At 32.0% G+C, this 72,089-nt stretch overlaps 3 protein-coding genes and 1 long non-coding RNA gene across 7 annotated transcripts; 3 read left to right on the top strand and 1 right to left on the bottom strand.

Annotated features, from left to right (window-relative positions):
• Positions 1-5,028: 5,028 nt before the first annotated feature.
• LOC121230624 (uncharacterized) lies at positions 5,029-6,611 on the bottom strand. Of its 3 annotated transcripts, none has more exons than XR_005928619.1 (3): positions 6,204-6,611; positions 5,756-5,964; positions 5,029-5,646 (listed from the first exon to the last, which is right to left on the bottom strand). It is a non-coding gene; the product is annotated as an uncharacterized lncRNA (long non-coding RNA). The 3 variants fall into 3 exon arrangements; XR_005928620.1 differs by having other exon boundaries at positions 5,756-5,953; positions 6,204-6,609; XR_005928618.1 differs by having other exon boundaries at positions 5,756-5,950; positions 6,204-6,598.
• A 9,299-nt stretch (positions 6,612-15,910) lies between these two features.
• LOC121230623 (BTB/POZ domain-containing protein At2g24240) lies at positions 15,911-18,211 on the top strand. Its single transcript, XM_041115640.1, has one exon. It carries the CDS (start codon positions 16,429-16,431, stop codon positions 17,755-17,757), a length of 1,329 nt encoding a protein of 442 aa, XP_040971574.1. The 5' UTR covers positions 15,911-16,428; the 3' UTR covers positions 17,758-18,211.
• Positions 18,212-32,690: 14,479 nt separating this feature from the next.
• Positions 32,691-41,528, top strand: LOC107901587 (formin-like protein 18). Of its 2 annotated transcripts, XM_016827645.2 has the most exons (19): positions 32,691-32,823; positions 32,911-33,000; positions 33,368-34,068; positions 34,482-34,703; positions 34,780-36,473; positions 36,610-36,733; positions 37,150-37,221; positions 38,216-38,314; positions 38,492-38,533; positions 38,766-38,846; positions 38,933-38,983; positions 39,079-39,160; positions 39,540-39,634; positions 39,788-39,859; positions 39,945-40,061; positions 40,154-40,222; positions 40,311-40,377; positions 40,767-41,138; positions 41,238-41,528. In XM_016827645.2, the coding sequence occupies exons 2-18, from the start codon at positions 32,928-32,930 to the stop codon at positions 40,943-40,945; spliced, it is 3,840 nt and encodes a 1,279-aa protein (XP_016683134.2). In that variant the 5' UTR covers positions 32,691-32,823; positions 32,911-32,927; the 3' UTR covers positions 40,946-41,138; positions 41,238-41,528. The 2 variants fall into 2 exon arrangements, with proteins under 2 accessions (XP_016683134.2, XP_016683136.2); XM_016827647.2 differs by lacking the exons at positions 32,691-32,823; positions 32,911-33,000 and having other exon boundaries at positions 33,921-34,055.
• A 7,802-nt stretch (positions 41,529-49,330) lies between these two features.
• On the top strand, positions 49,331-63,146 carry LOC107901585 (reticulon-like protein B21). The gene is made up of 9 exons (XM_016827641.2): positions 49,331-50,455; positions 50,558-50,614; positions 50,700-50,802; positions 50,882-50,956; positions 51,038-51,182; positions 51,260-51,329; positions 52,110-52,175; positions 61,967-62,089; positions 62,856-63,146. Exons 1-9 carry the CDS (start codon positions 49,486-49,488, stop codon positions 63,047-63,049), a joined length of 1,803 nt encoding a protein of 600 aa, XP_016683130.2. The 5' UTR covers positions 49,331-49,485; the 3' UTR covers positions 63,050-63,146.
• The last annotated feature ends 8,943 nt before the right edge of the window (positions 63,147-72,089 follow it).

Below are 72,089 nucleotides of genomic sequence, written 5' to 3'. Positions count from 1 at the left end.
GACTACTGTATAGTTTACCTCATTTGAAATTAAGTTGAATTAATTAATTATTTTCTAAACTACTTTTCATATTAAAATATACATATTTATCAAAAATAATATCTAAACAATTTTTTCACATTAGTAGCTTCATCAATCAATCTCACAAAGTGCCACGTGGCTTAAAACCACAAAAGCATTATCACATCATTATTTATATTAAATAATTTAAAAAAATACATAAAATAACAAATTTAAAATATAAAATAAAACTTAGATGTTATTTGGTAAACTAAAAATTAAGTGCTAAACGATAGGCGTTGGAAATTTAAGTACTGAATTTAAGTTATAGAATTTGTTTGATACATTATTTAAAATTTATTATAAAATATAACTATATTGTTTGATAAGTATATATTTTAAATTATAAAAAGTATTCTATATTTTATCTTAATTTTTAAAAATTTCATCTTGTTATAAACGAAAGTCAAATTTTAAACATAAAATTTTTAATAGGATAATAAAATATTAAAATAAATAAAAAATATAATTAAAAATATTCTCTATTAGGTGATAAGTAGATCATTTTCCATATTTTTTATAGAAAAAATTCTATATTTTTATTTTGGATTATCAAACATGGGAAAAAATTAAATCCATCGAAAATTAATATTTTCGATGGATTTAATTTTTTCAATAATTTATCAAACAAGGCCTTAGAAAATATATATGAATTCAAAAAATTATGAAACTTTTTATAATATATTAATTATATAAAAATATAAAAATTAAAAATTCAATTTTTAATAAAAATATAAAATTCAAAATAAAATTACAAAATATATATTTTATTTTTATATTATATATAATCATATAAAATTTAAATAATTCTAAATATATAGAGAGATTTTTAAAATTTTAAGAAATGACTTAATATTCAAAATAAAAGTTTAAATTGTTATGAATATCTTATTAAGTGGATGTCTATCATGATTAAGATAAAGTTTTAATGTACTTTAAATTCTAATTTAGATATCTACTTCTTTTATACTTCTTATGCCTATAAATAGAGATTCTAATAAAGTATTGTAATCACCCATTTTGATCAATAAAATACATTTTCTATTGCTTTCATATTTTCTTTATTCTTTATTCTCTCCATCTCTCTTTATTTTATAACATAAATATATATATGTAAGTTTTTATTTTTTTCAACATTTTATAAATAATTAAAAAATTATATAAATATAAAAAATTCAAAAATATAAGTGTATAAATAGTTCAAATACTATTAAAATATAAAAAAGCAAAAAAAAATTATAATAACTTTTATCATGCTTATATAGCTTTTTGTGCTGCTTTGCAATGCTTATGTGACTTTTTGTGCCAAGTGGTAATATTTAATTGGTTAAATTCTTCTTTTAATAATGGTAACAATTGAGACAATTTGGGTGATAGAAATATAATTAAGGTATCACTTTTGAATAAAAAAAGTTTAGATATTAAAATATAAAAAGTATATAAAATTTAGGCAACAATTTATTAATTAAGCTTTAAAATTACATATTTTCGTGCTCATTTGTTTAAATTAAATGAAAACTTATTTGTAAATATTAAATAAATATATTTATGTATATTAAATACATATTTTTATAAACATGTTCATGATCATATAATAAAATATGTCCGCAAGCAGTTAAAAAATTGTTCATAAATAGTAAATAAAAAACCAAAAATAAATATATTTCTAATTTTTTAAATATAAAATAATCAAACATAGATATCAATAAATATATTATAAAGAAATACATACATACTGTAACCTCCTCAGTCAGGCCTAGATGTTAGACCCAAATTCAGGAAATTACATTAGCCACTGAGATAGCCCAGTAAACTATCAGAGTTTTTAAAACGGTCATTTTAAAACATTTATTTATTTTTAGAAGAAAACTTAGTCTATTTTTTTTATAAAAGCTCACGAGTTATCAAGAAACGATGTCTACTTTTCTTTTAAAAACTTAGTTAATTTTCTATTTACCTGTTACTCAAAATCTTCAATTAAAATTTAGCAGCTCAAAAACGGATAAGAGTTTACATTTTTAATAAAAACAAAAGTTCATGCATAATTAATTAATATTCATGCTTCGACATCCTAAAATCAGATTAAATGTTATGCATGCTAAAAGAAAACAAATCCTAAATCTCATGCCACAGTTCAAAATATTTTAATACAGTCTCTAACTAAATCTCATGCCATGGGCAGTGCGTCGCCTTCTACATGTGCTGAGGCAATTCAATCCCCAAATTGTCTTCTTCATGGAGACAAAACTTGATGAGAAAAAAAGATGAAAAATGTGAGAAGACGGTGTAGTTTCGTTAATAGGATTGACATATGGGCTAAAGGTACTAAAAAAGGCATTTGTTTAACATGGAAGGAAGAGATGTCTATTGATTTGAGATGTTCTGCATAGAATTTTATTGATGTGATGGTTAGGAGTTGTAAGAAGGATTGACTCTTAATGAGTTTCTATGGCTCCCCATTTGCAAGTTAGAGGAGTAGTTCATTGAATGATCTTAAAAGGCTAGGGTTGAATAATGATCTCCCGTGGCTTGTTTGTGGAGACTTTAATGAAATTATGTACGCTTTTGAGAAGAATGGGGGTTTGCCGAGGGAAGAAAGAAGAACGGAGCTATTTAGATAAACACTAGAGGATTGTTGACTTATTGATATAGGGTACTCAGGACTATGGTTTACTTGGGAGCAAGGCAACATGCCTGAAACAAATATCAAGGAAAGGTTGGACAGGGGGTGGCAAACGAAGATTAGTTAGAAAGTTTCCAAATGCATTGATTCGCTATTTACCACATTATTCCTCGGATCATTACCCTCTATTAGTACACTTGGATCACGAGGGAGAAGGGAAGGTAGCTAGGGACTTTAAATTTGAGGCTTGGTGGACTATAAAAGACTTGTTCGAAGGGGAAGTTAAAAAAATCTGGAAAATGACTAAGGGAGATAACTTTTCAAAATTAAAGAGGCTTCGATTCAGTTTGAGAGGATGGGCTAAACGTGTTAAGGGGAAAAAGAATAAGTTGAAAGAGCAATTGATTAGGAAACTGAAAAGTTTAATGGCAACCAATCTCGACGATGATAATTTGGTAGACCTTATTGATACAAAAATTCATTCAAATATGGAAATTGAGAAGGATGAGGTGTTTTGAGAGAAAAGGGTAAGAGTAAATTGGCTTAAAGCTAGGGATAAGAATATATCTTCCTTTCATAAATATGCCTCTCAACAAAGGAGAATGAATACTATTAAGTGTCTAGATTATGGTGATGGTAGAATGATTAGGGATCACAATGAAATGGAGAACATAGCGAGGAGTTTCTTTGGGAATCTTTTCACATCAAAATGAGGGGCAATAGAGATGGACCATATTTTAATGGGAGTTGAAAAATGTATCTCTGATCAAGCTAATATGACTTTAACTGTGGCATATAAGGAAGAGGAAGTTTTTTGAGCTTTGAGAGATATGGGTCCCATCAAGGCATGGGGAGTTGACTGTTTTTCGGCTATCTTTTTCCAAAGATGTTGGCATATTGTGGGTAAAGAGGTAAGCCAATATTGTTTAGGAGTTCTTAATAATAATATGGATTTTTAGAACCTATAAATGTAACAAACATAGTTCTTATTCCTAAAATTCCAAATCCTACTAGAATGGCAAATTTTATACCGATTAGCCCTTGTAATGTTATATACAAAGTGATTTCTAAAATGGTTGCAAATCACTTTCAAAATGTCTTAGAAGATTGCATCGATAGTTCATAAAGTGCCTCTATGCCGTGGAGATTGATTTCGGATAATGTATTACTTGCATATGAAATTCTATATACATTCGGCCAGAAGAGGAGTGGTAGGAAGGGTCTAATGGCACTAAAGTTAGATATGAGTAAATTATAGATATAGTGGAATGGGGTTTTATGTGTGCTATGATGGAGAAAATAGGTTTTCATAGGGCTTGGGTGGATATAGTGTTGAAGTGTTTATCGTCAATATCGTACTCGATTAGTATTAATAGAAGGATGGGATGATCTTTTCAACCAACTAAAGGACTTTGACAAGGGGACTCTTTGAGTCCTTTTCTTTTTCTTATATGTAGTGAAAGACTTTCATCCCTTATGCAACATGCTGGGAAGGAGGGGTTAATAAAGGGAGTTAAGGCGAGTAAGACCGAGCCACGGGTTTCCCATATTCTTTTTGCAGATGACTGTATAATTTTTTGAAGGGCGACAATAAAAGGAGTTGCTGTCTTAAAAAATATTTTGAGGGAGTATGAAGTTAGTTCGGGACAATGTGTGAACTTTGATAAGTCCACGATCTTCTTCAATACAAATACTTGTGAATTGATGCAAGTACAAATTTCAAGTGCTTTGAGGATGAGGTATTCGAATAACCCAAAGAAATATTTGGGTCTCCCTAATATGGTGCGCCGAAAGAAAAAAAAGCCTCTCTTCTAATTTTGAAAGCTCGTATAAAGTAGAAGATTGATAGTTGGAGTACTATGTTTTTATTCTAAGGGGCAAAGAGGTGTTTATTAAGTCTGTTTTATAGGCCATTCCAACCTATTCAATGTATTGTTTCCTTCTTCTAAAATCTTTGTGTGAGGAAATGGAGAGTATTGTAGTACGATTTTGGTGGCAAAAAAGTCATGGCAAAAGAGGAATGCATTGGTGTGAATGGGGTAAACCGTGCAAGTTAAAGGAGGATGGAGGTTTGGGTTTTAGAAGCTTAGCTAAATTTAATGTGGCCATCCTCGCCAAACAAGGGTGGAGACTTATTTCAAATCCTGATTCATTAATGGGTAGGGTGTTGAAAGCAAAATATTACCCAAATTCGGATTTTCTTAACTCAAGTTTGAAGGCAGGAGCGTCCTATACATGGAGAAGTATCCGGGCAGCGAAGAAAATATTACAAGATGGTCTATGCTGGAGGGTAGGTACGAGCAACAATATCTATATCTTATATAATGCATGGATCCCGAGTTCCGTTAATTATAAAATTTCTTATCCAGTTCTTAATTGTAATATGGAATTAGTTGCTGAGCTCATCAATAGTGCTAATAGAGAATGGAGAAGTGAGATTATTATTGATGTTTTTGATGCTGTTGATGACGCCAGGATTCTCTGAATTCCGCTCGCAAAAATCCTGCATGATGATGAGCTGGTGTAGAGAAGTGAACCTTCTGGAGAGTTCGCTATTAGAAGTGTCTATAAACTATTACAAGCTGAAACCTATGATCCTAATTTAGAGGAATTACAGACCACGATTAGAATGTTCTGTCGAAGACTATGGAGCCTTAATCTACCTTCTAAAATTAGAATTACAGTTTGGCGTATTTCAAACAATTTTATCCCATCTATGTCAAACTTGTATTTTAAAAGACTATCAAGGGCTGTAATATGCCCTAGATGCAGGGATGGAGTTGAAACCTTAGCGCATGTCTTTCGTGGTTGCCCTGTTGCCAGTTAAGTCTGGGGATTACTGGGGTTATTAGTTGTTCTCTCTAATGTAAATCAAGGGTGGTTTGAGTAGCTTACCCGGGTTCTTAACATTTGTTCAACATGGCAGTGCCGAATTTCTTGTCTTACCCTTTGGGATCTGTGGACTGCAAGAAATAAAAGAGTTCATGAGCATATGATTCAGTCAGGCAGAGAGAGCTCTAACTTTATTCATAGATTTATTTGTTTAGATGGCATCGAGGAAATGATGCATACAAGGGTGGTCGGCATTGCAAGATGGGAGGCCCCTTCTGGGGAGTAGGTCAAGATCAACTTTGACGTGGCATTTAACAGGGCTCTTTTTCGGTCAGGGTTGGGGTTTATTGCCAGAAACGCAAGGGAGAGAGTGGTTGCCTCCGGTTCAACTATACACGAGAATGTTGGCTTGGCTTTTGCAGCGGAGGCCCTCGCCTGCTTTGGGGCAGCTCAAATGGGGATCGATTTGAGCATAACAGAAATAATTTTAGATGGAGATTCACTTTCGACTATTAAAAAATGTAAATCAGTCTCCATAGATAAGTCAGAAATTTCTCTCAATATTCGAAACATTAAGAGCATTTTAGGGAATTTTCGGAAGATTTGTTTCATGCATGTTAGAAGATCAGCGAACAAGCTTGCTGACACTATAGCTTCTGTAAGTTTGAGAAAAGGTGAGGAGTTTTACCTGAGGAGTTCTGTCCCGAGATACGCTGTGAAGATTCTAGTAGACAATTGGATTCGCGAACCTGATTGAGGCTTGTGGAAGAGATCAAATTTTGAGTCCTTGTGTGAAACAAAGGCTTTGCAGATCTGGTCTTGAGGAAATAAAGCTTCTGGATGCAGGGATGGGAATTTGGAAATTTTTTGGGAAATGGAAACCGTCGGTCATTGGTGCCGACTTAAAGGATGGGACGGGTAAGGGTTTTCCCTAGGCAACGAGCTATTTCTTTTTCTGTTTCTTTTTCGCATTAGGTTTAGGTTGTCTAGTCTTTTGTTTTTCCAATGGGCTTATTTGGTTTCAAGCCCCTTTTTTAGGACTGATTGTTTTAAGTGGCTTATGCATATTAGTAATAGCTCAGGCTTTTCTTTAAAAAAAAAATTATCAAACCAAATTAATTCATTTGGCAAAAAATGGAAAATAAAATTTGTTTTCGTGTTGTTTCTTAAATATACTTTTAAAACATATTCCTCCAACCCAATTTTTCAGATTTCAAATAAATATATTAGATGCCGAACTAAAATCTCAAAACTAAAATATAATATGGTTAATTAAATTTTGGTGAATGAGCTTAGTAATTTGACAACTCTTCTTAAATCATTCATTTAACTTGGATTCTATTAAGGTGTGATTATAATCTAAGATTGTGCTACATCAACTTCTTCTTCTTCTTTTTTTCAATTTTATACAATATTTTTTAATTGTTATGTGATGAAGTTTCATATCAAATCTAAGTTTAAGAAACTAATTTTTTTAAAAATTGTCAGTTTAACATATTAACCTAACTCAAATATATTAACATTTAACAAAGATAACAAAATCTATTGATTTTTTCTCCATCAAGTGGGTTAACTTACGAAATACCAAATGGGTTTATTTTAGTATTTTAATTTTCTTAATTCAAAAACTTTTGATTAATGAAGAAAGTAATGATATTACAATTTACAAAGAAAGGGCAAGAAAGCTAAGAATGCTTAATATGAACTACATTTCCATCTCCATACAAATGATTGAATAATTCAAACAATTAAACTCAATCTAATTCTATTTATCTTTTTCACATTTGCATCAACAAAAGAATACTTTAATTCAAGGGTTATAACTTAACTTCAAAATTTGAGAGGATTTTGACAAATATTAAGCTTAAAATGTAAGTTTGGATAAAAATATTTAGGCTCATTTAAAATATGAGTAGAATTCGACACCAACTTTCAAGGCTTGAGCTTGACTTGGACCGACCCATTTATTAATTTTGTAATATATTATTTTAGATATTATGTAATTTATGTAACATAAAAATTAAATTTATTATACTATAATGTATACATTAAAAAAATATGTTAAGTTTGTGTTTAAAATTTTAGTAAAATAAAATTATTACATAATTAAATATTAACAATATTAAATTATTAAATACTAAACTAAAAATATTTTTTCTTTAAAAGCATTAAAAACAATATAAGAAACATAAAAATAATTTTGAACAACGTTGGAAGTGTGATAATACCATATGTAAATTAGATCCAAGCTCAATTAGGGGTGTAGCTAGGGGGCTGATAAGGGCCCCGACACCCCTTAAAATGATTTTTTTTTCATTTAAGCCCTTTAAAACTTTTAAAATTTTAAATTAGTAAAGGTAAAATTGCATTTTGATCCCCTAAAAAAGATAAAAATTTAATTTAATTCTTTAAAAATTATAAATATATAGGCAATTAAAATGATGAAATTTCATTTTTACTATTGTAAAAGTTACAATTTAATTTCTCCCTCCTTAAAAATTTTTTTTGACTTCGCCCTTGAGCTCAACCCGACCCATAAGCACAAGTTACATGACTAAATAGATAATTTGACTGGGGAAGCCTTGAAGAATAAGGACTTAACTATAAATAATCATTAAAAAGATACTGGCTCACATTGTTTCTTTTATGCAATGCCTCTTTTACCCAAAAATCCTTTAAGTTTTTAAATCAGAAGTAAAACATGCTTAAATCCACATATCCTTAATTATTAAAATAACAACGATACCAATTAAATTAAGACTAAATTCGCATTTATCAAACAAAAATTTACAAAATTTGGGGCTTTACACAATGCTTTCAAGTTTCAAAGAGAGTGTAACACCCCTTACCCATGTCCGACGTCGGAACAGGGTACGAGGCATTACCTGACTTAAACATACACACTCATGCAAAAATCGGGCCATAAAAACTCTTTTAATTCAAAACCTTTCAAACACATGCATGACATTTCTTATTTGGGTCTATGAAGCCCAAAACATTCATCAGAATCGATTCGAGACTAAACCGAGAACTTTGAGAAGTTTCAGGAAAACTTAGATAGTTTTCTCATGAAATAGGGTCACACGCCTGTGTGGACATAGGGACAAGCCCGTGTGCCTCAGGCTGTGTAACTCTCTGTTTATGATGTCAGCGTGCACATCGAACCACACGGCCGGGCCACACGTTCGTGTCTCTAGGCCGTGTCTCTCACACGGTTGAGACACATGGCCGTGTCTCAGCCTGTGTGGCCAACACTTAGGCTATTTTCCAAGCCTTCATGTTACCCATAATATCTTACAATCTTATGCACATCAAAATTGTAAATCATGGCATCATTTTAGTGATTAAACACTTTTTAATAAGACATATCCTTAACATTAACAGGTCCACTTACAAGTAATGCATCTACTTATGCAATACCAAGTCTAGATTCCTTATTTCACATTCATAAGACTTGTCATTTTGATGACCACTTTTACCATTATACTATGGTTACCAACTTATCCATCAAGCACTCAAGTTCAATCATTATCACATTGTGTTTATAGCGTGCGATTACTACATGGCTATGACCACGTCAACTGGTCATAGAGCATACATCTAACACACATGTCATATTACTAACCATGCATGGCAAACAAACATAATCACCTTATAAACATTAGACATCACATGAATAGCTAGGCTTACAAGCCATAATCAATATGAGCCACATCTCACGGCCATATACATATAACTCAATATAAGCTGACACATTTGGCTAAAGCAAAATAATACATGTCAATCAACTAGATCCATATAGATACCATTCACTTGAAATTTCTAATATATGCTTCATTATTCCGAAGGTAGCGACTTGTTAGTGTGATACTGCCTCCGACAATCTCCAACCCCGAGCTAACTTGAAAACACTGTGCTACTCAACATGCTCACATCCATTCCTTACTAATCATATAACATGAATTGAATTCACATCTCATCAATTTCATGTAAGTACCTGTACCACTCACAATATGGTCATAACATTTCCCATTTAGCTTAAATCGTAAATCTCACCGTTGAACCATTCAGAAAGCTCTCGGATATTCACTAAGCCTCAAACATAGGGTATAATGCTGATGCCATGTCCCAGACATGGTCTTACACTAGCTCTCACATATCCGTGCCGATTTCATGTCCTAGACATGGTCTTACACTGACACATCTCGTAGCCGATGCATGTCCCAAACATGTCTTACACTGGCTTACATCTCGAGGCCGATGGATGTCCTAGACATGTCTTACACTAGCTCTCATCTCAATGCCAATGCCATGTCCCAGACATGGTCTTACATTGGCTCTCATAATGTAGTTGATGCATGTCCCAGACATGTCTTACACTGGTACACAAATAATTCGAATGTCATGGCATGAATATCCGAATTGTTTTTTAAGGTTCAAACAGGAATTCTACTATCTCAATATTCATCATACATAATCATTTCCACAACCAAGAAATTCATGCTATATCAATTTAAACACATATGATAACAATGTAGTTGTATTATTTACATACAACTTACTCGTTTCAATTGAATATCATATTCCATCAAATCTCCAAGCATTCAATCAACACATAAATGTTATTTACATTGACATCACTTTCTCTTATACAATATCATCAACATAAACTTTAACACAATCATGGAAAGATAGATTTTAAAGTATAATAACAATGGCATAAATATCATGCTCATTTAATCACACGAACTTACCTCAAATGCAATTTCGGCTAATTATTCTCTTTTTGTCCTTAACCACGCACTTTCTCGATTTAAGCCTAAATCTCGATTTTCTTAATCTAACATGATGAAATTCACTCATTTAATCACTAAATAAATTTGGACAATCAAAATTCACATTTTTGGAAAAATGACCATTTTGCCCCTAGACTTTCACAAAATGACCATTTTACCCTTAAGCCCGAAAATTTATTTTTATCGAATTTCCTTATTGTCCAAGCTTAACCGACCAATTATTACTCTTACGATAACCCCAAATTTCCACTATTTCACCCAATTACAACCTATTTTTATAATTTTTACAAAATGGCCTATTTAGGTGTTTTCCATGAAAATCCTTTCACAGAAGTTGTTTATTACATAACCAAGACTCATTTTCTTCCATTAAACATCAAAGAACATGCATGGCACACATGATTGAATTTTTGAACATAAACCCTAGTTCAAATAATGATAGAAATAGCTATATCATGCTTCAAGGATCTCAAAAACATCAAAAACATCAAAACCAACACCAAAATGACTTACATAAGAGAGGTTTATGTTGCTGAAATTTTCAAGCTCCCATGGCTGTTTTTCTTCCCTAATTTTCGGTGGAGAAAGATGGAGAAGAAGGGTGGCTATTTTTTTTTATTAGTCTTTGTATATGTCATCAAATACCAACCATACCAAATTTTTGACTTTTCAACTCTTTTGTCCCCCCTATGACCGGCCATCAACATTTTAAGGGTCTAATTTCTCTTTAAACACCCTAAATTTTGGTTCTCTATCTATTTAACATATTTAGCTAGCAAAACAAAACTTTTTTCCTTTATGCGATTTAGTCATTTTTCGCAATTAAGCATGAAATCGCTAAAATTATTTCATCAAAATTTTCATGCACTAATATAATCATGCTATAACACATAAAATATCATTAAAAATCATTTCTCCAGCCCCAGAATAGTGGTTTCGAAACCACTGTTCCTACTAGGCCTAAAATCGGGCTGTTAGAGAGTGTAACAGCCTAAAATTTCAGTGGTGTCGGAACAATGATTCGAGATCACCAAATCCAATGATTGGGATTAGGAAATTAAAATAAAATTATATTTAGAAGTGAGAGATATGTTATAGGTGAAATTAAAATTTAAAGAGAAATTATTAAATAAATTAAGTTGAAAACGAGGTATCGAGACTTAGATCTTGTAAAACCGAGCCAAAAATATTTTTATAAATATTTATGGAGTTTTAGAAATATGATTTTAAAATTTTGTTAGAAAATTTTATCGTTTGGGTGGTTAATTAAATAAAAAGGACTAAATTGTAAAGGTGTAAAACTTGTGAAAGTGATTAAATAGCTTAAGTGTCTAATGAGGAAGGACCTAAAGAGAAAATTTTCCCAAGGGAGATATTTTGGACGGAAATAACTGAGAAAAAGTCAAGAAATTAGAGAAATAAGGTCAAAATTGGAATATTGCCAAGATTAACTAAATAAAGTTAGGACTAAATTGGAATTATCTAGGTTTTTCTTCATTTTTCTTCTTTCTCATCAGCTAAAAACGCCATAGGAGGCCTGGAACAAGCTGTTTTTTCATATTTTTGCATCGTGTGAGTTTAATTCTTGCTTTTTCTTTGTAATTTTTGTGTTTTTAAGACTTTTACAACTAGGTCCTACTGTTAAATTCATTTGTTTTTTATTATATGAGTGAAATTGAAAGTTTAAATGAATAATTTCTGTAATTTTATGATGATTTAGCATGGATTTGAAGTTTTAATCTTATTATATGATTATTTTAATAAGCAATTTTAGCGGAAATTGAATTTTAAGACCTAATTGTGAAAAAGTTTGGAATTAAGGTATAATGCTGAAATTATGATTTAAAAAGGTTATGAAGTATTTTAAAGTAATATAATCAAATGTTAATTGAGAAAAATCAGTTCAATTGGAGGGTTAATTGAGCAAGGACTAAATTGTAAAAATTGTAAAATTTGGGGTAAAAGTGAAATTTCAAAAATTAAAATGCATAAGCTGTAAATTAGAGTATAATTTGAATAAATACTAATGAATAAATGGAAAAATTTTATATTATAGATCAAGAAATCGAGGATAAACGAGGAAAAGAGAAAATTTCAAAATAGTTCCAGAAATCTCTACAACTACTGCAAATTGTTCCAGGTAAGTTCGTACGGTTAAATTATTAAATTTCAATATTATTTTATGAATGATGATTAATATTTATGTAAGTTAATTGTTGAAAATAAGTAAATTATGTACAAAAGTTACTAAATTGAACTGAATATTTCGGAGGAACGGAAGACAGGAAATGAGTACGATCGTTCAGTGAAAAAGATGAATTGACGGTAAATTACCCAAGTAAACCAAGATTCAGTATTTGTTGCGAATTCTCGTGTTTGCTTTTCGTTTAACTATTACGAGCTTCTGTTAACTCATATGAGTTTCAGTTAATACTTTTGGGGTTTCAGTTCAGCTCTAATGAGCTTCAGTTAGCCTTCGGGCTTCCGTTTAGCACTTATGTGCTTCATCTAGACTTCGGGCTTCAGATCACGATGTACTCAAATCCATAAGTCGTTCCTTAAATGGACAAGTTGTAAATGTAACGTGTGGAAAAAGAAATGTAAGTAATGTTATCATTATTATTATTGAGCTCAATTAAGTAAAGTTTTTTTAAATGAGATTATGACTTACAGGATGAAAGTAACTTACTTGAAATGTCCATGTGATTTGAATTTTGGAAAACTAATATTTGGTAAGATTTATAGTTAAAGCCGACGAACGTACTAAGCTATAGTCAGCTTACTTGTAATGTTTATTGCTCTTTGTAGATTAACGGGAGGGTCAGAGGATCAGATCATCACGCTCAAGTCACACTATCTCGATTTTCCAGTAGATTTTGTTATAAATACTTTAAATGGTTTATATGGCATGTATAGGAGCTTATACGACTATGTTTTGTATTAACTCATGAATATATTAGTTAAGTTAATATAAGTTGATATATGATATGAATGGAAATTAACTAAGATGTTTAAATACTACTTGAAAGTATGAATGGATATAATGTTAGATAAAATAAGAACTAGTGATATTGTTATGAACGAATGTGATTTGGATGAAGATTGTATTTATTGAGTTGTTGTTTGTGTTGAATTGGTTGCAAATTTGAAATTGCAGGGAAGGTTAGATGTTTCTAAAGGGGTTATATTGAGTTTTTTTAATAATATAATAATAAAAAAATAAATAAACAAAAAAATAAAAAAAAATAATTATATTACGAAAAAAAATTTCGGAGTACTTGAATAAGTCCGTATTCATTTATAATACGTGAATTAGGCCTCGAGGGTTCATAATAGAGATTTAATGATTTAATTTTAGTACGTTTGTTGTTTATTCATGAATTGTTTGTAAATTAACCAATATGTTCGGTAATGCCTTGTAACCCTATTCCGATAACGGTTTGGGGTTAGGGGGTGTTACAAAGAGAGTGCCCTAAAGCATGAATATGAACATAGAATAAGCAGTGAATTTTATATGCCACCTAGTTGAATTTTTGTAGTTGTAGCAAAGCCTATCAGGCATAATGTGCCCTCCATGACCTGTCATTTATTTACCATTTTAAAACTTTTATTATGTTAAAATTAAAAATTTAATGTCTCCATTTTAATTTTACATAGTTTGGTCTGACTACTTTTATAGTGTTATTAGCGTATCTAAATTGATAATATTACTAATTGTTGCACTGCATGTGAAGAGGCGATTTTCTTTTACTATCATTTGATCGCATAATCACATAGAGAGCCACTAGGCTATGTTCGACTAATACTAAACAGTTGCTTCTTTAAAGCCATTTTTAGAAAAGAATTTTGCATTATATTTTAACAACAACTAACAACAACTGAGACTTACAAAAAGAATTATACTAGTAGAAGAAAAAAAAGTCAAATTGTAAAAAAGATAAAATTTTAAAATTTCAACATAGTATAAGGACTAAACCATAATTAGATTAAAATTTTAAAATTTCAACATAGTATAAGGACTAAACCATAATTAGACCCCTCCTTACCAGAGTGAACATGTACTCTAAATTGAGTTCTATCAACTTTAGTCATTGTATTTTTGTAAGTTCAGAAATTTCTATCATTTCTTAAAAAGTAGCAGTAATTAAATCAATTAGGTTAAATTCTACTATTAGTCTCATGTCGTGTATATATTATGGATTTTAAATTTTACTATTAGTCTCATGTCGTGTATAAATTATGGATTTAGTCATCATTCTCTGATTCAATCATATTTAATCTTTGTACTTTTCAACTTTTAAAATTTTGATCTTAACTCAAATAGTAACCATTAGATTAACCATTAGATCCATTAATTAAAATAATATAATATTTTTTGTGAATGATATTTATAAAGTAAATTCACATGACATTGTAGGTACGAGAATATGTTGGACTAAATAACAAATTTTAAATTACAAATTTAATTGCTGACGACTTAACAATTTATTATTTATTGCAAAGTTACTAAACCCATAAGTAAAATTTTCCTTAAAAAGACTTTAAGAGAGAATTGAACACTTGACAATAGGTTTCTATTTGATTGTTCTTCAGTAAGGCTCAAGAAATTAAAATCAAACTGAAACCAAATTATAGAAACAAAAATGAGGAGTATTTGCTTTTGCAAAGTAGAAACTACTATTGGAATTGTGATCCCTATTTTGATATTAAAAGTGTGAAAATAATAAAGAAGAATACGGAAATTGTTTATGCAAATCGATTTTAATCTACGTTTATGGGGCTTTGTCCAAAACAATGATACACTATATTTCTTACAGTACAACCAATAATTTAAGTTCTAACACTAGTCTAACACTAACTAATTTAGCAACCTCACCATTGTATAAAAACTAAATCACTCTCCTACTAAACTTCCCTTTCAGAATGCATCTCAAAAGACTCTCTTGATTGCTTACAAAAATAATGCACACATACATATTCCTCACTTGAACAAATGTGTACTCTATCAAGCTCTTAATTTTTTGGTTACTCTCCATGAATTAATTTAACCTAATTAAAACTTAAACTTATATACTACTTAAGTTTTATTTAGATAAGAGTTATAATCTAATTACTTTTTTATAAAGTAAAGCTCAAAATCAACATAAAATAATACTTTTATAAGAGTTTTGGTGCAGTCCAAAGTCTTTAACTATAATAAGTGGTTTTACTTGTTCTGCAAGTAATCAATCTTAATTTGTAAGAAATTAATCTTCAATTCCTCAATTTCAACTTAATCGGTCTTTATATTTTTCGATTTAACTCGTTTTATATCTCCAACAATAGATAACCCAATACTTTTGTTTAAAATTTGAAAATAAACAATTTTAACAATGGATCAATGCCTAAAGCTGCGATCCCATTTCAATCACAAAAACACTAACAAAATTAACCTTCTCTTCAAACGTTTCAACACAAATTAAGTTAAAACAAAAATACAACACCCAAATTTAAATCAATTTTCGGTTTTTTTTTTGTGTTATTGATATATTCCTCCAAACTGATTTAACTGTTGAGAGCTCTTTCATAATGAAGTCAAGGTTATAGCCACCGTTAGACTGATGGAAATTCCATGTGATTTTTGATATTTGAACGATCAATGGTGTGGAAACATGAAAGAGGATAAGGAAGCATAAAAAAAAAAAATGAACCCACTAGAAATTTTAATTAGTTGGTCTACATTAACTACAAACCCATTGTCCGAATTTCGGACCAAACGTGGAAGAAGACCGAAAAACATGGAGCAATCAATGTAAGAATGAGAGACAACTCAAAGAAAAAAAAAGTCAATACATTTTGAAATCCAGAATCTCCGATTTTTTCGTTCTACTTCACCCAATCCCACGAAATTCAAAACCCAGTTTTGTAAACCTTGTTTTTCCAATACCCAGATCTCAAATTTGATTACCTTTCCCTCTCTCGATTCATTTTCGCCATTAAAGTTAAGTTCTTTTTTTGCTTCATTGTTAGGCTTCCTGTCTTTAGTTCATCTTAAATTTACCTACAGATTCCCCAAATTTTGAGGGAATTTATCTCATTTTCCCTTCCATTGATTCTCTGTCTTGGATTCTTCAAATCATGGGAATCCAAAACGACATAGTAAAGTTCAACGTAGGTGGCAGAATCTTTCAAACGACGGCTACTACACTTGCAAACGCCGGCCGGGATTCGTTTTTCGGTGCATTGTTCGACGACAATTGGGACTTACAACAACCGATCAACGGCCGGGAGTTCTTTATCGATCGAAACCCAGACTGTTTCGCCGTCCTCCTCGATCTCCTCCGCACCGGCGATCTCTACATCCCTTCCAATGTCCCCGAACGGCTTCTTTACAAAGAAGCCATGTTTTACGGTTTAATAGGCCATGTTCGTTCGGCTAAGCGTGGACCCTTTGATGGTAATAGGTTAAAGCTATCAAAATCAGTGACAGGTCGAGCCCCAGGGGATGGAACCGCCATCAGAGCCGGTCCAGATGGTGGCTGCTGTGTGGCTCACGGTAGCATGGTCCATGTTTTTGATTGGATGTTGGAAGAACACCCCCCATTGAATCTGGATTACCAGAGAGTCAACGACATAGGTTGGGTCAACGCTGAGAGTGTCTTGATCAGTGCTTGTGAAAGGCTAGGGAGAGGAGATGGTGGTGTGGGGTTGTTCAGTTCATATACTGGTGACTTGAGGTACAAGTTTAATGTTGTTCATGATAATCAAATCAAGAGCTACACAGCTGGGGCATTGTGTTTCAGCCCGGATTATAAGATTTTTGCAAGCTGTAAAGGGAGAAGCAATGAGTATGGGATTGGGGTTTGGGACCAATTCACTGGCAAACAGATTGATTTCTTCTATGAAACACCTGGTTGGTCTCTTGGTGAAGCTGATAAACTACAATGGCTAAATGGAACCACCTGTCTGTTAGTTGCCACTTTGTTTCCCAGGAAAGACAACTGTTACATCAGTTTGCTAGATTTCAGACAGAAATCAACGGTCTGGTCTTGGTCCGACATTGGTGCTCCCTTAACTGTTGACGAGAAAAGGGTGAGGGATGCCATTGCAATGGAGGACTGTAATTCTGTATGTGTTGTGAATGAGTATGAGGATTTGGGGTTCATTGATTTGAGGATCAGTGGGGGAAGTGTGAGGTGGAGCTCAAGGAGTAGGTTGATGAAAGGGAAAATGCCAGATGAGCCTTGCTACCCCAAACTGGCATTGCATAATGGCCAGTTGTTTTCATCCATGAATGATTCCATCTCGGTGTTTTGCGGTCCAGATTGGGTTCTAACATCTAGGCTTCGAAGGAGCTATGGTGGTTCGATATGTGATTTTTCGATAGGGGGTGATCGGCTTTTTGCACTTCACAGTGAGGATAATGTGTTTGATATTTGGGAAACTCCACCAACGCCGGTTATATGATTGAGGTCATGGTTTCATTACAGTAGCACTGTTTTTTTCTCTTATTTTTTGGATATACAGTAATCTCATATGGAGGATCAACTTATAGTTAAAACAAATATCATAGGTTAGACAAAAAGTTTTGAAGGGTGATATTATATATATATATATGAAGTTTGTGTCTGTATATAGCTTGCTTGCTATTTCAAAGAAATGAAACTGATTGCTAAACCACCAGTAGCAGATAATATAGTTCTGATATATTACAAAAGAAATGGCACTGATTGCTAAAAAAAATTAGCTCGCCTCGAATTGAGATCGAAATTTAATTTCGTTGGTTCATATAATTATCTTATATTGAGCAGAAAGGTCTAGCTGGTGTCAATGGCACTTGGACACCAAGGCCAGCTGGTGCAGGTGGTGCTTGAACACCGAGGGACACCATCGCACTGGCTAGACTAGGCCATGATCAACATATGCAACCCCTCTTATTTCGAGAACCCTAAAAGAATTAGCTCCCTTCTAAAGATTCATACACATTCAAAGTTCCCCGTCATTTTTTATAAAGAATCTCACTGATCCAATGTCTGTGTCCGTTTGTTCCAAAAGAACAAAAGATGCTCATTACATATGAGCAGTTGCAACTGCTTGATTATCTTGCAGTTATGAAACTATGAACTCATGCTTTGCCTAAAGTTAAAGTTTGTAGCAAACTACTTTAGTTCCAGATGAGTTCAGATCCGATACAATCCTAAACCTACTTCGAATCCGATAGGACTCTTTCTGGTACACCTAATCTACTAATGATAATGGTGTTTGGTCATTCATGAACCAGCAGGTCCATCAAATTGTAAACCCTGCAATATTGTTGCTCAATATGTTAATCTCCTAAACCAGGAAAAAATCCCAATTCATCTAACCCGACATAAGTGAAAATAATATAAGTTCTCTCTTACATAAATGAATAAAAAAATGGTAACCAAGATTAGGTTTACAATCAAGACTTAATAGCTACTTAATAGCTCAAATGTCAGGATTTAGGAACATATATATAGATATAAGAAGATACCCTGAATATTTTTTCTTTAATATTTTTTTAAGCAAAGTACTGGCAGATTAGGTCAATCTAAAATGGCGGCCAAAAATCAACAGCAATTGTGCAGGAAATTTCCTCTATATTATTTCTTCTTCTGTTAAATAGGGAACCTGTTGAAAAATAATGATTCACCGTAGGAATGAGCACTTGTGAAACTGAAAGCGATGGCTAACAGATACGGAAGAACACAAAAAAAGCAATGGACCCCAAGGTCTCAAAAATATCAAAGCATAGTTGGAGAAGATTCTTCAGAGGCAACTTCATCAAAAGCAATGTAATATAGCTCTTTATTGTGAACATGGTGGCATGTTGTCATTATTGTCTTCATCAAACGCCAAATCCATGAAAACCTCTTTTAGTTATTGTCATCAACATCAACAGCAAAAGAGATGTTCATTAGCATCTTCCCAGAGAGTTTCTAAATGACCAAAAAGTTGTTCTATCAACGATTTTAAAAAGAGTCACTTGGCTTTTGCATGATTTTTCTTTTTGGTAATAATATATCAAAGTTCTAATCTAACATCAACAAAAGAAGAGCAGCTTGATGAACTAAAGTTGAACTGCTGCCAATCATACCGGTCCTTGATTCTCTTGACTAGACATATAGGCGGCTTGAAGATTGGCATCCTTGGAGAGTATGATGGGATGAGGACACTGATATCATGGCAGAGTATCTCAACCATGTCAAAGATATAAAATCCAGCATTCTCCCTGTCTCTTAAAGGACATCGAACCAAAGAAAATAAACAAGATGTTCTGTGAGAGAATGGGCAAAAGGTGATTCATCTATATATGTTAACTGTAACAGTTATTAGTGATCCACATATATACATATGTAGCAACTGATATCTGGTTATCAGCAACTATCTCCAACCATGAAAGGAGGAGCAAAGGCGCCCTTCTTTAATGAAATTCTCATCAACACAATCTGGCTCTGGCCCAGAAATTCATTCAGCAGGTCCACTATGGCAAAGCATTATTTTTTAGACCATATTCAGGGCAAATTATGCGTGCAGCTTGGAAGCATGACGTATGGAAGGGAGTCTATAACATCCTTAAGGTGCAATTGGTTCATATTACCTTACTTTAAATCTCGTAATATTTAAATTAAAAGTTTCTCCTTTTCTTTACTGTGAAAAAGTAGATGTCCTAACTTAAAACTATATTATTTATAATTATTTATTTATTAGTATATCAATTATGATTGTAATTACCATTTATAAATTTATTTTGACATCATATAGTTACTTATTCATATATAAATTGTATAAAAACAATAATTATCACAATTTATCATAATTGTATGAAAAGTAAGACCAAAATTTTTAAAAGAAATAAATTTATTTAAAAAAACACATTATTATCAAGAACAATTTAGTAAAATTTGTATTTTTGCTAATTTTACATTCTGTCAACCAAACACCACAATCTTACATTCTAGTCAAATGAAGCAAATAGAAAGATACCCGACATTTGACCTAGTAATTTTGTTACCAAAAATAATACCAAAAATAATATTACATTCTTTGAACCAAATGTCCCTTTAATGTAACATAACATATAGGGTTCATACTACACTAAATGCTAACCATGCAAGCACAAAGGCCAACAACTCTGAGCTATATAAGAGAGCCATGCATACAAACTGATAGGACTCAATCTACTATGAAACCATTCAGCTCAACATCATATAGCTCAAGAAGCTTAGTTCATGTCTGAGATAAATTTGTTCTCATAAATCCATGTAGTTTGTTTTTTGGCAAAACGGTTCACATGTGATATGATGAACTAAAATAAAAAAAGACTAGCCACTTGTCCTCTTGAAGTTCTTTCAGTCGATCATATTGCCGAGCGTCGTTCCAAGTATAAGGTAAGAAGTTAAGGGAAAGACTTCCATTTAGAGCAACATGGTGGCTTAATTGTTCCTAGCTTTAAAAGTTACCTCATGTCATATTTTGCAAGCAAAATGATGTCATACCAACTGTATGTTCCTTGATTACACTATAACTTCGTACTCTCGGGGTGAACGATTCATTTTTCCAAATTTCCTAGTTATTGGAATCATAGATACTAATAATTTTTACATAAGAGACTGAGACAGTATTAAAACCTGAAATTGAATTGGCATACTCAACCGGCAATCAAAACTAGTAATGTGAAGAACACTAAATACATCAAACTAAGAAAACTAAAACCAGCAAATGAACTAGAAACTTTACTCAATAGGTCATAACTTGAACTTATTGAATGTAATGGAAAAGATTAAAAATGAGAGAGAAAGTTCTATACCTGGAGAAGAATGGAAAACAATAGTTTGACTCTTAATGACTTGGACCCTGAAAATAAAACCAAAAAAAAAAAAGAAAAAAAAAGGAAAAAAAGAGAGGTAAAAACAAAGAAGATTTGATGAGTCATCGAGGAAACAGAGCATGCCAAACAAAGAAACATGGAATTTGAGATTTTGCAAGCCACGGGGTAAGAAATGCAGAAAGCAAACAACTTTAGAGCACCTTTCCCTCCTTTAGCCTATAGAGGGTTTTTTAATCGATGGAGGAAATGTTACCAATAAGTGAAATGAAATGCATAAAGACAATAAAGAGAAGACTGGAGCAGACTCTATTCCATTAAAGTGTAACTGTAAGAGGTGGATACTAAGATGGAGAATTGGTCAAACAAACTAAGCGTAATTGAGAATAAGGTTGAGCAAAAGAGTAGACTTAGAGATATTTAGAAAGTGTTTAAGAGAGTTAGAATAGCCAAAATGTCAAAAAGTTGTGAAGACTCGTATCTATAAGTTTCAGAAATAGGAATTTATAAAATTAGTCATTCAATAGGATAAACGATAGGAATGCACTAAATATTTCGTTTAGTTTTTGTTCAAGGTGAATAATGAACAAGAGTTCACTGCAATTTTAAAGAAAGGGACAGAGAAAAGGTAAAAGAAAAGAAGAACCCTCTAAATTACCTTCATATTTGATCCATTCATTAAACCAAACTCTTTGGAAGATCCCGAGAGTGAAACTAACTTAAGAATCTTACAATATTCTAAGCTTATCTTCAGTTCTTCTGTTTTGATGAAGAAGTAGAGTGTGAAATATCTTTGCAGAACATCGAAGCTGTTCAGAAGAAATAATTGTACTTGAATGCCAGCTATTTTGAACATGAATATATATTTTTTTGAATATAGATATGCTCAAACAATCATTATTTTGAACAATAACTATTCTAAAGAAAAAATGTTCTCGCAAAAGAGATTAAATATAACCACAATAACTTGTTTCAAGCGAATTTTGTTAACCTCTGAAAGTATAATTTCCTACAAAAAACCTTGTTATTTTAAAAAAAAAAATTAATAACCAAAATCAATCGGGATGCTACACTAAATATATTTTAAATCGAACAAATGACATACTCACGCCAATAAAACAAAATTTCGATTAATTCATATCATTAAATAATTATGCTTACACCTGAATTACAAAATTTTGGTCTCCAAAATACTTTTAAAACATTTTCTTCTGGCTCAAAGTATTGATACCCCTGATGTGGTACTGATACCAAGTTCAGCTTCAAAGTTTCAGAGAAATCAGATGAAAAATTAAAGTATCGATACCCATTCTTTTCAAAAAGTATGTATCGACACATTACCATGATATCGGTATCATTTTTAGTTTCGAAGTTTCAAAAAATCAAAACAAAATTCAGCAAGTATCGATATCGATATGCAGCCCTAGTATCGATCCCAAAACCAGGGTTGATGTTCCAAAAATTTGATAAAATTTCCCAAGTACCGGTACCTTGCCCATGGTATCGAAACTTCATCTCAATTTCCTGCACTTACCAATTTCTTATCGCTTTGGTCTCCTGTTCAAATCACACATTTATCAACCCAATACACAATTCAATCATATAAACTTTCAATTCTAACGCAATAATCAAATAACTCATCATGATATCTTCTAATTATAGCAAAGTTTATAATACTAGCATAAGTATTCATAATTTACAACTAAGTCTGATAATACATGTCATTTGAACCGACCATAACTATGTACATGTCATATCTAAAACCAAAATATCAAACCTTACTCTCTTTCAAGCTAGAAGATGTGATGAGATGAGCCACAGCCAATCATTGTCCTAGCTTGTCAAAACTAGCTTTTACCTACGCGTTGAAAAGAAATGCGTTAAGCTTGAGACGAGACGGCTTAGTAAATACTACAAGAATTTAAATCTTATTTCTAAAATACGATATATTAACTACAAGCACATGAATAAGTTACTTCATTCTACATAATAGTCCCAGTAAACGATTTTTATCAACTTATAGTTTTTAAACCACTTAACCAATTCACTGTTAACCACACTTACCGGATGTCTTGTTCCTCTTTCTTAGCCCATTGTAGACTAAACAAAACACTTAAGCTATTCAAAACAGATACAGAGGGCACCGAAGTGCGTTAACAAAACAGAACAACACCAATGCAATGCAACGCAGATTTATGAATGCGTAGAACCGAGATCAATTAAGCAATCACAGGAGAATCAAATAAAGAAAATTTACCAGTTATTACATCAGGTGCATTTCCCTCCTCTCAGGTTCTGATGGCATATGTTATAGGTGCTCGGCCCTCTGATCTGCTGACTGTCTCTTTTGTTGATCTCTGTCCATTACCCATTCCACTGATAACCCCTAATCGCCGGCCCCTTTGCTAAATTAGACCACCCCTGACCGACATCTTTGGATAATCTCTAATCATATGGTCTTTGGACCCACACCTGAAACAAGCTCGGGAAATCAATCGACATTCCCCTAGGTGAGATTTGACACAATGCTCACATGGTGGCACTGGTCTTCTTCTGAAGCCTCCAGTGCTAGCCACTAAAGTTGTCTGTTGTATCGGACTTGTTTGACCTTTTATCCTTGGTCCCCCAGTAGATGTTGAATACCTCGAACCTCTAAAATCCTCGAACCTCCAACGATGGCATGGAGCTAACTGCAGTTCTTTTTCCGAAACTCTTTTCTTTTTGGCGATTCAACCCTTCTTCAATTCGTTGACCCGTTTCAACCAAAATAGAGAAATCCTGTATATTCAAGGCTATTACCAAAGCAAAAATATCTTCATTCAATCCCCATTCAAATCTTCGGCACATTTCTACTTCCATCGCAATCAATTCGTTCGGGTATCTACTCAATCTGACAAACTCCCTTTCATATTCAATAACTGTTAGATTGTTTTGTTTAAGATCAAGAAACTCCCTCTTCTTTTTCTCCAAGTACAGTTGGCCCACATATTTCTTCTTAATTTTGTTAGAAAGAAATTCCAGTTAATCTTCTCAGCAGGATTGAAGCTTCTAATAGAGATAGGCATCATCTTTTTAATAAGGAAACCACATGTTTCAATTTATCCTCTTCGGTACACTAAGTTCTTCAAACACTCTCTAACTATTCTCCAACCAATACTCAATTTCAGTCGGATCATCTTCTTTCTTTCCTCTGAATTCTTTAGCTCCATATTTTCTTATTTTTACCAGACAGGGTCTCTGACTAGAAACAGATGGTTGCGATTGAGGTACAGTAACAGGGAGTGGAGGTGGAACTGGAGGTACATTAGCAGTCCTCATAAATTGTTGTAGTAACTGATTTAATGCCTGAAAGAATGCTTCAAAAGCCAGTATTTCTTGTAGAAATCAGAGTATTATGTATTAAATAGAACATAAATCAGAGTTTTTATATACAACCTATGACACTACTTTAGGAAACTCTAAGTTAGGAAAGATACTAAATAGGAGATATGATCCCTTAAAATAAGGGATTTTAATAAAAAGAATATCTATAAAATATTCCTAAAATATTTACAGAATATTCCTACACTCCCCCTCAAGCTGGAGAATATACATTGTATAATCCCAGCTTGAATAGGAATTTATTGAACACAGGTTTTGGCAAAGCCTTGGTAAGAATGTCTGCAATCTGTCCTTCTGAAGGAATGTAAGAAAGAGTGGCTGTCTTTTTGTTGACTTGATCAGCAATAAAATGCCTATCAATTTCAACATGCTTTGTTCGGTCATGTTGAATTGGGTTCTTGGCAATCTGAATGGCAGATTGATTATCACACAAAACTTCAAAGTGATCCTCCTGATTTGTGCCAAGTTCTTTTAGTAATTTAAGTAGCCAAATTCCTTCGCATATCCCCAAAGCTAGTGCTCTAAATTCAGCTTCAGCACTACTTCTTGAAACAACAGATTGTTTCTTACTTCTCCAAGTTGTAAGGTTACCCCAAACAAAAGTGCAGTACCCACTAGTGGATCTTCTTTCAGTGAGATCTCCAGCCCAACTAGAGTCTGTAAAAATCTTAACAGTTCTGTCTTGTGTCTTCTTAAACATTAAGCCGTGTCCTGGAGTTTTCTTCAAGTACTTGAGAATTCTATTTGCTGCTGCCATATGCTCTTCAGTAGGATTAGTCATGTGTTGACTTATCACATTTACGGGAAAAGCTATATCTGGGCTTGTCAAGGATAAGTAGATTAGTTTCCCAACTAACTTTTGAAATTTCTCTCTGTCTACTAAGGACTCATCTTCTTTATTGAATCTCAAGTTTGCCTCCATTGGTGTATCAGCCGGCTTACAGCCAAGAAAACCAGTTTCTTTGAGTAAATCAAGTACATACTTTCTCTGGTTGATCACTTTTGATCTTGCCACCTCCATTCCTAGGAAATACCTTAGCTTTCCCAAGTCCTTGGTTTCGAATTCCCTGTTTAACAACTTCTTCAAATTGCTAATCTCTTCCTCATCATCTCCAGTAAGAATGATGTCATCCACATACACAATTAGGATAGCTTTCTTATTTGTAGAAGTTACCTTGATGAAAAGCGTATGATCAGCAAGGGACTGCTTGTAGCCATTTTGAAGAATGACTTTAGTGAACCTCTCGAACCAAGCTCTGGGTGATTGTTTTAACCCGTATAGAGACTTGTTGAGCTTGCAAACCTTGTTGCTACCTTCAATAGACTTTAAGCCAGGTGGCAATTGCATATAGACTTCTTCCTCAAGCTTGCCATTAAGAAATGCGTTTTTTACATCAAGTTGGTGTAATTTCCAATCGCAATTTACAGCCAAACTTAGGAGTACTCGAATAGTGTTAAGCTTTGCCACAGGTGCAAAAGTTTCTGTGAAGTCTATCCCATATGTTTGCGTGAAACCTCTGGCCACTAGTCTAGCTTTGTATCGTTGGATACTGCCATTGGAGTTATACTTTACAGCAAAGATCCATTTACAGCCGACAGCCTTTTTTCCTTGAGGAAGGTCTGTAATGGTCCAAGTAGCATTTTTCTCTAGTGCACAAATTTCCTCTTCAACAGCCCTTCTCCATTTTGGATCCTTTAGAGCTTCAGCTATGCTTGTGGGAACCTGTTCTTTATCCAAAGTTGCTGTAAATGCTTGAAAAGACGGCATCAATGAATTATAACCAGTAAATTTTTCAATAGGATGCTTGGTGCACTGTCTAACCCCTTTTCTAATAGCAATAGGAAAGTCATCTAGAGTAGTAGACTTACTGATTTCTTCTTCCATTTCGGCAGCTGGACCCAAATCCAATTCTCGGCAAGAATCAGATTGCAAAACAGTCTCAGGGATATGTCTTCTTTTTCTTGTGTAGACACGAAGCTGTTTGGGTGATGGTGTTTTTTGAAGACTGTCAATTGGAGTAGGTGTATTTTCAAGAAGAGTGTTTAAAGTGGGTGTAGGTGAATTAGTCATAGGTACTACAGGAGAATCAATGGGAGCATTCACAGGTGACAGATCTGCAAGTAATGGCGAACAAGATAGCAATTCTGAAAGTTGAGAATGAAGATTAGAAGGAGATACCTGTTGTGGCTGAAAATCACTCCATGTTTCCCCCTGAATTTCAGCCTGAGTGAAATAGGAATCCTGCTCATAAAATGTTATATCCATAGTGGTGAAAAATCGTTTAGAAGGAGGATGATAGCATTTATAACCCTTCTTAAGTGAAGAATACCCAACCAATACACATTTTAAAGACTTAGGATCTAACTTGGACTTATTAGGAGCAATATTTTGGATAAAAACAGTGCAGCCAATAATTTTAAGTGGCAGAATGGAGGAGATAGGCTTAAAATGAGGAAAGTGCTGCAAAAATATAGATTGAGGCGTTTGAAATTTTAAAACCTTACTAGGCATCCGGTTGATTAAATATGTGGCAGTTAATAAGGCTTCCCCCCACAAATATTTAGGAACATTAGTGGTAAATAGAAGAGAACGAGTAACTTCAAGAAGGTGCCTATTTTTTCTTTCGGCAACGCCGTTTTGCTGTGGGGTTCCAACACTAGAACTAATCTGAACTATGCCCTTTTCCTTAAAAAAATCACCTAAAGACCTAGCAAAAAATTCACTGCCATTATCAGATTTAAAGAGCTGGATTTTAGACCCAAATTGAGTGAGAACCATGTTATAAAATTGCACAAAAACACTAGCAGTTTCAGATTTATCTTTCAGCAAATAAGTCCAAGTTATCCTACTGTGATCATCAATAAAAGTGATAAACCACTTACAATTATCAGCATTCTTCACCCGAGAAGGACCCCAAATATCACTATGGATCAAAGCAAAAGGGTAAGAAGGCTTGTATGTAGAAGGAAAATAAGATGATTTAGTATGTTTGGCAAGAGAGCAAACTTTGCAAGAAAAAGAATTAGGCCTTTTATTAATGAATAGAGCAGGAAACAATTTTGCAAGGTATTGGAAACTAGGATGGCCTAAACGAAAGTGCCATAACATAACAGTATCAACTTTTCCTAAAGCGGTAAATGACTTGGAGATCTCGATTTTAGGAGAGGTAGGGAGGATGTAGAGACCATTATGCAAGCTGGCCTTACCAATCATCTTCTTCGAGTTCAGTGCCTGCAAAGTACAATCACGATCATTAAAAATTACAGAGCAATGCAAGTCTGTGGAAAATTTACTAACAGAGATGAGATTGCACGCCAGATTTGGTACAAAGAGAACATTTTTAAGTGCAATCTGTTCATTGAGAATAACAGTGCCATGTCCCTCTATTTTGCACAAGGTACCATCAGCCGTTTTGACAGCTTTACCAAAGGTATGGAAAAAATTGTGAAACAATGCCTTGTTACCAGTCATATGATCCGTAGCACCAGAATCGAGGATCCAATTAGGATTCAACTGGGAGGAGAAAAATGCAGTAGAAGAAAGGTTACCTTCTGGATCTTTTATGACCAGATTACCTTCACAAGACCCTTGACTAGAAGAATCTGATGGAGCATCGGAACCAGAAAAATTTTCTGGATTTGAAGTAATCTCCAAAGTAGGAGAAGGAGTTTCGGACATGGTCTAGGTTGAAAAAGAAATCGTAACCTAAGCTGATACCATGTAGAAATCAGAGTATTATGTATTAAATAGAACATAAATCAGAGTTTTTATATACAACCTATGACACTACTTTAGGAAACTCTAAGTTAGGAAAGATACTAAATAGGAGATATGATCCCTTAAAATAAGGGATTTTAATAAAAAGAATATCTACAAAATATTCCTAAAATATTTACAGAATATTCCTACATTTCTTCTCTAGGTGGTACTTGTTTCGGTTCAGTTCTCATTCTTCTATCAGAGTCTTGTTCTGGTTCGGATCTTTCTTTCCTATCTGACCTTAAATTTACGGGCTCATCAAGCTCATTATGTACTAGGGGCATTCGACGATTTCCATCCCTATTAATGTTTGAAGCCCTACTTTCTACTTCATCATCAATGGCTTCACGGGATCTATTTGACATCTTCAGATTTCTATAAATCACAAAATTCCACATTTAAATAACAAAATCTCATCTCATCACATTAATATATCCTATATGACATGTACTTCTACACTCGTTCTTCACCTAAAAATCAGAAATCCTAGGCCTTGATACCAAGAAATGTAACACCCTTAAACTCTAACCGCTAGCTGAATTAAGGTTTTTGGATGCTACATTAATCTTTTAACTAACAGATATATTTTAAATAGAATAAATGACATACTCACACCAGTAAAACAAAATTTTGATTAATTCATATCAATAAATAATTATGCTTATACCTGGATTATAAAATTTCTGTCTCCAAAATACTTTTAAAACATTTTCTACGAAAATTGAGGTCAAGGTATCGGTACTTTGGTTCAAAGTATCGATACCTCTGATGTGGTATCGATACAAAATTTAGCTTCGAAGTTTCAGAAAAATTGGATGAAAAATCAAAGTATTGATACCCTTAGTTAGGTACCGATACTTTTCGTAAAGTATAGATACTTTACCATGGTATCGGTACCATTTTTAGTTTCGAAGTTTAGAAAAATCTAAACAAAATTTGGCATGTATCGGTACCCTATACAATGCATCGATACTCAGCCCCTAGTATCAATACCAAAATCAGGTTCGATGTTTCAAAAAGTTGGTAAAATTTCCCAAGCCCATGGTATCGATACTTCATCTCAATTTCCTACACTTATAAATTTATTATCACTTTAGTCCTTTGTTCAAATCACACACATATATCAACCCAATACCCAATTCAATCATATAAACTTTCAATTCTAATCCAATAATCAAATAACTCATCATGATATCTTCTAATTATAGCAAAATTTATAATACTAACATAAGTATTCATAATTCACAACTAAGTCCCATTTCATTTGAACCGACCATATCTATGTACATGCCATATCTAAAACCAAAATGTCAAGCCTTACTCTCTTTCAAGCTAGAAGATGTGATGAGATGAGCCCTCGTCAATGACTGTCCTAGCTTGTCAAAACTAGATTTTCCCTACGCATTGAAAAGAAACGTGTTAAGCCTATGACGGCTTAGTAGGTACTATAAGAATTTAAATTTTATTTCTAAAATATGATAATATTAACTACAAGCATATGAATAAATTTACTTCATTCTACATAATAGTCCCAATAAACGGTTTTTATCAACTTATAGCTTTTAAACCACTTACCCTATTCACTGTTAACCACACTTATTGGATGTCTTGTTCCTCTTTCTTAGCCAATTGTAGAATATACAGAACACTTAAATATTCAGAACAGATATAGAGGGCACCGAAGTGCGTTAACAGAACAGAATAACAATGTAGTGCTTATCAGAACAAAATAGCACTGTAGTGCCTATTAGAACAGAACAACACTAAAGTGCTCAAACTAAACAGAGAGCGCGCTAAACTTCCTTAACGGCATGCCATCAATATCCCAATAATTCATATATCGTCTACATGGGCTTTAGTAGAATTAATTCAACTTTTCACATTTATAATTTAGTCCTTGAAATCATAAATTTCAAAGAACATATAGTTTTACTACACATTTCACATTCTCAATATATATACTTTAACATATACTTCATTTATTTTCCTTTTTGTTTTCATTTATGTCCTTATGATATATTCTATTTTCTTTACAATTTAGTCATTTTCTATCATAACAACATATTAGTTAATTAACTAAATAACATACTTCATAAATTAAATCTAAAGAAATAAGATAAAATCCTTGAATTACTTACAACCAAGGCTTGAATGGAGTATTTTCTTCTCTTTACTTCTTGGCTACTCCTTTTCCTTTGTCTTCAATTTGATCTTCTCCTTTCTTCTCTTTTTATTCATTTTCATATAAAAACACATTAACATCTACTTGTTAAAATAATAATCAAATAACATATTTATGTTTATCTAATGAAACTAACATGAACTTCATGGAAAACTTATCATTCCTTACCTTAATTTCTTGAAATCACAATCTAGTCCTTATTTTCTCTCACTTTCAAGACAAATATTGGTTCTCTTTTCATGAAACTAAGGTGACTACTAGGTTACTCTATTGATTTTGCTAAGGAAACATGAAACAAATGGAAGAAGATGAGCTTGGAAAGGTTTAAAAATGGTGGAAGAACTGTAATAAAAGCAAAAGTTTGGATGACGGCTTTAGGGGGTGATGTTTTAGCTTCTTTTTATGGAAGATGAATGTTTTTCATCTTTTCTACTCTTTTCTACACAATTCTTCCAAAATATCTATTAATTTAATAGATAATTTAATAAATTTGCAAACTAGTCCACCAATCCTATTTCAACACAATTTCATCCTTAATCATTAAGTTTTTCATAATTATCTAATTTAAGTAATTACTATTTAACCCTTCAACTTTCTCTACAATACCATTCATTATTTATGTTTTATTTTGGTAAATTTCACTTCTAATCCTTCCTCCTGTCTCCCAATTCCATGTATTCTTTTCTAACATTTAATATTCTACTTTTACCACAACACTTTCTATTCTTCTACAATTTAGTCAATATCTCAAATTAATTTTCCTCATCTAAAATGCATTTTCTAATTTCTTATCGGCTCTAAATACTTTCTATACTATTCCTCTAAAGTTTCTATTAGATCTATTTTCTAAAATTCTCTAATATTTCTAACCCGTTACTCTACCAAGCTCACTGTACATTGAGGATGTCACAATGAGAAAAAGATAATTTGAAAACGCTCTAAATCTCTCCAATATAAATAAAACGAAAAAAATAATTGGCATAGTTTAAAAACTCTACAAGTGGGATTAAAATAATAACAAGCGTTCCCTTCGACCGGTGTGTTTGGAGTAGTGGTAAAGCTCTTATCGAACACCTGTTTGACATGAAATCAAACTGTGTGATCTCATCCCCTACCTATTATTGTATAAATAAATAATAAGAAGTAAATGTAGGAAATAGTAAAAATAAATATATAAAAGAAATAAGAAACATGACAATTTTTACTTGTGAAGTTAAAAAAGCATACTACCATATACTAATCCATGAATGAATTGACAAATGCTGCAAAGTTCACACTTTCCGGGTTGTCTCTTTGTCTCTTGCAATCTAACAACCTTTTTGGTAGATAGCAATCCAAACGTCTTTCCCACTAATGGCTATTATTTTGTCTGTGTCATTCGTGTCTACATAGACGTTTGTTCTTCCACTTAAATACACTATCAAATTCTGAGCCCTAATCTCATCAACTTGATCAAATTATTAGTTTAAGACTTTCTCAGTATCTTAAAGTTATATAGCACGAACTTTTAAACAGAAACAAAGTTATCTTTAACACTGTTTTTCATCTACAAAATTCTAACCTCAAACCTTCATTAAGAGTATCGCATTCTTCTTTACTACTTAACTACTATTTCTTAGTGCTTATTATCAGCTAACCAACAACTCTAAAAATAACCCATCTTTAAACTGGAATTAAATTCATCCCCCACCCCCACCATCCCAATGCAATAAAAGAAAAAGAAGTTCATACCCTTTACTCAAAAGGCTTCATTCATTAACTCCATGAGGCCGGTGAGCGTCACTCGTTGCCGTACCCCAGCTCCGACGTCGTTTGGCTTGCAATGAGTCAGAGGCTTCTACAACTAAACAGAGAATCACCCTAAACGGGGATTTGACTAAAACCACGAAATGTTTTGTTGATGGGTTTTTTTAGCTCGTAGCCTCGTAGTAACAAAACTATAAAGTTTTTATGGATTCCACCAAATTAATTTCATTAAAGAAAAAAAGAACTTGCCCTTTTTTGGGGGGTTTTGCACGAAACCCAATCGTTTTTTTCCCACAAAATAAAATAATAAAAAACCCGATAAATAAGTGATTTGTCGGCGAGAGACGGTGTCCACGTCAATAAAAGGATGAGCTGGTGAGTGACAAATGACATATTTTGCCTCTTACTTGTCAGCTACAAAGAAAGTTTAAGCCTTTTTTGGTTTATTGCACAAACAAACTAATATTACCCCTCTTTTTTCTCTGTTTTATCAAAAACCCAATCATCATTTTGAAGTTTACTAGAAAAACAAGAAAAAAAAAAAAAGAAGAACCCACCAAATCGCTTCCTTCAACATCAAGCCTGAAAGGTTTAAAGAAACTGTTTACTTCAAGGGCAAGCTCTCTTTTCTTCTTCTTTGATTTTTTTTTAACTATTTGTCAACTGTTTTTGGAGTATGATTTAGTTGTTTGTGTTTCAAAGGATTCTGGAGCAAAAACATGGGATTGTTTAGCAAACTGTTTTACAAGAAGCCGCCTGATGGGCTTCTGGAAATCTGTGAAGGTGTATACGGTGCGTTTTTGTCTTCTTGGCTTTTTTCAATTTATGTTTTTTTTATTGAGCTTTCAGTTATCTTACCTTTTTGAGATTTGGAAATATTGGTCACTTAGGAAATGATTAATATCTGGGTGATTAATTGTAAATTTTGAGAAGATTGCTGTTTTTTAGAATATGGGTTCTGTTTAGTTGCTTAGGAGATTAGGGAAGGAAATGCGAAGTTTGCCCGTGAGTTATCTGTTTAAGTGATTACAAAAGAGCTATAGTATAGCTAAATGAATTCTAGTTTATTTCTTGTTGGAAAGTTTTATTACTTGAAATTGTAGCTGTGTATCTTACATTTAGTGTCTGATAAATTGTGTGCTTTGGTGGTGGCGTATAGTTTTTGATTACTGCTTTACCACTGATGCTTGGGAAGAAGAGAACTACAAAGTCTACATAGAGGGAATAGTTACTAATCTTCAAGAACACTTCCCCGATGCTTCGTTCTTGGTCTTCAATTTTCGCGAAGGAGAAACACAAAGCTCGATAGCTGAATTACTGTCCAAGTATGATATGACAATAATGGATTACCCACGTCACTACGAAGGGTGTCCGCTAATTGCAATGGAGGTGCTCCACCATTTTCTGAGATCGTGCGAAAGCTGGCTCTCACTCGGTCAGCATAATTTTTTACTAATGCATTGCGAAAGGGGCGGTTGGCCTGTATTGGTCTTTGTGTTGGCTGCATTGCTGTTATATAGGAAGCAGTACAGTGGAGAGCAGAAGACTCTGGACATGATATACAGGCAAGCTCCTCGTGAGGTTTTGCAGTTATTTTCACCCCTGAATCCAGTGCCTTCACAATTGAGGTATCTACAGTTTGTCTGTAGGAGAAATGTGGGGTCAGAATGGCCTCCTTTGGATCGAGCTCTCACCTTGGATTGTGTCATTCTTCGATGCATTCCTGATATTGATGGATATGGAGGTTGCCGTCCAATATTTAGAATATATGGGCAGGATCCTTTTCTTGCTGATGATAAAACCCCAAAAGTTTTGTACTCAACCCCCAAAAGAAGCAAATCTGTAAGGTATTATAAGCAGGTAATCACATCTTTCTAGTTATATATATATCTCAAAGCGGTTGACATTCCTCATATCTTTTAAATATTTAAAAGCATGTCCCACATCTAATTTACAATCTCAGGACAAGTGTGCAAGACTAGTAAAAGGATGAATGGCCTTTTCTTCTTAGGTTCTTCAGTGGTTAATGACATTACATCTGCTGCTTATAACCTTGTTCTTAAAATCCACGCTTGGTGAATTATGCTCTAATATAATGAAAATGTTGTTGCTTTGTGTAAGAATAATCTCATTTAGTCCTCACTCCATCTAAAGACATGTCCCTCATACTTTTTAGGTGTATGCTTGCTCATATGGTGACATCTTATTTTATATTCATCCTCTTTGATTCCACTGAACATTTGATTGTATAACCTCTTACAATTTAATTGCAGAAAGAGTGCAGCCTTGTTAAAATTGACATTAATTGCCATATTCAAGGTGATGTTGTAGTTGAGTGTATCAACTTGAATGATGACATGGAAAGAGAGGGGATGATATTCAGAGCTGTGTTTAACACAGCATTTATTAGATCAAACATTTTGATGCTCAATCGTGATGAAATTGATACATTGTGGGATACTAAAGAGCTGTTTCCAAAAGAATTTACAGCTGAGGTATATATCTGCATGCATTTTTATTGCAATTTTGTTGTCTTTTTCTTCCCTAATAAACTTTGCATTGTGGATGAAGATTCTTTTCTCAGAAATGGATGCTGCTACATCTGTAATTTCCCTGGATTTTTCTGGCTTTGAAGAAAAAGGAGGTCTTCCTATGGAAGCATTCGCCAAAGTTCATGAAATCTTTAGTAATGTTGACTGGTTGGATCCTCGGGCAGATGTTGCTTTTAACATGCTTCAACAAATGGGTGCATCGAATATCGTTCAAGAAATGACTGACAGTCCCAGATCAGCTACTAAAGGTCTTCAGGAAACAATGCTCACAGTGGTATTACCAAGTAGCCCAAGGAGTCCCAGATCTATGAGTATGAAGATTCTATCTGCAGCCTCAAAAAAGTCATCTCTTGATTCTGATGCAAGTAAGGAGGCTAAACCCGAAGTATCTGACATGGAACCATTCAGTCGGTCCGATGTCAAGCATCAACACAGTAATCAGTCTACTGCAAACTTGCATGATTCCAAATCATCCATTAGTCAGGTTGGTCGCTTAACTGCAGCTGCTGCTGTAGTAAATGATTCTCAGGTCGTATCGCATACACCAAAAGTGGATGAAAACATTTCAGTTTCACCACAAACATCTCTGTGTGTTCCAGTTCAACCGCCCCCAACTTCTAGTACAACAAAAGCTCTTCCTCACCCTCCACCACCTCCACCTTTGCCAAGTTCTCTTTCCTCAGCATCAGAACCTGCTAAGCCTTCACTTGCCACGGAATCTGGAACTTACTTACATGACAAAGATCAGACTGCATTACCTGAAGATCAGTCTTTGAAGGCTTCCTCTTGTACATACTCTCCAGCCACTGCAGCAGCTTCAACTGTGAGACCTCCTTTAACACCACCTAACAAGGAGATCCGAGCTGTTAGAATGATCCCTCCTGCTCCGCCTCCTCCTCCTCCAACACCACCTTCAAAAGGCAATGGCGTATCTTGTAAAACATCTCCATCTTTGGAGGAAAATATAGCTCTGAGTGCTATGGCTCCAGTGGCATCTGCTTCATCTCCTTTGAATAAAATTGAAGCTGTTAGAGATGGACCTCTTGCAGTTCCTCCCCCTCCCCCTCCCCCTCCCCCTCTCCCTCCCCCTTCTCCATCTATTAGAGCCATCCCTCCTGCCCCTCGACCTCCTCCAACACCACCTACAAAAGTGTGCGGCATACATCTGGAAGCATCTCCATCTTTGGAGGAAAATTTGAGGGCCACAACTCCTGCCACACCTATACCTCCACCTCCCCCTTCTCCTGCACCTATTAGAGCTGGATCTCCTGTAACCCCACCACCACCACCTCCTCCTCCAATGCCACTTTTGAAGGTAAATTCAGCATCTAAATCTGCACCTCCTCCACCTCCACCACCTCCTCTTCATGCCAGGCAAGTGGCATCTTCAGTACCACCGCCACCGCCACCACCCACCCCTGCCTTGGCATCAAAATCTCAAGTTCCTGCTGCCCCACCACCCCCTGCTCCTTTTGGTAAAAAGACAAATGGCAATTTTCCAGAACCTCAAGCGGTAGGTAGTAGTGGATCTTCTGCTCCTGGACGACCATCTTTTACTTCTCCTACAAATTCAAAAAACAGACTTCTTTCACGTACTATTAGTTCAAAGAGTCATCAGACAAAGAAATTAAAGCCGTTGCATTGGTTGAAGTTACCTAGAGCCGTGCAGGGAAGCCTCTGGGCTGAAGCACAAAAATTGGGTGAAGCTTCCAAGTATGTTCTGCTCTGCTAAGTTTGAGTTTTTTGTTTTCATTTTAAGTTTTTTGTTTTCATTTTAAGTCCCGTGTAAGTCTTACTGTCATTTACTTATTCCTTTTTATTTTATTGGAATGATTAACCCTCTTCTCAGAGCTCCAGAGATTGACATGTCAGAGCTTGAGAATCTTTTCTCAGCAGCTGCTCCTAATACGGGTCATGGTGGTAAATCAAATTCGCATACTGCACATGCACCAAAATCTGAGAAAGTGACATTGGTAGTGTATTTTTTCAATATTTAACTGAAGTAGTTGATGAGTCAGTTGCTTGTTTCATAGATGTTACTATCTATAGGTTAATTCTAGTACTATATTATTTAACCTTTGCTAAATGTGTTGTATATTAAATGCTAAATGCAGTTTTCATCGACTTGATTGTCATTGCTTATCTGCTTGTTTGCCAAAGGAAGTATGAATCATTGTAAATGTTCCAGATCACACACTTGAATCCAGAAAATGAACATAAATACTTTAGTACTTTGTATAATGGTGCACATAAGAAATGCAAATTTTCAGTCTAATTCATATTCAGACATGAACAAAATCTTCATTGATGGTTTGGTGGTGATAATCATATGATGTAAATTATTATTGTTTTTCAATATGCTTTTGTCTAATAACAATCTTTGTTGCAGATTGACCACAGACGAGCATATAATTGCGAAATTATGCTTTCAAAAGTGAAGGTGCCCTTGCCTGACCTAATGGTAGGTTGAAGCGTTTCACTAGTTTGTAATCATTTACTTGTCTATTGTCGTCATTCTGAGACTTTACTTTCAGTAAATCTAAATCCTTCAATCAGCTTCAAACTCATATTCTGGAATTGGAAAATGGATAAATTTTATCCTTTTATCAGTTTGCTGCTTATTCAGCTAACATACTAGTCTCTTTCTGCTTAACAAATGTACATTACGTGTAATGAATGAAATACTGAAAGAATAATTGACGAGGCACAAGGAGAAAGAGAGAATGAAATTCTATATCATTCATCATCAAACAATACATATATATACAAGCATGAGTCCACTCTATAAGGAAAGTAAATAAAATCAAATCCTTAATACCTTGCTGTAATCCCTAATTGTCAGCTATATTATTCTATTTGCATATCTTAACATGTAACAACTTAGTCCTTCGAACTATCTGTGGTTTTAGATTGATTGGAAATGTTACTAAATATTTGGTGGAAAGTGCAAAGCTTAGCTTATACAGCTTTAAGGAGAAAGCTTGTTGTAGTTTAAGGATACCAAAGGAACTATTGTTAATATTAGGACAAGAGCTACCCAAACATTTTCATTAGTCAAATCTTGGTCTAGTTCTATAGTTTTTGCTAATTTAAAGAGATATAAAATGTGCATGCTAAGTCCCAATCTGGGTTTCTCAATGTGTACCCAGAGGTCACTACCATATTGTACTATTGAAAGTCTGCTGATCCCTATAATGTTTTGCTCTTTCCTGGCAAACATATATTGCTCATCCAGAAATGTATATTTGAACATCCTTGTGCTATCAAATGCAAGTCTTGATTTTCTCAAGTCCTTAACAATAAGGATGTGCACTTGATAAGCCCAAATATCAAAATGCATTTACAAATGCATCTCCATTCAAATGTGGATTCACCAAAAAGGAGATCTTTCATACCATTGTAGGTTGGTAATCTCTTTTTTGTTAGCCTTACTCTATTCAGCGAAACTTCTGCAGAGTTCGGTGCTTGCCTTGGATGAATTAGCATTAGATGTTGACCAGGTTGATAACCTCATAAAAGTTTGCCCTACCAAAGAGGAGATGGAATTACTAAAGGTGAAATGATTTATTACAATTTGATTAATTTCATTAAAATTTCTCATCATAGTAACAATAGATTTGATGGTTTCCTCTAATAATCTTTCTGCCTTTGATGTAGTCAAACCATCTTGCATTTAAGGTACTTGAATATTTTTTCCTTAAGTTATAATAACATAAATAACTCCTTTTCAGGGCTACACTGGAGAAAATGAAAAGTTAGGGAAATGTGAACAGGTATGTAAGATTTATTGTTGTTTCCTTATGATTGTTTATTTGTTGTCTGTAGGTCAATTTGTAAACATCAACTCTCTGCTGGATATCATAATTTGTCAACATAAAAAGGACATTTGAACTAGCCAATTGGCTTTCACTTGAATAACTTTTTCTTATTAACAACTTATAGACTTTTATATTATCACTTTAGAATCACTAATGGCCCAATATTTTCATGTACCTCCAATAACAGTTCTTCTTGGAGCTAATGAAAATTCCCAGAGTAGAATCCAAGCTCAGGGTGTTCTCTTTTAAGAAGCAATTTCGCTCCCAGGTTTGATCAAAATCTGTATCTGAATTCCACAGTAGTTAAATGTTGACTTTTCCTTGTTACTTATCAGACCTTGGATTGTACTCTAGGTTTCCGACGTCAGACATAACCTTAACATTGTAAACTCCACGGCAGAGGAGGCAAGTTATAAATTTTTTGCTTGCATTCTTTCTTGGGAACCGTGTTAGATACCCAATGGTTGGCAGCACAATAATGTCAAAACTTCTTTTATCAGATAAGAAATTCTGTCAAACTGAAGAGGATAATGCAGACAATTCTTTCATTAGGAAATGCATTGAATCAGGGAACTGCAAGAGGTGAGTTAAGCATTTTTTTTCTGGTACAAGATAGTGGTGGACTATAATACATGCATATCCTCAATATTAGGGGACACCATAATCAAAAGTGAAAATTGGAACTCTAGCTCTAATGCCATTCCCCAATACCACTAGCATTCAATTCAGTGATGAATGTCCTTAATGTTTTACTTGTAAACTTCTTTAAACCACTGGTCTCTCTCATTGCAACAATTACAACTTCCCCTTTTCTATTTTTATCACACACTTCTAATTGCACTGTTTATTCTTGTTTCTCTTTGTCTGACATTTGCTTATGTCTAGTGTCCCGCTTTTCTAAGTCTCTTTGATGATGTTAATTTTTGCTCTTTTTTATTGAATGCTCGTACTTTTGCTGTAGGTTCTGCTATTGGATTTAGGTTGGACAGTCTCCTTAAACTAACAGATACACGTGCACAAAACAGCAAGATGACTCTCATGCATTACCTTTGCAAGGTACAAGTTGTTATTCATCACTTGGACTCTTGTGACCGTAACCACACCCTTGATGTATTGGTTCTCAAATAGTTATGAACTGTTCTGTAATCTGGTGTGCCGGAGCTTTTAACGTATCCAGTTGGTCATAACATTCTGAATAATAAATTATAGGTGCTTGCTGAAAAGCTGCCAGAGGTACTAGATTTTTCAAAAGATATTTCAAGTTTAGAACCTGCATCTAAGGTATGTTGCTAGTTCTTGTTGAAAATAATTTTACAAAAATTTAAGTTTGACCTAACATCTTTGGCTGATACGCGGTTCCGTCTAGATACAACTTAAATTTCTGGCAGAGGAGATGCAAGCCATAAGCAAAGGATTGGAGAAAGTTCTTCAGGAACTGTCCAGTTCTGAAAATGATGGCCCTGTGTCAGAAAAATTCCGTGAGGTATTTTAAGTGTATAATCTGTTTTAATAAATGTAATCAATAATCTATTTTCATTTGTATACATATGTATTCTATTTTCTTTTGTTGTCCAGAACTTAAAGGAGTTCCTCTCTTTTGCCGAAGCCGAAGTTAGATCCTTGGCTTCCCTATACTCCACGGTGGTATGTGTCTAGGTTTTGTTGCAAACAGTGGCAATCTTAGTAATGTTCAAATTGAACTCTTCATTACATCTTAGTTTTACATTGACAGGGAAGAAATGTGGACGCATTGATTCTTTACTTTGGAGAGGATCCAGCTCGTTGTCCCTTTGAACAAGGTATTCAATGATTGTCATCAGTTTGTGATGCTAATTCTATTATGAGTTCTAAATTACGCAAAAGTAAAGCCTTCGGCTTTAATCCAGCATGGAAATGAAAGAACATGAAAATAAATGAAAAAGAGAAGCTTACTCTACTGCAAAGTCTGTTGTACTTTTTATCTCTCTTTGTTTATTGGTCTATAATGTTTCGAAGAATGAACCAGTTTCTGGTTACTTCTGTTGGAGATGTACAGGTAAGCTCTGTGTTTATCTGGTTTTTACTTCATCTTAAAATCCTTTGCTTCTTTGTATCCTTTTTATTGGACGGTTAATAGTTGCCTTAGAACAATCGATGTTTTAGTTTTCAGTTATTTTCCTCTATTTATTAGTCTTGTAAACCACTGCAGTTACTTCAACTCTACTTAACTTCGTGAGGTTGTTTAACAAAGCTCATGAAGAGAACTGTAAGCAGCTTGAGAACGAAATGAAGAAGTTGTCGGAAAGTGAGAAGTTGAAGATGAATGCTTCGCAAAAGAATGAATCAGAAGAATTATTACGCAGTTCCATTCGGACCAGCAATGTTTAATTCATTCAGACCTCAAAACCTAAAAAGCTTCCTGTTCTTGGAGATGAGATGGTAACAGCATCTGCACAGCGAAGGTAATGGATAGGTTGTTGTTGAGAGGACAGACTGATACATCAAACTTGAATTGTAAATATGAAAGACGACAGATTTTATCTCAAACTCAGAAGCTTCTGAGAGACAAGCACCCTAAAAAGTACTAAGCCTTGCCCATTATCCCCTTCTATAGATTCTTCCTTTTCAATTCTTCCCTTCCATATATGACATACTGATATTAAATGATCTATGTTGGCAGAGATGGGAGTTAAGGCTACTAGCCGTTGACTTGGCTAAGGGCAACTTGTACATTATCCCCTCACAAAAGTTGTAAGTAGTGTTAAAGAAAGATGATTATAAATTTTTGTTTTCCATAAAAACTAGAGTTTGTTGCCATGATTTGATTTGATTTTTTTCATGACCATGCTTTTAGCCAATGTCTTTGTTTGTTTCACAATAATAAATGATGTGGGAACTGTAAATCTGGCATATTCATTGATGGGATCTCTTCTTCACAAGATGGATATTTCATTCTCAGTTCTGATTCTAATTCTCAAGCTTCACCTATGATTTTAGAGATGTTTTGATGATGGCTGGAACTTCATTCGAAGTAATATATTTTTTTAAGGTCAAATTCTGTTATATAATGCTGATGAATTTTAGTTAAGTATTTTTTGAATTTTGATTCAAATACCTAACCCATTAGGTTTATAATTGTGGATTTAGTGCTTGTTTTGCAAATTGATATTTTTTGGTCTGTGTCTATTATATAGAAATAAAAAGCTCATATGGTATTACTCTACTTTCCATAATAAATTTTGGAAGGGATTTGAAAATTAATTCCATTTGTATTTAAAAAATATTAATTCTTGTTTAAGGGACAGTAGATGTTAAATTTTGGTTTATTTGATTAGTAAACTCACCAAAACATTTTGGTATATATAGGGATGAGACTGAATGCAAATATATATATATATTAATGATAATAAAATTGAAGTTGAGGTAGTTGAAATTATGAAGATGTGATGTTGGTGATTGTTGCCACTCCCAGCACCAACTGCAATCCCCATATTTTTGAGGAATTCACTTCATTTAATATCAACGTCATTCTAGATTATGTGGGGGTAAGTGAGCTACCTCTATCTTAATTTTGGTGACTCTTCTTTTAGTACCCCATATTTCATTTTGGTCTGGGATTTGATTTTTGAATTATTATTAATTTTATACATATATTTCCTTCTATATAATACATAAATATGTTTGCTGGTTCGAAAAAATTTGTAATTATTGAGTTGTTTGAACTAACAATCGATTTGAGTTTAATGATATTTGACTTGACTGTTGAGCCTATCGAGTGTTTTTATATATTTTACGTGAGTATTATTATTAATCTCTTAAACTACTTGTATCTTAGGCTTTCAAAAACAACAAAGTAAAAAGAAACAACTAATTTTGTGTGGTAGGCACATTTTATTAAATTTACAGCTACTCTGTAGTCGCTATGGAAGTAAATCAGAACATCAAACCAATTATGTTCCACAAAATATAACAGTTGATTGTGATGCGTACCGGCTAGCATAAAAAATTGAAAAATAGTTTTAAAATGTATTTAAATTTGAATTTTTATTAGTCATTCTGGATTTTTCGAATTATAAATACGACGGAATAATTTTGTTAGTTTGTTTATTGGCCTTTTTATTAAAATAACTCATAAATTTTAAAAAAGTTTCAAAATGATCCATCTTTTTAATAAAACACCAAAATGACTTGAAATTTACAGTAAAAATTGGTGGATTGGTGGAGTCAAATTAAATGGTGCCATCAACTTGCCATGTCAGCAGGGACCATAAGAAATTAATTTTTTGGTTGAGCCATGTAGAATAACGCTACCTGTATAAATATCAAGAAAATATTGAAATTTTTTGAAATATAGGAGGACTTAAAAAAAATTACTTATTTTTCTGGTGGAGCCAAAGTAAATGGCGCCACCAGTCTGCCCATATGTTAGTACTTTTTTTTTTTTTTTACTTTTTAAGTCTTTTACCTTTTTTTGTCTTTTTATCTTTATTTATTGGGTTTTTTTACCAAAAAAATATAAAAAATAAAATAAAATATCACAATAAGTTGTTTCAAAAATTAAGTACTAAAATGGTACATTTGTCTTAGTGGAGGGTGGTGCATAGGCGGCACCACCCTGGATTTCTGACCCAAAACAGTAAAAAAATAAAAAATAATGATTTAAAATATTTAGGGACCTGTTATGCAATTTTCTATTTTTGAATGGTTGCTGAAAAGGAAGGGCAAGGTGCCGCCTGGCAGTGTGGCGGCACCAAACTTTAATTTGGATAATTTCATTTTAAGCCCTCCTTATTTATTATTTTCTTTTTATTTCCCTTCAACTCACTATATTGTGTTTAAACAAACCATTAATTTTAATAATGCATACTTTATCCGGATGAAGTATGTATTAGCAATTTCACTAATATGATTATATATATAGATATTTACGTATGTATCACATTACAAAAACAAAAACTTAAATACTTATACTTAATAAAACATGTATCTCATTACAATAATAGTTATTTTTCAAATAACATATTGTTTTATAATTTTATTTCTTATTTAATATTTTATTTTAATTTTAATAATGCATACTTTATCCGGATAAAGTATGTATTAGTAGATTCACTAATATGATTATATATATATATAGATTTACGCATGTATCATATTATAAAAACAAAAATTTAAATACTTATACCTAATAAAACATGTATCTTATTACAATAATAATTATTTTTCAAATAACATTGTTTTATAATTTTATTTCTTATTTAATATTTTAATTTAATTTTAATAATGCATACTTTATCTGGATGAAGTATGTATTAGCAGATTCACTAATATGATTCTATATATATATTTACGCATGTATCACATTACAAAAATAAAAATTTAAATACTTATACCTAATAGAACATGTATCTCATTACAATAATAGTTATTTTCTAAATAACATATTATTTTGTGTTGTCACATCACTGACATGATGTGATTTTATAATATATAATATTAATTTTTAATTTAAAATTTTACTTTTTAATATATATATTTTTAAATAAATTCATTTTTTAACAAATAAATCTTTTTTAACAAATATTTTTTATTTTCTAATTAATCAAATTTCACTTTTTTAATTAAAATACTATTTTTTATTTTTATTTTCTAATTAATCAAATTTCACTTTTTTAATACTATTTTTAACTTTTAAATAGAATTTAAAAAATGTTTTGAATATCTTGACTTTTTTTATAAAAATAACACAAAAAATTTAATTCATTATCAAAATAATTAATTTTTTAATTAAACACGAAAGTGACCTGAAATCTATAGTAAAAGTTGGTGGAGCCAAATTAAAAAAATGGGTCATTTTGATAATTAATTAAATTTTTTAAGTTATTTTTATTAAAAAGCCGAATATCTTTTAAAATAATTTAAAAATTATAATTTAAAATATTATAAAATAAATTAAATAATATTTAAATTATTATAAAACTAATAACAAATTTGAAAGTTTAAAATATTTAAATATTAAAAAAATAATATTTAAAATTTTAAAAAATAATTTCAAAATATATATTTAAAATTTTAAAAATATATATTAATAAAATATTTTAAATATATATTTCAAAAATTTTAAAATTAATAATAATAAATAAATAAAATAAATAAAGATAAAAAGACAAAAAAAAAGGTAAAAGAGTTAAAAAAAAAATACTGACATATGCCAGACCGGTGGCGCCATTTACTTTGGCTCCATCAGAAAAATGGATAATTTCTTTTAAGTCCTCTTATGTTTTAAAAAATTTTAATACTTTCCTAATATTTATACAGGTGGCGCCATTCTACATAGCTCCACCAAAAAATTAATTTTTTATGATCCCTGCTGACGTGGCAAGTTGGTGGCTCCATTTAATTTGGCTCCACCAACTTTTACTGTAGATTTCAGGTCATTTTGGTGTTTTATTAAAAAAGTAAGTCATTTTAGAACTTTTTTAAAATTTATGGGTTATTTTAATAAAAAGGCCTTTGTTTATTTTGAGTCTATTTAACTATAGATTGCTTTTAAGGTTATTAAATAATAATTATATAAATAATTTTCCTTTGTATCATACGAATTCATGCCTTTTTTCATGAGTATTATATGTGTCTCATTAATTTAATATTTTAAATGTATAACATTTTAAAAAATATATAAATTATTTGAAAATAGCGATAAATTTAGATAAGTATTGATATGTACTAATATTAGTAAAAAACGATATGTCTGTAGGTATGATATTGATTATCATGGGTAATACTGTTTTATACTGATCTTAAAATCTACTATTATTATATATGTTGGGATATCCAATTTTATTTTACTACGTTTAGCTTGCTTTATCTAAAAATAATTCTTCAAAAGCTATCTAAAAATAACACACAGAAATTTTTCTTTTTTCAAATTATATTTAACACATTTTCACTCTTTGAATAATTATTAATAAAAGGAAAAATGATAATCAAGGCAGAATAAGACAAGCAATTATCATGACCTTCTTTTCTTGCCCAAATAAAACTATGCCTCGCTGGCCGTCGCCCGTATCGCTTTTTTTTAGTGTATATTCCACCTAGAACTATTAAGCTTTTAGGAAGTTTACATATTAGTCACTTAATTTCAAAAGGTTACAAAATGGTCATAAACTATTTAAAATGTTTTTTATTTGACTTCTTTGGGTTATGAAGTTTTTTTAAAGAAGTTTGGTTAGTAACTCCAAGCGGCGATTCAAAGATTGTAATAGTAAATTAGTACCCATCAACTAGTAGAGGAATATATTTTAAATCTTAGTTGATTAAATAATCAAAGATTGAAGAAGAAAGCTATTTAGATTTTAGTTCGTAGATTTATGTCGTTTAAAGTTGTTTTATAAAGAAAATTTGAACTGTTAAAGAGAAGAGGAAAGACAACTTTCACTTCACGTGGTATTGCATATAGAGAAGGTTATACACCAACAAATTTAACAATCTAGTAATGAAAATTTTTGAATAATTTAGTGATCATTTTGTAACTTTTTGAAATTAATGGACCAAAATGTTAAGTGACTAATAGTTGAGTAATCTTAAGTGTAGTTTACCTTTTCATTTTAAAGCAATTTCATTTTGAGCTGAATCTATTAATTTTTATTTTTTTAATATTTTTCTGAATTGAATTTTCTGGGCTATAACTAAATTTCTTTAAAAAAAATTATGTTATATTAAAGTAAAAAAATGGTACATTGTAGTAGGACTGAAATGAGAATTTGACCAAAGTGAACATGTGTAGAATAAATTGGTAGCGTGACTTTGGAGGCGTGCGATGCGAGTCACGTGCCTTAAACGGAACAAAATTGGGGACTGCCTACTCTATACTTTATATTATTATTATTCTTTAATTTAAGTAAATTCCAAATGAATTTTGGTTGTTACAACCCTAAATCCACCACTTCTATAGATTTGCATCTTCGTCTCCCTCGCTTTTATTTCCATTTACTTATCAATTGAGAGCTTCCATATTTTGATTTTTTTATTATTATTTATTATATAAAAATTTAAAGATTTAATCTTTATATTTTAATTTAATAAATTTTGACCCGTTACTTTTATAACCGCTAACATTATTCATATTTTACCTAAAATAATTGATGTGAGACTTTTCTTAGAAATTACTTTGAAAAAAGTATTTTTAAGAAAAAGTTGAGGTTGACATTTTACCCATGCAATTAATACTGTTTAATATTTGAATTATTTAATGATATTATAAAAGTCAAAGAATTAAATTAAAGTATACTACTAAAATATAAATATCAAAATCTGTAAGTATATTTATGTTAGGGTTAATTTCATAAATCATCCCTAAACTACGAGTTGAATTCGAAATTTATTCTTGAACTTCAAAACATTTTAATTCAATCCTTAAACTACTATTACAAATATTTTCAAATATGTCTTATTCATGATGGTGGAAGGACTTAATTGGAATGATTTTTACTTTGAGGATCATTTGGTACGTTTTGAAAGTTTAGGGATCAATTTTAAAGTTGACCATATTTAAGGAACATATTATGCAATTAATCTTTATCTATATTATTTATTAAGTCTTTTATTGAGTTGGAGTTACCTATCAATTAGGCTCTAACTCAATTAGGGAATTATAAAAAAAAAAACTAATTCATTTGCTAAGTAAAATATATGATTATATGAGTATTTTTATCTTTTTACATTTTTATAACTCGATAAAAAATTATCGATGATGAGATTCAAGCCAAGAACACCATGCATGTAAAACATTTTCATTTGCCAATTATTTTAATGCAATTTTTTTTGTTTTTATATGAAACTTTAATAAATATATATTTTTTATATATTTGTGCATCTATACTATTTTTAAGTCTTTTATTAAGTTGGTGTCACCCATCAATTGGGTCCTAATTGAATCATGAAATTACCAAAAAACCAGTGTATTTGTAAAATAACATTGTTGTGTTAATTTCATGTGTGTTTTTTTTTTGTATAAATGTCGTTTTAAGTACTTGATTTCTATACAAATACACATGTGATAAAGTTTCTAATATTAATGATGTTGTTCATTGAGTTAGTGTTACAAATTAACTTGAGACTAACTCACGATCCATAACAATACAATGATAAACAATTGTATCCATTTAGTATTTTTAATTTGATGTGTTTTTGTATTTAAATTTTATTTTTACTCATAATTTAATATCATATATGTTTCATTTGTTACAACTAATTTCAAATTATACTTATTATTATTATTATTTATTGTATGCTCTAATTTTCATATATAATTACTTTTGAGAACTTGAAAAATAAGGTTGATTAATTAATCATGGCATTTGCACACAAATCCCCCATCTTTGTCCAAATCTTGAATCTAGCTCACTTTTGCAAAATAAATATTTTCATAGTTAAAATGATTTGGATGAATTGCTTTATAACAAAATATTATCCAAAGTTAATAAAATGAGTAGAAGGGTGTCGGTGACAATTATATGAAGGCACCATCTCTTGCCACGAGATGGTGTCACATGCTTGTTTAACAGAAAGGGGTAGGTGGGACCTTATTTCATAATTAAAAAAATAAAAATGCATGATTTAATTGCTGTTTTAGTCCTTCTTAATTTAATCTTCTAATACCTTGGTAACACATTTTGCTGCTCTTCTTCACTTCTTTACTTCTTAATACTATTGATAGAAACAATTTAAACTTACTAATACTATTATAAATATTTTAAATCTTAATTTATATATAAAATATTTCCTCGACATTATCTAAAATGTTGAATTATTGCAGTAGGAAATAGTACATCTCTTCCAACATATTATGTTCATATTGATTTTAACAAAATTCCAAAATGATATTTTGATCAAAATAATTTAACGCGATAATTATTTAGATGAATTAATTACATTATAAAAATAAAAGATTATATTAAAATTTAAAATTTAAAATTTAAATGTAGTAGGGAACCAAAACCATAATTTTGACATTTTTGGGATTTTGTTATTCATATGCACAAAATTTGATAATTGTTGCCTCAGATCCAAAGTAAGCCCTTTTTCAGTAAGGACAATGTGAAATTGCAGTGTTAACTCACAGTCTTACATATCCTTTTGAGAGAGAATACTTCTGCAAAAAGAAAAAGAAAGAAAAATCCGTAACACCATGTATGTAAAATCTTCTAATTCTCTTTACCCAAAATCCAACAATAATTAAAACCTCTAATTTTGTCTTTCAGTCCCTGTACTTTTTATACTTTTTATATTCAGTCCTTTGTTTTTTATTTCAATAATTTAACCTTTCTACTAGTCTAATTTAAGTCTCCAAATATAACGTTTTCTTCACTTTATTATTTAAACTTTTTTTTCTCATTTTAACATATAAACTATGATTTTTGTCTATTTTATTAAAAAGATTGTCCATAAAAAATGACACATGTTCCTTAAAAGAAAAAGAAAACGACAAATGCCACATTTTTATTGCACTAAAAATCAAGTCTAACTAATATCACTATCTCATTTCAACATGTGATATCAACTTAACTTTATTTTCTAAGTAAGAACTCTGAATATCAAAAGGCCACACATTAATAAAATTTAACAGAAATCTACTATTTATGTTATCAATTACAATTGTACAGGGATTTAATTTTAAAAGTCTTAAAAGTATAGGGGCTGAGAGCAAAATTAAACCCGAGTAAAAATGAAGGAAACCCAGTCCCCCCCCCTCCCTGGCAATTCACTCATATATACCTCTCTTTTTTCTGTCATTGTTTGATCCCACAAAGACCTCCATTTCTTCAATTTAAAGCTTCTTATCCAATAATTGTAACACCCATGTCCCAGTAGGAGTTGTTTCCCACAAAGGGTAAATAGAAAGTGAGATAAATAGGAGGGCAAAAGAGATGGATTCAAGTAATAGCAGAAGAACAGGAGGTAAAAGCAGTGTTGTTGCAGGCTCAGTGTGGGAAACCAGGATGAAAAGTGATGAATTCAAAGGTGGGATCAAGGTCTTCAATGAAGAAGAAAACGGCAATGGTGAGGGAAACAATGCTGGTGGTAATAAAAGGTTGAGCTTGAAGAAAGGGCAAACCTTTGGGGGTGTAGGTGTTAGTGGGAAGAGAAAGACATGGAAAAGTGAAAGCTTTGAAGGGTTGGAGAAGAACCCAATTAGGGTAGCTAAAGGAAAATCCATGGAGCATTGCAAAGACTTGAGCTTGTCTGTTGATGGGATTAAGAAGGTTCCCATTCAGGTCAAGAAAGGGATTAGGGATCTTAGTAAATCTGTTGATGGAATTGAGAGAACCCCAATTCATAGTAAGAAGCTAAGATCTGATGTTGCTAAAAAGGGTGTTGAGATGAGCAGCAAAGATGGCATTGAATCAGGCGAGGGAATAGAGGGGAATTCAGTGAAGGCCTCAGCTCAATCTTGTAATGAAAATGGAAATGATGATAAAGTTTTAGTTTTTGATGATGAAAAAATTGAAGGGAGTGACAAGGACTCAAATGAAAACTTGAAGTATGAATCTGAGTGGGAGGAGCATTGCAAAGAGTTTGGTGTGTGCCAAGAAATGGTCATTTCAAGCAATGGTGATGATGAAGAAGATGAAGAAATGGAGGATGTTGGGGATGAAAAGAAAAGCTTTGACATTAAGGAAATGAATGTACCAGAGGTGGAGAAGAAGCCTAACAAAGTTCCTAATGAAATGAAGCCCAATAAAGCTGTAAATGAAGTGAAAAAGTTGCAAGAAGATAACAAGCCTAGCACAGTTACTAATGGAGTGAAGAATACTAGTCAATTCCCTAACAAAGCTGCACCATTTTCTCCAACTCTTAACAAGCAGCCACCACCAGTTGTAAAGAATGCTACCCTTTGTAAGTTTTGTGTTCCCATTTGATGCTATATTGAGATAAGCAACTCTCTTTTAGTGCTAAATGAATGTTGCTAATGACCTTATTGCTTGGAATAAATTGCAGATGACGATTACCATTATCAAAGTTTCCCCCAAACTCAGAACCAATTGCACAATTTAGGTATATTTAACTGATTCCATTCCTTGGAAACAACATCAATGAATTCCATAGCTGCAACTTTATTAAACCCTTTTCATCTTTTCAGTTGATTTAGTAATGTGGAGGGATGTATCGAAATCGGCATTAATCTTCGGGGTCGGAACATTCATCATCATTTCATCATCTTACACACAAGACCTCGACATCAGGTCTCAGAATTGTCATCCTTTTTCCTTTCTAATCTTTTTTGAGTCCATCACTAAAACTCCTCGTTCAATGTTTCAACAGCTGCATTACAGTAACTTCCTATGCGGGACTTGTTTACCTTGCTGCTATATTCCTTTACAGATCAATCATCTGCAGGTAAACACATTGCATTAGATGCCATTAATGAACAAATAAAGACCTTCTCCCCCTCCCCCCTAACTTTCTATGATAATGCAGGGGAGTTGTGGATGTAGATGAATCAAGGTGTGTGGTTGGAGAAGAAGCAGCAATTTGGGTACTTAAATTGGTTCTTCCATATTTGAACGAGTTCTTATTAAAGCTGAGAGCACTTTTTTCTGGTGATCCTTATACTACAATGAAGGTAAATTTCCCATTGTTTTTTTTCAACCATTTGGTTTTGATTTTTAAAGAAAGTTGATCAATTGGGACCATTTGCAGTTGGCAGTGCTACTATTTGTTTTGGCCAGATGTGGCAGCTCCATAACTGTCTGGAAAATGGCCAAATTGGGTAAGTTTTTTTTTTTTTCCTCTTGGTTGAGATCATGAGTTTTAGGTCAAATTATATTTTGGTCCCTCTATTATACTCAAATTTGATATTTAATACTTATTAGCATAATTTCACATAATGCAATCTTCTACTTTTGCAAGAATTTGTCATATACACAACAATATGCGTGAAAAAAATATTTGACATAAATTTTTTATTTAAGAAAATAATAATATTTAAAATAATTATTTCTTAAAATAAATTGAAGGTAAATGCTAGATATTTAAAATAAATTATTTCTTAAAATAAAATTTAAAATTAAAACACTTAATTAATCCAGTTTATTTTTGAATTTTACAGATTTTTTTTTATTTTGTTTACTTACACCAACTGAATTGTTGACATCAACTCGGTCACACAAAGTATAATAGTATAAATATCGATAATTATAATGGTATATATTATTGAAATGGTTTTTTTGGGTATTGGAGTGAATGGTTTTTTTAAAAAAAAATCATTTCAATATTTTAATTGAAATAGTTAATTATTTTGACCGAGACATTATAAAAGTAAAAAATTATGTCAAATTAAAGTATAAAGATTAAATTTAAATTTTAAGTATAATAGAGGGACCAAAGCTAAAATTTGACCTTGTAAATAAAAGCAAGTTAGACAATCATGGCTGAAGTAAATAACAACTATATAAAACAGAACAGTTAAATTGTTTCGGTGAAAACGAGATCTAAATGACTGCATGTTTTTACCTTTTTAACTGAGGCATGGTTTTGTTGTTGATTGTAGGGTTTTTTGGGGTTTTCACTGTTCCAAAAGTCTGCTCTTCTTATTCCCACCAATTAACTGCCTACGGTAAAAATTCCTATCCCAATTATCTCCCATCAATCATATATTATACACTCATGGATTGGACCCGATCGAGGTTCGATTTTAAAATTTTTTTTTAGCCTGAACACATCTTAAAAACACATTTTATGGTTTTAAAAAAAAAAAGCCGGGTTAGACTAGTCTAAATTGAAAAATGTAAACTCAAGCATAATCTAAAATAAGTTGAGTTGACTGTATGATCTATGAACGCCTCTAATATAATATCATTGCCCCTACATTTGTCTTTTTTCTTCATATATTGTATGTTTGATTTGATTGATCTAATTTATATTTGTGAGTTTTAACCTTGACTTGAATTTGAAAATTATTAATCAATCAATTTGAATTCAATCTTGATTTAATCATAAAAAAGTCAACAATACCATTGAAACTGTGCAACTCAAACTTAAAACATTGCCTCAAACTTGAAAAACATTAACTCAAAACAAATTGAACTCGAAATGATCAAAATCGTGATGATTGACTCAAAAATTCTAAACCCGAACCCAAACTCAACCAAATGTTGACATGAATCCTAAGTAATTTGACCCCAAAACAAATCTGATATGATTTGATCATGTCTTCTTAGGGTAAATTTTCTTATTAATTTTCAAACAAAGTTGAACTAGTTTAAATTTTGGTTGACATCAAGTTTTAGCCTATATAAAAGAATAGAAAAAGGAAGCTATAAAAACAAAATAAATCCACACATAAAGGGACTTATATTTACGATATAAAGCTTAAAAACTGTTATAATTTTGTGATTTTAATTGAAAATCTAGGTACATCATAAAGTGAAAAGTTGAGGCATAATGTTGTAGGTCCATTATGCTTGGGAATGAAAGTTAGATGCATCAAATAGTGAACAAGTGTAGGACCTATAAAGGAGGGAAAGGCTTCATATTGGGTCATAAATTAATTTGTTGTATCCTCAAATTTGCTTAATATTAATACGACTTGGTACTTAAACTGCTTTAATATCTATATTATTTATGTTTTGTTTTTTTCATTATATTTGGTGTCATCAATTCAAATTCCAAAAACACATCAAAGTCAAAAACTATAGCATCATTTACGCTGATTTGTTAGAATTTTTGTTTTCTAACATTAACTTTTTTAACTTTTAGGGTTTAGAATTTTAAAGAATATTAAATTAATATAATAATTTTATAATCGAAGTGCTTGTGATGGTTCCTAATTTTACAGACCATGAGCAAAGTTTCACCCAATCTACATTTTTGTCTCTCCAATGTGGCCTAATTATTCAATTCAATGTTTATAAAGACTGTTTCTAATTGAAACCATTAGTTGTAACTTCTAAAAAAAAAAAACCTTTAATTCAATTTTTAATGTCATATTACATAAATAATTATGCATTAACTTTATTATTGGTTTGGGTCTTTGGGAATTAGTCAAATAACTCAACCAATACTTTTAAAACTACCCAATCTTTGATGACTAAGTGTTAGTTTGATTGATATTGATATTCTTACCTGTGTAAGAGGACGTAAGTTAAAGCGCACTGAAGCGTGTTTATCTCCTTATTTAATGGTTGAGGAGGGATTATGGGAAGTTTTAGGCATTGTATAAAAAATACTATCTACTCATTTGAAACTGTTAAAAGCTTGAATTAGTTATACATTATTTAATATTTCATCTATTCTTATTTGATAACTATAGTTTTAGTTCTCTATTATACTTAAATTTTGTATTTAATTCTTTACTTTAATTTGACATAACTTAGTCCCTCTAATTTTATAACGTCATTAATTAATTCAAATCATTAGCACTATTAATTGTTCCATTTAAAATTTCGACATAGATTTTTTTCCTTTAAAACTTTTTTTTTGGGTAACAAGAAAGGATTAATAAACTAGCAGGAAATAATGGGATTCGAAAGCATATACATGTTATCCGTCCTTACATAATGACAGACTAAACAGGGAGGCCTATGAAATATCTGTGCCAACTAGGAAATCCTTCATCATACCAGCCAACGAGTGTGCGACATAATTCACCTCTCTTTGGATCTGCTAGATGGCAACATTCCAATATCGACTTCTTAACTCCCGAATTCTAAGAACCAAATCCCTATGAGCACAACCTCTCGAGTCGCCATTGATCCCTTTAATAGCAAGTGCACAATCCATTTCCACGAAAATATCTTTCCATTGGGCATTCCACGCCATAATAAGACCGTTATAGATAGCCGAAAGTTTCGCTTGCTCCACACTACACCTACCAATATTTCTACCAACCCCACATACCCAGTTTCCAAATCCATCTCTCGCCACTGCTATCGATGCTACTAAACTCGACGCTGGATTACAAGCCTTGCCAGTGTTCAATTTAATGGAACTCGTCGGAAGTGGATTCCATTTACGACACCTAGTTTGTCTTTTGGTGTCTTTAGTAGGTGTTCAAGATAAACACTTGTGAGCTCTAACCCAACTCCAAGAAGAGTGAAGGATATGATCTTTATTGAACAGAACCTCCTAGAACACACACAAACATCTCTGTTTCCAAATCTTCCAGTAGAGTATACCGAATAGAAATTGCCAATCAAATTCTTGAAAAACTAAGCCAAATTCATTCCTCAAGTTGACTATTAACCAGTTCTTTAGCGAGTAAGAGAAAAAACGACGCAGTAACCTCGAAGGAATGACCTGTTCCCAAACATCTCTTACCTTACAACAATACCGTAAGAAATGAAGAATAGACTCATTCACACATCAGCTAAGGTCAGATGAAGAAAAGTGATACGAACTCGGTTCGGTGATGATTCGAGTCGTATTAGTTGCCCAATCGAGAAATTGAGTAAGTTTGATTCGTTACAAGAAAAAGGCTGAAGATGGATAGAAGATAGGTTCAAAGAATGTTTAGAAAAAAAATGGATAGGTTTAGCCTTAAGGTTGAAGAGTGAACCAATATTATAGGATAATATAGACCTAAAACTTATAACAACACTTAAGGTGGATAGCAAGAGTTTGGAAGATGGATAAAGGAAACTCAGCTAAGGCAAAGGCTGAACCAATAATATAGAGATTATTGACCCAAGACTTACAAGCACTTGGATGGATAATGAAAAGTAAAATTAGCAAATAAACCTTGACCCATTATTTAAGGAGATAGGAACCAAAGGTATAATAAACGCTACACTTTGCAGTGATAAGTTTGGAAAAACAAAGGAATAATAAGACGCCACAAGCCTAGCTTGATAAGTCAGATCAGTCCCAAAAATAACAAGGAGATTTGAACTCTCACAAGTTTAAAATATTTCATAAATTTGGCAAAAAAATAGTTTAACCAAAACAATGTTTTCTTACAAACTATTTGTAGGCATTATTATGACTATTCAGATTCAACATTCATATCAACTATTAACAAAATATTAAAATTCAGTTATAACTCTTAATGGGTAGCCAAAGAGTCATGTCTTTTCACTTGATTCATGCATAGCTGAAAAATCATGCCTCTTCACTTGATAAAGACTTAATGGTCCATTAAATGTGCTGCTTGATGTCCCTTCATTTTCCCCTTAACCAAATGCCTTAATGCTTGTGTATTCATCTCTTAATTAGCACCATAACTAGCTTTGAGTGCATGAAACCGATCAGACTTGAAGAGTCACTATTGGTCCATTTGAAAAGTTACCATAATGAGCTTTGAGTGCTTTAATACCCACAAAAAACGTTCCAAATATGCACTAGCAATTAAGTGACCAAATGCACACTCTTTTATGCCAAAACTAGATAGCCAATTGAATGTGACAACATTTGATTTTTCTTGGCAAACAAAAAGCCCTTTTGTAGCTATGTGACCAGCTTTTTGGACTTTCCTACAACAATCACACAATTAATTTATTTAAGAAAAATTAAACACACTATAACTTAAGCATTAAAAAAATAATAGCCAAATTAAATAACATACTTACATAAACAAACTCAAACATATTTAACAACTAAGATGTTTAAATGCTTGGTTTAATTAAGATGTAAACTAAATGAACAATGAATTACTTAATGCATGACTTCATTAAAGATGCAAACTTTAATTAACATGGGAGTTACATAATGCATGACTTTGTTAAATGCAGAACACATAATGCATGTCATAATTAAAAGATATAGATCAATAATACAAGACATTAATTAAAGATGCATTTAATAAATAAGACATAATTAAAGATTCATATTATAATAACTAAAGTAACTAAAATAAATAAATCAAAGTCCTTATTCCAGCAACCAAATTAACAAACTGGAACTAAAAGCTTCATGTTGCACTTGGGCCCCTCAAGTTTGGGCCAATCCCGATGTTGTCGAATTGTTTCAAAACATGATGCGTCCGGAATCGCATCATACCCTCCCTCTTGAAAACGATTTGTCCTCAAATCGGGCCACGTGCTCGTGGAAAAATTTCATCGTCACGAACACTTTGTTCATGAACCTAACAGATTCGTTTCCAAAAACCTGATAACTACAAATGGTTCGAAAAGAAAACTTGTTAATTTCATGCCCTCCCTCTTTAGGAGGAAACCATTCCAAATTGTCATCTACACAATAATGGAAGAAATTAGTGACACTTTGAATTTTGAACAGAAAATAACTTTTCGACAACCAATCCAAACTTGGAATGCTTGAACCGATACCGGGATCAAAAATAGAAGTTGATCTCACCTTCTCATAATGAATCAAAATGTTCTTCAATGGAAACAAACCAGAATCACAAAGTATTCGAAAGATATAATCTTGGAAAACAAAATTCCATGGCTCAAGTCCCTCGAACAATAATATAGAACTATAATCATCGGGATCAAAAACATAATTGTTTCTTACCATTTCAATTTGACTTGGAAATTCCTTGACTGGCAACATGGTAGGAACACGAAGCAAGCTAAAGTTATAATCATGCGAACCATGTCCAAATCTCTCAAACCATAGTATAGAACAATCTCCGGAATCAAATATTGGATTTTGCCTTTGCAAGGCAACAAAATTCTCATGTTTTTTTTTCAAACATAATGATAAAACATCAGACAAGCAAAGATTGTTCGCACTTCTATTCATATAAAATTTATGATGCTCACCTCCGCTTAATGATAATTTAAGAAAACTTGCTCCCGGTTTAAACACATGGTTTTGATCACTTGTTCCAGCATGTAACAAATTTCGTTTTCACAAGTAAATCACACATGCCAAACAAACAAGATTTAGACACGCAAACTTTCAAACAATCAAATCTCTCAAATCTCATGCAAATATACAAAGATTTTGCACTAAGAGTTAAAGAATTCTCTATATCGTCACGATCAAATAGATTGAGTGTTTCACATGAAAACCCTTTATCAAACATGATCAAATTTTGTGGACGTTGAGTTAATCTCACTTCACCAACAGATTTGCCAACAGAGTACAAATCATGAGAAGAACTCTTCATGCCACTAGTTGGAGCAAAATCATTAACAATCAGAAAATGACAGTTAATCAAATCAAGGTGAGGAGTTCTTTCAAAAACTAAGTCTTCAGCAATTTTCTCAACAACATTCAAATGTGATTGCCGTGATTCAATGGCTAAAAAATCTTTATCTTGCTTACCTTTAGGCGCTTGTGGTTTGATTTCATTTTTAACCTTACCTTTCTCGATCAAATGAAATCGTCTTTTATCAGGAAGGTAATGAAGTTGAAGCTTGTCAATCAAGTCTTTAGATACCTGAAAATAAGATGTAATATGAGAACAACTCGAATATGGGTTAGTAAAAACATTTCTCACTTTCTCTTGACCACAATCTTTTTTTTTCAATTGGCTCTTTTGAAGACTTGTTCTCACTTTTTATTTCATTTTCATCTTCAACAATGTCACTCTTTCTTTTCTTTCTCCAATCTCTTTCTTCTTTTCAATTTTCTTTTCGTTCTCACATTCTTTTTCAATCTCAACTCATTTTGCTTTCTCTCACTCTCTTTTTCTTTTTCAATTTCTTTTTCTTTTATTTTTTTTCAATTTCATTCCATATTCTCTCATTTTCTTTTATTAGCATTTCTTGTCTCTCCTTTCTTTTTATTTTTTTTCTCTCAACCTTTCATTACAAGATGGAGATAATACAAAAGAATCAGAACGATAGACTTTTTGTTGGAAAGAAGTGGAAGAATCTTCATATAAATCACGATCATTTCTTCGTAAATAAGCCTCCATGGACAAATACTTATACAAAACACGTCCACTTCTTTGTAAGGACTTATCCGTAGATGAATACATTAAGGCACTTGAAGAAAAATTTTTACCTTCTCGTTGGTAGCCTCGAAAAGTTTCAAACTAGTGGTTTGCTTTATATCGACTTGACTTCCTTGATGAATGAGAATCTTGATATGAGTCTCTTCCCACATAGTCATTGGATGTTTGTCTCCGTAACCATCTTGTTTTCAACCTTTGATTTGGAGAAATTTGTTCTCATTGGGCTTTTACTCGCTGGCTCCGCTCTTCGGCACGAACTAATCGTTCTTGTAGGAGTTTTATTTTTCTATCGAACAATTGGTCCATCTCTTTCATCAAATCTTGAATTTCAAATTCTGAAAACTCTTCTCAAAACATGATTTATTGATGGAAAAGAAAAGAGTTTAAAGATAAAAATGAGTACCTTACCAATACAAACCTCACGTTTCACTCGCAAAGAAAATCAGTCCACTCCACTCATGTTTGCACTCAAGATTGGCTTTTCAGCACTCTAATGATCTCACAACTCACTCTTGCCTTTTTCCGTTCACTTCTTCTCTCTAAGTTCTCAATGGACTACTTAGACAAATCAACAATCATTGTGGAATCGGCTTGCAATTTTGATGTTCGATTTTAGGTAGGAAATGATGTTAGGACAAAAGGTAGGCTAGAAAAACAAAGATGGAAAGGTTTAAGTGTGGCCAAATGATAGGTAATGAATGGATTGAGTCGGACAGCAAATGCACTTCCAAGCTAGCTTTTTTTTTTTTTAATTTCCAATAAATTTGTATTCCTAAAAACTGATATTTCACACTTTGAACTTCAATGGATATTGAATTTTTTTTGAATTTTTTTTTCAAATTACAATATCGTAATGCTAAAAACGTCAATACTTACTTTAATTTCACTAGCTTTGATACCAAATGATATGAACTTGGTTCGATGATGATTTGAGTCATATTAGTTGCCCAATTGAGAAATTGAGTAAGTTTGATTCGTTACAAGAAAAAGGCTGAAGATGGATAGAAGATAGGTTCAAAGAATGTTTAGAAAAAAAATGGATAGGTTTAACTAAGGCAAATATAGGGATATTTTGAAGTTGGCAATTCAGATGGAATAGTTTAGGCTTAAGGTTGAAGAGTGAACCAATACTATAGGAGGTATTGATCCGAAACTTATAACAACACTTAAGGTGGATAGCAAGAGTTTGGAAGATGGATAGAGGAAACTCGGCTAACGCAAAGGCTGAACCAACAATATAGAGATTGTTGGACCAAGACTTACAAGCACTTAGATGGATAATGAAAAGTAAAATCAGCAAATAAACTTTGACCCATTATCTAACGAGATAGGAACCAAAGGTAAAACTAACGCCACACTTTGCAGTGATAAGTTTGGAAAAACAAAAGGAGGATAAGACGTCACAAGCCTAGCTTGATAAGTCAGATTAGTCCCAAAAAGAATAAGGAGATTTGAACTCCCAAAAGTTTCAAATATTTCATAAATTTAGCAAAAAAATAGTCTAACCAAAACAATATTTTCTTACAAGCTATTTATAGGCATTATTATGACTATTCAAATTCAACATTCATATCAGCTATTAACAAAATATTAAAATTCAGTTATAATCTTAATGGGCAGCCAAAAGAGTCATGTCTTTTCACTTGATTCATGCATAACTGAAAAATCATGCCTCTTCACTTGATGAAGGCTTAATGGTCCATTAAATGTACTCCTTGATGTCCCTTCATTTTCTCCTTAACCAAATGCCTTAATGCTTGTGTATTCATCTCTTAATTGGCACCATAACTAGCTTTGAGTGCATGAAACCGATCAAACTTGAAGAGTCACTATTGGTCCATTTGAAAAGTCACCATAATGAGCTTTGAGTGCTCCAATACCCACAAAAAAGTTCCAAATATGCACCGGCAATTAAGTGACCAAATGCACACTTTTTTATGCCAAAACTAGACAATCAATTGAATGTGACAGCATTTGATTTTTCTTGCCAAATGAATAGCCTTTTTGTAGCTATGTGACTAGCCTTTTGGACTTTCCTACAACAATCACACAATCAATTTATTTAAGAAAAATTAAACACACTATAACTTAAGCATTAAAAAAAATTAACAGCCAAATTAAATAACATACTTATATAAACAAACTCAAACATATTTAACAACTAAGATGCCTAAATGTTTGGTTTGATTAAGATGTAAACTAAATGAATAATGTATTACTTAATGCATGACTTCATTAAAAGATGCAAACTTTAATTAACATGGGAGTTACATAATGCATGACTTTATTAAATGCAGAACACATAATGCATGTCATAATTAAAAGATGTATATCAATAATGCAAGGCATTAATTAAAGATGCATTTAATAAACAAGACATAATTAAAGAATCATATTATAATAACTAAAGTAACTAAAATAAATAAATCAAAGTCCTTATTCCAACAATTCAAGCTTGTTTATTAGAGAAGAAAAAAAACCCCAACTTGAGAAGAAACGAGTCGTATTGATCTATAAGACTTTTGAGACCTAGGCCTTCATCAGAAAGAGGTTGGCAACAATCATTCCATTTAACTAGAGATGGCTTCTGACTTGTAGTGGATCTCCCCCAAATGAACCCTCGAGCAATCTTCTCAATCTCTTTACAAACAGAAATAGGGATCTTAACAAATTGTATGAAATAGTTAGGGATCGATAGCAAGACTGACCGTGCCAAAGTGACTCGACCTGCCATTGAAAGCATCTGAGCATCCCAACTATCCAACTTCCTCCGAACCTTTTCAACAACAAACTTGAAGGTGCTCATTGTAACTCTTCGATGAAATTATAAGAACTAAATTTCAAATTTAAGACCAACCAATATCTTTTGAAAGCGTTAAATTGTTGAATTAACTATATATCATTTAAAATTTCATCTGATCATTATAGTTTTAGTCCCCTTATTATACTTAAAATTTGGATTTCAATCTTTATACTTCAATTAGGTATAATTTAATCCTTCTATTTTTACAATGTCATTTGTTAGTCCAAATGATTAACTATGTCAACTGTTCCATTTAAAATGCCAACATGGATTTCCTTCCCTTAAAATCCCCCTCCAACTCATTGTGCGAATAATTATAAGGACTCAATCCTAAATTTAAGATTAAGTGATACTTTAAACTACCTAATGTTTTGAAACTGTTAAAAGGCTTGAACTAACTATTTATTATTTAATATGTCATCTATTCTTATTTGACCATTATAGTTTGTCCCCCTACAATACTTAAATTTTGGATTTAGTCCTTATACTCTCATTTGGATAATTTTAGTCTCTCAATTTTTATAATGTCGTTAGTTAGTCCAAATAGTTAACACGGTTAACTGTTGACATGGATTCCCCCCCCCTAAAAGCCTCTTTCCAACTCATTGTGCTGAGAATTACAAGGACTAAATGTCAACTTTAAACATAGTAGAAGGACCTAAACCATATTTGAATTATTTTTAATATAAAATTCAAAATAATCTCATTATTATTATTTAAAAAATTTATGTGAAATATGAAGGAAAATTTTGGATTGGACGCATTGAAGATGCATGGGAGACATGCACACATAAAAAAGCAGTGGGAGTGGCCATCTTCACCCTGGTTTGGAACCTATCTTCAATTGTTGCTCGCATTTGGGCTGGTAAGCAAATTGACACAACTTCACTGTTTTGGTCTATTTGTAGTTTTTGTCCCTATACTATACTTAATTTAGCATAATTTGATCTTTCTACTACCATTAATGTTATGCCTTAGTCTAAATCGCTAATACCATTAAAAATTTCTGGTAATTGGTTTATAGGATTTTCTTTAAAAATCCAAAATTCAAAAGTCTAAATCGCTAATATATGATTTGGAATGCAGTTTTTTAATTTTAAAAAATCGAAATCAAACTTGATAAGGAATTTTGGTGAAGATGTTAATGGTTTAGATTAAGGAATAATATTAATAATGGTAAAAAATTAAATTATGTGGCTAAATCTTCAAATTTAATATAAAGACAAAAACTATAATTTCACACCACTTTTTTTTAACTAATCTCTAAAACTAACAACATAATTGAGTTGAGCTATGCTCAAATATTGGTAAGTTCGAGGTCAACGTAAAATTTGAACTTAATTTTTAATTTCAACCTCAGATCGAGCTGCTCAAATTTAAGTTTGATTAAGTTAATTTATCAATTTTCATATTTAATTTTGAGCTCGAATATGATTAAACTTATTTGTATACAAACTCGATCTTGTTCCTACTTAAGCTCTTTCTATAAAATAACGATAAACATGTAATTTTTCATAATATAAAAATATATTATAATGAAAAGATCAATTAGATTATCAATCCTTTTAAATTGAGTATTATAATGTTCGTGTTTGAGCTTGAGTTGATAATTATTATTTAAAATTGTGTAGCTTTCATGCTATTTGTGGCCTTCCGATACTATCAACAAAAAATGGTGGGCGAGGAGGATTGGGTGGAGGCTGAAACTGGGCATACCAATGGAGAATCATACCAAGCACCACCAAATCCAATGGAAAAAAGACTAAGACATGGTGTTGTTGGGCCATCTAAAATGCTACCAAATAAATTAAAGAAAAGATCCTAATATATATATATATATCACACGTCACAACATGTTTTGGACACTTTCTTCTTTGCTTCACTTCATTTTTTTGATATATAAAGTTTTATAGTGATAGTAACTTTTCTCTTTTGTTTTGGTTTAAGTTACTTTACTAGCTAACAAGTGTATGCAGGTAGGGGTTTTGGCAAATTATATTATATCCCTAAAATTAAAAAATTAAAAAATATTAATTTAATGAGATTTAAATTGTATTTTTCTTATATAAATTTACTTTTATCCATAATTCATTCCCACCTTTAAATTAGAAGACAATATATTATATCAATAAAATATCCATGTGTAAAATTTTCATATATTTGTGATATTTGGAAAACAAGATGACCTCAAAACATCTTTTATTGTAATTATCCTCATATGAGATACATTCACATAAGAAGTAATTGGAATTCAAGTTTCTGAATTTATTAGATGAATCATCAAGAAATTCAACACAAAAATGGACTACTTTGTCTCATCTGAAACAACTGTTGTTTAGTATGTCAAATGAGCTTCTGCCATGTCCCCTAAGAAATCCAAGCAAAAATATTGCTTTAAAGGTCAAATTTAGGTTTGGTCCCTCTACTATGCTCATATTTAGATTTTATACTTGTCCTTTTATTTTTTTGGTTTGACCAAGGTATCTTTTATGCCCAATTTACAATCCATGAAAACTAATCCTTTTAGGATTTACTATTGCCACTTCCAAAAGCGTCACTTTTAGAGTTTGAACCTAAGTTCATGAAATTGGAAGTGCAATGACCACAACCCCAACACTTGTTAGTATCCCTATATTTTAATTTAGCATAATTAGTACTATTTTTATAATTCCATAGATTAATCTAAGTAGTTAACAAAATTAACTATTTTAATTAATGTGAACATAAATTTTTCTTAAAACACCTTTCTCATTTATCATGCTAAAATGTTTGGTATTGGACAGATGTTTCAAAGAAAAATCTATGTTTTTAGTTAAATACTTTGGAGTAATTAATTACATCATAAAACTAGATAAAGATTAAATTTCAAATTTAAACATAAAAGGATTAAAAACAAAATTTAACCTATTTCAAATTAATATAATCATACATAGTTGACATTTATATATATGCATGCATGATTGAGATATTTACCTACTTAATTAGGCTTCTTTCATCATTCTTTTGCCCATAGTGTACTGATTAAGGTGATTGAGCTTGTCATCACAATGGTTTTCAGCATTTATCTATAAAAACAATTATTATTATTATTATTATTATTATTCAAATAATAAATGTAATAAAAAAAGCCAAAAATGGTGGTGTTTGATATCAAGTGGATGGTTTATTTTGTCTCTTCGATCCTTCGAATTACTATTGTGTGGCTCTCATTTTCCTCTTTCAATACTTATTTATTTTAATCAATATATTTAATGTCTTGATAATGTAAAGAGGTTAATATCTTGAGTCTAACACTTTTTTTTAATACGATATTTCTAATTTTTTTTATTAATGATGTGGTACTTGTATTTGGTAAAATTTATATATTTTGGTATCTAAATAACAATGTTAATTTTTTAGTATTTAATTAGAGTTTAGTTTGATTTGATGAAAATTCATAATTAACTAATAATATTAGCAATTAACTTTCATCAAATCAATCCTAAAACTTAAAAAAAAATCATAGCCATGAAACTGTACTAAATGAATTAATTACAAAACTAAATAAATTCATAGTTAACACTGAATATATTCTATTAACAAAATCATTAAAATTCAAACATAATAATATTAGTTATTAATTTTCATCAAATTAACCTAAAGTCTGAATTAAAAATTTAAAAATTAACATTGTTACTTTGGAGTATAAAAAATAAAAATAAAAACATAATTATCACATTAAAAAATGTATTAAATTTACATAAAAAAAATTATTAAGTCAATATTTAATTATATAAGATATCAATGGTTACACATTGTCTAAAATTTCAAGTCACATCACTTATTAAGTCTAATGATTTGTAGTTTTATACTGTTTCATATTATTTTTTATTATTAATAATTTAATAATATGACGGTTGATTTTATTAATATAATTATATTTACCATACATGTAGATTTTCAAACTGATTCGATATCTATATCATATTGATATGAAATATTATATATTAATTTTTATTGAAGGGTTAAAAGTTCTTGCATAAAGAAAATAGTTATAAAATTTTAATTTACATCAAATTTCACATGTATAATCTATATAAATAAAATATGAAATATGAAAGTTGGATTGTTATCATTTTAAACCTGTATTAAATGTCTCCCTCCCATTATAATTATTACTTTAACTTTTTTTATATTTTATATAATCTTTAAATAAATCATAAAATATATACACCCATTTTTTTATCACTTCAGGAACAAATTAAAAAAATAACTTTTTTACATAAAATATTTTAAAAAAACTTTTAATTGAAAAAAAAATGTATATTTTGAAACTAAACTTACGATATCAGGTGTATAAGGACTTATTACGTTGTTGTTTTGTCATAATCTGATGGGCACTGTCACTAATTATAACTTGTTAATTGTCATTTATATGTCACTCCCAAACTCCCAATTTTAATGAAAGAAAAAAGTCAAAAACTATTTAATCAATTAAGGTGCGATATATTCCACCGTGTGAACCATCCTCATTTGAGGCGTTGAAAGGTTGGTGAGCAATACGAGGTGTGCTGATCCGTCCATTATGCCATGCGTTATAAAATGGTACCTACAAATTTGGTGGTTCAACCGGTTGCATTCCATTCTCGATGATAAAAGAAGTCACTTTTCATAGCATTTCTTATGAAAACATGGATCACGCAAATCCTTAGTATGGTACCAATCAAAGTAAGGGTGAAATTTGGAATGGTATTCAAAATGGAAGAAAAGGCAAGCATAGGTCAAGAAAAGCTGGCATTGCTATTTCCGGTGAAGTGTTTGCCTCCGTTTACTATATATATAATTGATTGGAAGTCTATTAGAAAAAGTGGTAGTTTTAGGTTATATGGTTTTCAAGATTTGGGGATTAAGGTTTTGGAAAAGTGTAATTTGGGATCAACGTCATGAAAAATTGAAATGAGTGATAATATTGACTACGAGCGTTAGATCTAATAAGGTGAGATCTTCAATTAATCATCGATAAGAGAAAGCCAATTAGATGAGAACCATGAATCTAATGGATTTTTAATGGTAGAAATGCAACCGATTTAATGATAGCATACGTTCAAGGTATGAAGTTTGAGTCATTATTGAAACAGTCTTATTTTACGAGACCTATGCGAATAAGGTTGGCTTCACTGTGATATTGGCAAGTGATAAGAGAGATAATCACAAAAAGGAAGTTACTATAAAGTGTTTACTAAGAGAGAGAAAGAATGGATGATAGAAAAAATTGTACAAGAGCCAAGAGCTATGTTAAAACAAAGAGACAAGTAATCAGTAAATTTAAAAAGGATTGCAACCATGAGATGGTAGAACACTTATAGAAGAGGTTTATAAAATTGAATCGCTCGATTTTGGTGTAATGACCCGAATTTTATGTTGTTAGAAAATGCGATTTCGGAACCCATTTCCATAAAACCAATCCATAAATATAAAATAGGATATTTGTTAAAATAATATTAAAATTAAAATTATATATTTATGTTTATATAAAATAAATATGAAAACATGGAAAGAAGGAGAAAAAAATTCTCCTTTCTTCTTCATGCATCGAAACCTCCATTATTAAGGATAAAAGACTCAGCCTTAGGGTTCTAAGCTTTAGTCCCTCAATTGGTGAGTTCAATTTGGTCATTTCTTATAATTTTTATGTTTTTGATGTCGTGGAAGCTTTGATTTAGCTAGCCCATGTACCAATTTGCAAAATTTTTAAAATTTCTAAAAGTTTTCATTGATGAGTTCTTAAAGAAATTGATGTTAAATTGATAGATTTTAAGTTTAGAAGTGAAAAAGGACTAGTTTGTAAAATTTAAGTGCTAGTTTTTGAACATAGGGACTAAAGTGTATAAATTTCAAAATTCATATGAATTTTTTGTATTTTTAGATAATATAGGGTTATAGAAGGATGTAATTGAGATCGATTTCAAAATTGAAGCTCAAATTTGAAAGTTATGACCATTTCGATTTTAGGTACTAAATTGAATAAAATGTAAAACTTTAGGGGAATTTGAATAATAAAATTGAACTATTCCATGCATATAATTGAATAATATAAGATGTTTGAAATTGATAAATTGGACTAAATTATTGTATAGATCGGGAATTGAATCAAATAGAGGATAATCGGGAAAAAAATAAAATTATTAGTCCTTACAAATTCTACTTAATTGTTGATTTTTTCAAGTAAGTTCATATGGTATGAATGCATGTTAATTACTATATATTTGAATTATGAACTCGTGTATATGTGATTGAAATTTGAATTGTTTCCAATTTGGTACAAAAGGTGAGAAATGGACTAAATTGTAAAGAACTGATTATATGTGCTAAATGTGCCCGAGTGAACGTAATAAATGATAGGATATGATTGGCATGCCAGTAGGGTTATTTGTGCATTGGTATGGGGTATATGTGATGGTACGGAGTTTGTGATTGTACGAAGTTTATTACTGATTATATTGGAATTCAGCGTTTGTTGCAGATTACTGAGTTTTATGTCTCTACGAAGACCTTGGTGTGGTGGAGGGATGTATTTTTATACAATTATATGAATGATAGCCTACAAGCTTTGCACTACGATGCCCTGGTGTGGTGTAGTTCCTGCTCTGACAAGCAATCCGGTGTGGTGTAGTTACCCGTGTATCCAAACCTATTCAATAGAGTTCTTCGGGATAAATTATTATTGGAAAATGAAAATGAAAATGAAAATGGTAATGAAATTATATGAGTTTGCATTTCAGCTGATTAAATGTTGATTTGATGATGTGAATAGAATAGAATAGAATTGTTAAATGTTGAATTGATATATGATATGGTTATATGATGAACTCACCTTGTTGATATGTGGTTGTCATGTTTAGGAAAACTTGTCAAATTAAATAGCTTGTTGTATAAAATTGTAAAAGGGCTAAGTAGTTGTTTAATGCCTATTGACTGCCTCCGGATGTACTAACGTTTAGAGTAAATTTCTTGCAACTAAATATGAAAGTTAGGTGGTTTTTGCAAGTATACAGGTCAGGTTGTAATATAATTTTTTAAAACAAAGTAGGTGAGTACTCCGAGGATCATACCCAAGGGAGACAAGTATTAAATCAATAATAACCTAAACATTAATAGGTCTAATTAGTATTTTAATTAAATTATATTACGATAGAATATAAATTAAAAAGAATTTGTTTTATAAGAAAATAAATAAATTGAATAAAAGAATAAAACAAGAAAACTAATTTGTTGATTCAATCAAATCTAAGCATGGGAGACTAATTAACTTCGGTAGTCATAATTAATTCCTATGTCAGGTTCTACTCAGTCAACTAGCAATTAACCTAGCAGGATCTCTCGATCTTTCCACTAATAATATAAGATGTAGGTTGCTTCACCTAATTTTTCTTACCTTGCTAAATATCAAGTCTTGGTTAGGGAAGTGTTTCTCAATGAAAGACTTAGGCGAAAAGCCTACATCCTTGGGATAAAGATCCATAGAGATTAATCTAAAAGGTTGATTGGTCTAAGTCAAAGTCTTCAGTATGCAAGATTCCAAGAGAGGATTCTTACCTATGTCTCATGGTATTAATCTTAGCAAGACTTAGTGTCCTAACACAAAAGATGAGCGAGATTGCATGAGTAAAATTCTTTATGCTTCAGTAATAGGATCTTTCATGTATGCCATATTATGCATTAGACCATATGTCTCTTATGCCTTAAGCATAACGAGTAGATACCAATCAGATCTTGGTGAGAGTCATAGGGCAACTGTAAAGAACATACTTAAGTACTTAAGAAGATCCAAAGATATGTTCTTAGTGTATGGCAATTTGGAAGATGATCTAGTTGTAAGCAGTTACACAGATGAAAGCTTTCAAAATGACAAAGATGATTTCCTATCGTAATTAAGATATGTGCTTTGTTTAAATGGTGGTGCTGTCAGCTGGAAAAGTTCAAAGCAAAGCACTGTTGTTGATTCTACAACTGAAGTTGAATACATAGCAGCATCTGATGCAGCAAAGGAAGCAATTTGGATCAAGAAGTTCATTAGTGACCTTGGAGTGGTTCCTAGCATCACAAATCATGTTGACGTTTAATGTGACAATAATGGTGCTATTGCACAAGCTAAGGAACCTAAATCACATCTGCGATCCAAACACATTCTAAGGCATTATAATCTAATTCGAGAAATCGTTGAAAGAAGTGATGTTAAGATATGCAAAGTCCTAATAGATAAAATGTTGCTAATCCGTTAACTAAGCCTTTGCCACAAGCAAAACATGATCGTCAGGCTAAGTTTATAAGTATGAGATACTTTAATAATTGGGCCTAGTGCAAGTAGGAGATTGTTAGTAGTAGTGTCCTATGGATATTGTATGGACGCTTTATTTTGATTAAATGAATTTAAAACTCACTAAAAATGTTAGCCTTCCTTTAGGCCTACTTTGGCCCTTTAGGTCATATAAACGACTCAGATTACACTTTTTTATTAATAAAAAAATTATAATTGAAAAGCTAAGTAAAATATAATAAAATCGATTATATTCAAACTCCTTAAGTATGAAAACTAGTTTAATTTGATATAATGAATTGCACTAGATCAAACTCCCCCAAACTTGTTATGGCATGAAATTGACCTACCCTAAGGTATACGTTGTCATGTGGATTTCACTAGGGAGACTTCCTGAAAGTAAGCAGAATTTTCTTATGATCATATGATAGTTAGACTGACCCTTATGGTAGCTGTTATCATGCAATGCATTAAGAAATTTTGTCTTTAAAGAGGACAACTAGTCACAACATTCTACTTAGTGAGATTGTCCCAAGATGACTCATTTTTGGTGCATGATGCGATAAGTGTTGAGTTGATGGTTATACATTCACGATCATCTAGTTAAGTAACTCCTCAAGGAGCTATGCTTAACTTAGAATGATGGCTAAAATTTTACACAATTATTAGTATATGTGAATGCCTAAGGAATTAGTTTCATGTACTAACTGGATGAAAATTCATGTTCTTACTAGTTCATCATGATCACCACAACGTGGATTGATTCAATGGGTGTGAGAATTATCATTGTAATGACTTACAAATATTTTCAAGGTTTATGTATCATCTTAATGCATATTGTTATGTTGCAAAATGTTTTTCGAACGTTTACTTAATACAAAGATATTAATATATGAATGTTTTATTTTCAGTTCAAAAATGGCACAAACTCCCTTATTAAACATACTCACTAAAAACAAACTGAACGAAAATAACTATAAGGAATGAAAAAGGAACCTAATAATTGTCCTGAGCTGTGAGACACTTAAAACAGTTCTTGATACTAAGTGCCCTTTGGTCACTCAAGCTGAGGCTAGAAAATACTGGGAAGAGTTTGATGAGATAACTCATTACTATAAGCTGGCAAGCATGACCAGGACTCTGTATAAGCAACTAAGAGCTATAAGATTGCTAAAGTGATTCTAGATAAGCTAGAAGACATATTCAGAGGCCAAGTCGCCTTGGCTCAATAGTCTGCTATAACTAGCTTAATGAATGCTTAGCAAAAGTTCGACACTCCGGTCAAATACCATATGACCACTCTTATGGGCTACTTTGTTGAGGCCGCGGGCAATGAGGCCAATTTGGACAGAATACTTAAATTGAGATGGTGTTCAAAAGCTTGTCAAAATATTTTGCTAGTTTTCGGGCCGCATATTACCTTGGAAACAAAAAATTGATGCTTATACAACTCATGAAGAAGTTACAATCCTATGAGTTGATGTTGAACAGTGGTCAGCCAGTCTAAAGAGTAGAAGAGAATATAGTCATCGTTTCTTCCTCAAAAGGGAAGGGAAAGCAAGCTACGAAAGGCAGCCTAAAGACTTATCTAAGTTTAAATGCTTCTTCTGCAGCAAGAAAGGGCACTTTAAGACAAATTATAAATAGTGGAATGAATACTTAGCTACCAAAGGCAAAGGTGTGAAACTCTTGAAGATAAAAGCTAGTTTAGTTGATGATTCAAGCTAGTTTAGTGGATGATTCAATAGACCACTATGTCATTGATTCAAAAACCAGTAATCATGTTTGTTTTTCTCTACAAGGGCTCGAGGAGACGAAAGATCTTAGAGATAAGAGCTTACCATAGTGGACCGGGAATGGGACAAGTGTGGCAGCTGAAGCTGTGGGAGATGTACATCTTTATTTTGATAATTTTAGGAAGAATATTTTAAAAGATGTTTTCTATGTACCAAGTTTCAAAAGAAACTTAATTTATGTTGCATGTTTATATAAAGACGACTTGACCATGACTTTTAATAATGAAATTGCAAGATTTAGAGATCACAATCTTATCTGTAATGGATGGATGTCAAATAATCTCTATTTTATCAAACCAAAGTTGTACACACTGCTTGAGATTGAAGTATCGAATAAAAGGCTTAAAACTCACAATAAAGGTGCAACCCATGTGGCTCCTTTAGCTTGCTCCGATGCTCCGTTTTTCGCTTATTTTGCTCCAAAGTGCTCTATTAAGCATTAAAATATGATAAAGGATTAAGAGTACAAAATTTACAATTAGCATAAGATAATCACCCAAAACACGTTAAGAATTAGGTTAAAACATATTATTTTTAACACTTATCATTTAGCCTTTATATAGACTAACTTGGGACATCCTAAGCATAAGAAACTTCAAATATTAAATAAATGCACTAATACCAAACATGTAATAATTTTTTTTGGTACAATTACACACGTTCTTATTCATTTTATGGTCTGAGATCAATCTTATTCAAATTCAAGTAAAGTCATCTCAACAGTAACAACTCTAGAATTTGAACTTAGTCCACGTTAAGGAGAAGTCCACTTT

This window comes from Gossypium hirsutum, chromosome A06 (assembly GCF_007990345.1).
Source record: "Gossypium hirsutum isolate 1008001.06 chromosome A06, Gossypium_hirsutum_v2.1, whole genome shotgun sequence".
Taxonomy (NCBI): Eukaryota; Viridiplantae; Streptophyta; class Magnoliopsida; order Malvales; family Malvaceae; genus Gossypium; species Gossypium hirsutum.
Note: the sequence above shows the minus strand (reverse complement) of the source record. Positions and strands in the feature narration are given on the sequence as shown.

Bases quoted from the DNA above. Each gene is read 5' to 3' on its own strand.
- LOC107901587 (XM_016827645.2), top strand. From the start codon at position 32,928: ATGGGATTGTTTAGCAAACTGTTTTACAAGAAGCCGCCTGATGGGCTT. The intron at 36,474-36,609 runs GTATGTTCTGCT...CCCTCTTCTCAG, and splicing joins AAATTGGGTGAAGCTTCCAA to AGCTCCAGAGATTGACATGT. The intron at 40,223-40,310 runs GTATGTGTCTAG...TTACATTGACAG, and splicing joins CTTCCCTATACTCCACGGTG to GGAAGAAATGTGGACGCATT.
- LOC121230623 (XM_041115640.1), top strand. From the start codon at position 16,429: ATGGGAATCCAAAACGACATAGTAAAGTTCAACGTAGGTGGCAGAATC.
- LOC107901585 (XM_016827641.2), top strand. From the start codon at position 49,486: ATGGATTCAAGTAATAGCAGAAGAACAGGAGGTAAAAGCAGTGTTGTT. The intron at 50,456-50,557 runs GTAAGTTTTGTG...AATAAATTGCAG, and splicing joins TGTAAAGAATGCTACCCTTT to ATGACGATTACCATTATCAA. The intron at 50,615-50,699 runs GTATATTTAACT...TCATCTTTTCAG, and splicing joins GAACCAATTGCACAATTTAG to TTGATTTAGTAATGTGGAGG.